Source organism: Tachypleus tridentatus, chromosome 8 (genome assembly GCF_004210375.1).
Source record: "Tachypleus tridentatus isolate NWPU-2018 chromosome 8, ASM421037v1, whole genome shotgun sequence".
In the NCBI taxonomy this organism is placed as follows: Eukaryota; Metazoa; Arthropoda; class Merostomata; order Xiphosura; family Limulidae; genus Tachypleus; species Tachypleus tridentatus.
This window is the reverse complement of record NC_134832.1, coordinates 79,851,132-79,921,216: the sequence shown is the minus strand read 5'-3', so window position 1 is coordinate 79,921,216 and position 70,085 is coordinate 79,851,132. Positions and strand designations below refer to the sequence as shown.

Below are 70,085 nucleotides of genomic sequence, written 5' to 3'. Positions count from 1 at the left end.
AGGCAAACACGGTTTAGATGACGAAACATTATCTGACATGATTCATTGAACGTTTCAAAATGTACTAATTTCATCATCAGTGAAAACTAAAAACAGAGTGCATAGACGTATTGTAAGTACAAGTAAGATAAAGTTCTAATGATATTAGAGAAAAACGAAGTACATAAAACATTCAGAGGTAATGAGCTGTGTACAAAGGTAACACGCATTTTCCAGTTTTTTTGAAAACAAGTTTTTGGATGTCAGAAACAATATATATCTCTATCCAGATGTATTTGGTACATTTTGTTTCCAAAATTTTTATGTAGGAGTTATGCACGTAATGAGTGAAATCTTTGAAAACTAGATGTGTAAAAAACAAACAAAAACCCTGTAAACTTGTAAGCTAAATCTGCAGGTGTTAACGATCTCAGCCATGTCATCAAAGTATACGTTTGCTTTGAAATGGCGTTATTGTCATTACAATAAAATATACAAGTCGATTTTATAAAATTTAGTTTGATTAATTAATTTTTTGTATTACAAAGGCTTGTGAAACTACGATTTGAATACAGAATTTAAGTTTATAAGTAAACCGTAAAAAGTTGGGCTGGAAAGCACGTTTTACAGACAAATTAAGTATCAATCGTTTTTTGTGTGACAGATTTGGTTTGTTTGAAATTAAGCACAAAGACATACAATGAGCTATCTGTGCACTGTCCATCATGAGTATCGAAATCCAGTTTCTAGCGGTGTGAGTCCGCAGACATACCATTGTGCCACTAGAGGGGCTGTGTAATAAGAACCATAATTTCATTACAACAACTATCTGTATCAATAGGATTATATGTTCAAGTAACTGTGACATAATAAATTAATTTATGAGTAATTTTCTATCTATCAGGTAGCTTATGTTCGTCATCTTATGCATATGCCAACATTAATAATAATGCCCCCTCCCATCTTGTACTGAAACTGGTCAGCTTTTAGTTATATTTGATATGTTGGTATATCATGTACTTTTCTACCATTTTTACTGATGTAGAAATTTTTGAAAGGGCGAGCATGTTTGGTGCGACGGAGATTTAAACCCGCGACCCTCAGATTACGAGTCGAAAGCCTTAACAGACCTGGCCATGCCGGTCCAACAAAACGAAACTGAGGAATTTTACGAGCCTTAAACTCTGTTTTCAAGAGAGTTCCATTTGGCTTTCATCGTGACAGATATACAGCAATTCGACTTCGAGAGAAGAAAAACAAAAAATCTAATCACTATCTAATAGAGGTGATGTCCACTTGTCTATGTAGGTTCACACACACACATTGTTTTTTATGTATCTGTAATAAGAATTATTTTCACTTTTTTGAAATGTGCGTAGTCTAATAATTTCTCACGAAATAGTCGAGTTTTCAGATTCTTATAAATCAGTAAAATTTTCGATATTGCTGTTATGAACAGATTTATCCTTGTGTGAAAATAAATTTATCTGGAAATAACACACAACAAAGCCAAGTATATTAAGAAACTGCATTTGATGTTTTTAATGATAACTATGTCTTTAAAATTTTACTTGTCTTATACTTAGCAATGAGGAGGGATTTTTTCATTTGAACTTTGGTTTTTTTACCTATTTTAGTATTGTACATAATTGACAAATAAAGTTTTCAATTAATGAGATCCACAAATACATTATTTAGTAAAATATTGGCACTTAAAAATTGCAGCAGCAAAGCACTTCTCACAAACATTTACGAAGTTCCTAAATATTTAACATCTATTGGTAGGCGTTGACCTACAGTAGTGAAATTAGTAAAAAAAGTTACTTTGTTCCTTATATAGAAAAGTCACATTGGGCCATCTACTGTATCCACTGCAGGAAATCTAACCCTGAATGTTACATTGTAAGTTCGTAAATTTAGTGCTGAACTACCATTAGAACTGTGAGTTTGTTTTCAATTTCGCGCAAAGCTACGCGAGGGCTATCTACGATAACCGTCTCTAATTTAGCAGTTTAAAACCGGAGGGAAGGCAGCTAGTTATCATCCACCGCCAATTTTTGAGCTACTTTTTAACCAACGAAAACTTTGATTGACTGCCTCATTATAAAGCCCCCACGACCTAAAGGGTGTGTAAGTTGGAAACATGTTAAATAAGGAATAAATTTCTCTCTCTTTTTTTCTTATATCTGGCCCGGCACGGCCAGGTGGTTAAACACTCGACTCGTAATCCCCATCAACCAAACATGCTCGCTCTTTCAGCTATTGGGGCATTATAAGTGAAGGTCAATCCCACTATTTGTTAGTAAAAGAGTAGCACAAGAGATGGTGGTGGGTGGTGATGACTAGCTGATTTTCCTCTAGTCTTACACTACTAAATTAGGGACAACTAGAGCAGATAGCCCTCATGCAGCGTTGCACGAAATTCAAACCAAACCTCTCTTTTATCTAATGGCCTATTGACTTAACCCTGCTTTTTAATGAAACCTGCACGAGCAAATTGTTATTTTTGCACAATTTTAAAATTATAATTACTTTCTAATAAAAATGTTTTATCTTTCACTTTCACATTTATTTTCAGCTCAGTGCTATTTAAACACTGTATTGTTTATAATTTTATATTCCTCAGTAACTGTTAATTTACTAAAAATACTAACTGCTACATATATTAAAACGTTCAATATTAAATTTTAGTCTCCCGCTGTTTACGGATTTATAACTCTAAAATCAGGGGTTCGATTCCCATTAGTGGATTCAGCAGATAGCCCAACGTGGCTTTACTATAAGAAAAACACATACACATTTTTTTTAACAGACGTTTTAATTAAGATTATCAATACTGATTTAGAACTAGGCCTTTCTTTGCTGAGTCCACCGAGTGGAATCGAACTCCTGATTTTAGCGTTGTAAATCCGTAGACTTATCACTGTACCAGCAGGAGACTATTCTCTGTCATTAATCACTAGCGTAACCACAGGAAATAAAATTGGGGAAACTGCAGCGCCCTACCTGAAATTTGCTTAGATATCGTTATAAAAAAATAAATCAGTATTTATTTTTTATTCATTTTTCCCGGAAAACAAAATGTAAAATTCATGTCAAAATTTATTATGTTAATAGAAAGTTCTCTCACGTACATAAGTCGATACAAATATTACGTTTATAGAAATTGCTAGATAGGTGTTGTTAGATCGCTGGTACTTTAGATATTTATAATCTAGTTCATTTACTTTTGGTGCAATCATAGAAGAGGTTGCGTCACAGCTGCATGGCTTAACACACTGTATAGTCGTGAAAGAGACTTCAACTGAAAAGTTTCTATCATCTTGAGTTTCTTTCTTTCCCATTTTTATTGGTGGAATGACTATGAAAGACGCTTGTGTGTTTTGTATACAATCGCTTAACACACTCAGTTTCATTCAGATTTTTTTAATCAAGAGGTGTACTCAGAGACATAGTGCTGTCTTGTGCATTCGCCAACTTGGTAATTTTGGATTTGAATAAACATTTCTTTGTGGTTTGTTTTATACTGTTTGATCTTTCTCTTCAGTTTAATTTCACATAGTATGCTAGGTTAATCTTCCAGTTTTCTGTGGTTATAATTTGTGTATGGTAAATTAGTGCATCTGAGAATTTGAAATGTTTGGAGCTTTTGTGTATTTTGTCTTGGCTTTAAATATCTAAAAGTGTATGCGCTGTTTCAGGGAAAAGTTATATTAATGTAAGATTGTTTTATAAGTGTCACATGGAGCAGATACTTTTGAATTATCGTGAATCAATTTGTAAATTATCAGTTCTGGAGAGAATGTGTATTGTGAGGACCGTTTTGGCACCTTAAATTACTTTGTTTTTCATTATTAAAAGCCAAGGTTTGTTAGTGAACTCATCTTTTTTTTTTTTGTCGTTACAGTTTTATTCTTCTGTTTATACAATCTTCAATATCCAATCTAACAGTATAACTGATTTGGTAAGAATGTTTTATTTACCGTTTTCGCCTTGAGAAAAGTACAACTTTTACTAATCTTCTTAAATCAAAACAAATTTTAATCCGCTAGTCCTGTTACGCGTGACGACCGGTTTATACTTATTCTATATCTTTATCTATTAATTGTTTATTTTGTCTTTACACCGAGTATTGCCCTTCTCCATTCGATGAATGATAAATAATTTTTTTTTTCCTTTTCACACTAAGTCAGTACTTCTCACTCAACGTTATTTTGCTCAAGACAATCTTACATATAGTACATAATTTCCTCAGCGTCCCACAGCTTAGTTAACAGTAACGTAGTCAAAAAGGGGGGACACAGACGTGAAAATGTTTTGCTAAAATTTCGAGGCAACTCGGTTGAGGAACACCGGAGTAGGTCCTCAAGCTTCTTTCATAGCTGCGATCAAGTGATTGTGCGTTTCTTTTACTACGAGTTTTGGAACGATACATGTATGTTTATGGAAAAGTATCAGTAAAAATTATCGATAAATATAAAATCTATGTAGAGTTGGCTACTGAACTTGAAAAAGAAAAAAATATGAAACAATACAGAGATGGAAATGAACATATCACTCGATCCAGTTAATGATTACATTGTAAACTAAACCGTCTCGACTTCATATGGAGAATAAAACCCCTTCAATACTGGGTTTCCTACTTTTCTTTAGCTAACTTTAGAATACTACTTTCACGACTATTTTATAATAGAGTAATATTTTATGGTTGGAAATCGTAGTTTATTTGTTTGCCAATAAGGAAATCATTAACGCAAATCAACTAGGCTATCTGCAGCAAACAACTGGTAGAAATGCTAGAAGTGAAATACAATAAAGTATTAAAAAGGCAAAAGCTAGCCAGTGCCCAAAAATCAGGTAAAAATAAATATAACAAGAAAGGGTAATGGCCCATAAAAAGCTAAAAACAAGATCAATCTGGAGGGTGTCACTATCGCTAATGACACTACCCAATTGAGAAAAACATGTCGAAAATGGTGCAGCCAAATCAACTATCAACTGGCGCAGAGCCATTCTTTGATCACAGGACTATGGTCCATATATGGGGCATGCACAACTGTGACAATGCCAGAGCAGATAGATTTTGCTGCTATCAGTAAGCTCGTTTCCTGGAATATTGTCATGGACATATATTACGAAAATTTTGATAGAAATGGATTAGAAAAAAATTAAGCCATTTGTTTTTGAATGTTTAAAAGAACATGGGGATAACTTACCTTAAACGATTCTATGGTCACTAGAGAGCTTAGAGAGTTAGTGTAAATAGTAGAGGAAGCTCACTGATTAGCTTCTAGGTAATTTAAGGCAAGTAAAATGAGATATAGCTCTGAAATGGACCCAGAAACGGCAGAGCAACAACCAAGCTACAACAAATCATAACAGAGCCCATACAGTTATCTGACTTAGAATAATCTGTGAAAACGGGAATAGAAGAGTAGCTCGAAATATGTTCGGCAAAGAGAAGATATTTCCATTTTCTTCAGATGATTCAAAGAAATGTCACAGGTGGGGTGGTAACAAGTCAGGCAGGAGTGGGATGATCATCAGATTCAGTAACATTATATAACAATAGACGCAAGTTAGCAGTTGTCCCAGGATAAAAAGGCAAAATTTGGGAATGGCTGACCATCAATCCTGAAAAAGCAAAGCCCACTGAGGAAGGAAGACGTAATTCCAGTTTGAATGGCTTGTTAAGGATTGAAGTTTCGTTGTATAATGAAAAGAAAGTGAAGAGGAGGTTCGTGGGACTCAGTTTGCAGACTCTGGACTGGTAAAGTGCAGAAAGCCCCAGATTTTCAAGGCAGAGTCCCTGTTTGAACCATAAGACCATAGACTCAGTGTTCATGGTCGATCATATGAGGACATGATAGATCTCAAGCATGGAACATCTATCCACTCCACAAGAAGTGGAAGAGAGAATACAGAAGACATTCAGTTCCCTTGTACACTTGACACAAAGTTGCTTAATGTGAGGTATGAAAGTAAGCTTATGGTTAAAGATAAGTCCCAGGAACTTTGTCTCAGCCACCATGGGAAGTACATCCCTACCAAAATGGAGTTTTGGGTCAGGATGCAAACTCTGTTGATGGCAAATATGGATACAAATGTATAGAAAAAGAGAAGATGAAACCATTTGCTCTGGTTCACCCCAACAATCGAGTGACAGCAGTCTAAAACTGTTACTCAATAAACCTTGAAAAATCAGAACAGGTAGAACACACACTGACTGGAAAGCTCTAGTCAAGTAAACATTTCAAGTAGAAATGGGTAAATAGCTACTCAACCCATCTGAATGGAGGTCATGCAAAATGCCAAACCTGTGCATAGGGTCATAAGTTTCTTCAAGATCAATGAAGATAAAAACAAGATGCTTTCCCTTGAGGAACACTTCTCTGATCTAGGCTTTAACATGAATAAGATGATTCACATTGGAGCATTGTCTACAAAAAGGATACTGAGTGCACAAAGTGTAATTGTTTGATTCAAAGTACCAAACAAGATGAGCATTAACCATCCTGTCAAAAACCTTAGAGCAACAGCTACTCAAAGCAATTGGGTGATAATTAGAAATAAACTGTGGATTTTTCCAAGGCTTTGAAAAATGGAGAGCAATAGCCTTGCACCATGCAACAGGAAAAACATTCTCCTACCAAACCTGGATTAAAACAACCAGAAGAACAAGAATGGCAGAACAGATATGACACAGCATCCCATAATGAACATTCTCAAGCTTGACTGATGTAGTGCCAGAATGACGCAGGGCAAGTTTAATTTCCACCAGTGTATATAGAATATTATAATTGTATAGACATGTTTCAAAGGAAATAGACAAAAAATGGAAATCCAGAAAGAGCTTTTTGAGACTAACAGCAACATGTACATCAGGAACTTTCTGACCATTAGAAAGGAAAGGTTAAAAGCAGATGGGAAGCATATTTGTCACTGACCTTCCAAATCCTGTCCCAGGAGACTTTTGAAGTAGTAGTACAAGAAATACCACTAATAAACTTAATCCAACATTCTTTTTCACTATAATGTTGGACCAGCAGGGCAGAGCCACAAGATTGCTGGAAAGCAATATGGGTGGAAAGAGTGAAATACCTGCAAAAGATATCCCAGTTCAGATTCTAATACTTCCATGCCCATTGGTGGGCAGGAATCCATCATGGATAATGTGGAAATGTGTCAAGGTTTGGGTGATGGAAATAACAATTTCTTAAATAATACAATCAGTTGCTGCCTCCATGCAGTAATTAACAAATTAAAAACTAACAAGCTCAATATCTGAGAAATTAGTGAAAAAGAGCCAGTCAGCTTGCTTCAACTTCCACCATGACACACATGTTGGGTGGCAGCAATTGTGATCAATCTTCCTAAATACAATGAGAAAATGATCATTGCCCTGTGGGTCATGGTTAACCCTCAAACAAAAATGAGAAAAAGTGAAAGTAAACAAATAGATCAATAGCAGTAAAAGACTGACCAGGTGAATGAAAATAGGTAAATTAACCAGTACTGAATAGAAAATGTTGTGATTTGAGGACACGTTTCACAGAACAATCCCTCCCATCAATATCAGCATCATCCCAAAGGTGACTTCATACATTAAAATCTCCCAAGATGAAGAAGGGAGAAGTAGCTGGTCTATTGATTGTAAGTCTCTATTGGTGAAAGGTGAAGAGATCATACAGTGATGATATGAACCACAGAGATACTGATGGGTACAGCTTTCAAGGGTGTATTCAGTGGCACAGACATGATGGGAATATACAGGTCAATCCATTAACTTGTTCATCACACAACCTACCATTCCTGTAGAGAGAAAACTGCAGGTCATAGCAATGTTTCTTGTATGAAGAGAAATATAGGATGGTAGGAATCAATCAATGCCTTAATGTTATCTAAACTAGAACGAAAATCTCGACAGTTTCACTGTCAAAGTGACCATTTTATTTTGGAGGACTCTTTTGTTTGCAGTCATGATGTTTTTCTTTAGAAATTTCCATGGATCCATGCTGAGCTGATCTCTGTGACAAGATTTTAGAGATTGGGTGCATGATCAAATAATGGTTCTGCACCTCAGAGCCAAGGAAAGGGACCCAAGGAGTCACAGAATGTGAAAGCAGGGACAGAAACAGGAGTAGACACAGATTTGTCAACTCTTGCATCCACAAAAGGCAAAATACTCTTGACATGAAGAGAAAAAGGCTCTGCTAGTGGCACAGATAGATCTGTCTGCACTTTTACTGAAGCAATGGAAGACAGCAGCTGCTGCAAATGTCTGAGATGACCCAGGGGACATCAACTTCTGGACCTCAAGATAATAGATATTATTCACAATACATAAATGTTGTAGGTTGTTACATACATACATATATCATTACCCATTGTTATATACTACGTTACCTTATAGAAATCTCTAGCATCACAAATGACTTCAGTAACCTTCTTGGGTTAGTGTCTAAAGCAATGTCAAGGCAGCAAGGGTTATTATCATCTAAAAGTCATCTAACTTATTTCTTTCACAGCATCATAAAATAAATAATCAGTGGCAGAATTTCACCTAAAATTCTTGTCAGTCAGGTTTAATACTCCTGCTGTTACTATTACATGTCAGTTACACTTAGAGGAAACAACTCTTTCACTGCATGGAGAATCAGCATACATTCTTAGCACACAAAGAAGAACATAAAGATAACCAGGTGGAATGTTCTGTAGAATTCTCAATACTCTGCTAAACCAGGTGAGTAATTTCTTTAAAACATTTACATTAGAAAATTAATTTGCTAGTTTGGAAAGCAATGCCCTTTCACCTACTGATTGTTGTAGCTTATGAAATATACCAAGCAGCTGTTATTTGATGTTTAGCAGAGATCCGGTTTGGTGAAATTATACTTAATAGCTGAAAATGCAAAGATTACTAAGCTATTTTAGTCTTACTTAACTTACAATCAATAAACCATTCTAACTTTATTATAATCAAGTAGAAATTAGACAGTGTAGTGCGTACATCGAATTGTGAATATCACTTAGTTAGGAAAGCAAGGTTTCTACTTCCATTCAGTTAGTGATTCTACAATCAGTACCTGTTCTTGCTTATGATAATCAGCTAGTCCAGCAAAAGTGACAAGGAAGTCAGTGCAAATGTAATGACCAACTCTCAGAGCAGTCTCTTCCCCTCTAACTTCAGCATTGCCTCATCATAGCCAGCTAAATCAGTAACTTCAGTTCTTTCCTCTTTATCTAGTGAGTTGGTATGACTTGCAACATTATCCTCATCTTCTTGGTCTTTATCTCATACTTCTATTCAAACCAGTGCACATGATGTTCATCTGTGATCTATGGATGCAGCTTATCAACATGTTCTAGGCACATTCATGCACCTCACATCTAGTGTAATTTATACATCAATAGACCAATCTGTAAAAGTCCAAGCTATGGATCTGTCCAGCTGTATTACAGATGCTAACACATACCACAGACAGATTAAATCTTTACATTTGTACATCTGTTCCATTAACATCTTGCTGTAGCTTTTTTTTTTTACATTTTAGTGGCTTTTCCTAGTTATTGACAAGTGATATGGTGCACATTAATTAAATTACTACAAATCTCAATTATTCCCAATGTACCATTAGACATTGTGAGATATCTACTCTACAGGGAGGACCATACATTATGTAAAGAGTGAGCAGGATTTCCCAGCTGAACTCGATGTTCAGCAAACAGGCTGTAGACCTATTTTCAGTCACTTTGTACACAATCACAGCATATGTCAAGTGTTCATACCAGTCAGTTTGGTTGGAATTAATAAACAAAACAAGCATAAACTTGGTAGTATGCATTAATCATTTTTCTAAACCAACATTTTAAATAATTTGTTATGGGAGCAAACCTTTTAACTGTCTAGGGGCATGAGCCAATCCTTGTTAACAAAAGGGTGGTTCTCAGTGTTGATGGGATGTGCATCTGGGATGAGAAAACTTTGTAATATAATATAATATTTTCTCCTTGCTTGCCAGGTTGACAGACAGAGCTTACTAAAATTTATATATTTTTGTGAGAGTACAGATTTGCAACTTACTGAAATTCTTTATTTCCTACATGTGTCTACCATTTACATTGCATTATTATACTTTGTGTTTATTTTAACTTTGATTCTTAGTGTTATAGAGAAACAGGTACCCTGGTAAGAGAATAAATTAATCTCTCTCTTTCTCTATTTGGTATACAAGCACTTGTTAAAGTGTCAAACTAAACATGGTTTTTGTCCATAATAAAGAGCGTAAGAATTTACAAACTTATCTAGTCATTTTCTTTCAAAACAAAACCTATTTTTATACATACAAATATCAATGTTAGGCCTAACTTAATTATTAGCCCTGTTCCAGGCTGTTGTAATATTAATTTTGTTGATAAAATGTTAAAAGGTTATTGCTTTTAATATATTATACAACATTCTACATGTTCACAAGCACCGTGGTGAGTTTTGTGTTAAAGGGCTTAGTATTTTCTATCATATATCTTTGTTAAAACAGATTTTGCAATATGTCCTTGTAGCTGTGTGAAAAGCTTTTCCTTTTCTATGATAAAGATTAATTATATTAAGTGCAATTATATATTATGATTTTTATTTATAAAGAGTTGAAATGTATTGTAGTTTCTTCATTAAAGAGTTGTTTCATTCAGGTCAGATGAGAGTTGAATGTTTATTGGCTTTTAAAATTAAAATTCTTAGTTTGAGGGTAAAACTGAAGTAGAGGAAAGAGGAAGTTAATGTATAAAACACAGTATGCATTTCCACCTTTAATATACCAGTATTATGAGTTTATCATTTATTTAGTATATGCAGAATTTACATAATACATGGTCAATCTAGTCATTGAGTTAATGTTGTTTAAGCTATCTGTTCCTTGCTATTCCCTTGGAGTCATACTTAATCTACCCAGGGGAAAGGGGCATTACACACTGTGCAAGAAAGTCAACAGCTGCTGGTGTTTTTTAATGGTAGATCAGGAGGTATCTTGAGGTTACAGCTGTCCATCCATCATACTAAACAAGAATGACCAGTCACATGGGTAGTGCTACTCTGGAAAAATTGACATTACTTGCAAAGTGAACAACTCCATGTCAACAAGTCAAGTACACACATAATGTCATGTTTGTAGATAACTAAATATTGTTTCCTTGTACCTTACATTGTGTCCAGTTTTTTATTCTATTCTTATAAATGTGATTAGTCAAAAATTCAATATTACTTCATAAATAATATCTTGTAAAATATCCACTTATTAAGCAGACCTATGCAACTGCTCAAAGGTTAACTCATTTTAACCTGAATATAACACATTTGTAATAAGTAAGCAATATATTTGGTTAAAGCTACAATGGTGCTTTGTCTAAATAAAATAAACAAAATAAGAAGAATTATTGTGTTAGTTATATAACCAATGTCCAATAAGTAGCACATTCTTACTTATAAGTTGTGTATATGTCTCACCTAGATATGCCAGTAAAAGTAGATGTTGTGTTGTGTGTGAATTTAGTTGGTATGTATCTGAAGTTGAAAAAAAAACTTGAGTTATAGCAAAGCTACTAAGGCTGTCTAAGGTATTATGACATGACAGCAAATCTTATTCATTGGTAAGGAGTAGCTCACAAGTTGGTAACAGGTGATGCTGACCAGTTGTCTTTACTCTGGTAACCAGTTCAAAATTATGGACAGTGACAGATAATCTTGGTAGTTTTGACAGAGCTCAAAAACAAAGAAACAAATACAACATCCTCATGGCTGAAATGGTTGGTTGCAATGGGAATCAAATCTGTAATTCTTGAATCACAAGGTAACCACTTAGCTATTGTGGCTCAAAACTGAACAAACTTGAATTAATCTAAGAAATAATAATGAGAAATAATACTGGTAATATTACATTTACTTATACAGTAGGAACAATTGAAAACATATTAAGAAGGATTAATTAATATTATAATTTTTATGAAATGAATTAATTCAATAAAAATTTTGATTAATCATTAATATTTACATGACACTAATTGAAGTAATTAATACAAGTAATTAATTATATTGGTTAATAGTTATTTTTCACAGCCCTACTTAGTAAACAAGATAATTAAATTATAACACAATGTTAAGAATATCTTGCAGCAAATTTATACTTTTTAGAAGTATTTGTTATCAAAGTAATATATAAATATACAAACTAGTATTATTGCATAAATTTGTACAGGTAGTTATTTTTTCTAATAGCGTCGGGCTATCGTTTGCACCCACTGAGGGGAATCAAACCCCTGATTTTTGCACTGTAAATCAGTAGACTTGCCACTGTCACACCAGGGGACAACTTGTATAGTAAGTCTTAGTAGACTTATTTAAGTCTGTTCATGAGAATGAAACCTGCAGATTATTCTGTATGCACAATATAATCTTGCTCATGAATTTGTTAGATGTCTATACATTAGAATGAAAAACATCATTGGAATGTTGGAATTTCTAAAAAGAAATCATGATTAATGATACATATCATACATTACAAAACTGGCTAAATGCATTTTGAAAAACTAGCAGTTAAATGATCTTATGCTAAAATTTATCTTTTTCATATGCAGATCAGTATCTTCTTTACATAAACACATACATAAGAGAGAGAGATATGAATATGTAAAATACATCATAAATCATACTTTGGTAATCTTTACAACACATTATCGTAGTCCTGTCTCAACTACCATGCTTTCTACTATCAGCTGACTGCTGTCCTCGATGTATGGTTGATAGGTCCAAGATGACACAAAGAACATTAAAGTGTCTCGCTCATGCAAATGTGCTACCTCTTCTACAACACACTTCTTGACTTTCAGTTCTTTCTGGTACTGACAAAATAAATCTCGAGCACTTTGATCTGTTGATTAGAGAAATCTGCTAACTTGTTTCTAATTAAATAATGTTTCACAATATTGATGTTAAAAGAACAACAAAAAAACATAATTACCTGTGTTTTAATAATTTTAAGAATAATGAAACAAATTATTTCTTACCACAAAACTAACAGATGCTACCTAGGTCTGATTATTGGCACTGTATATTTGTTCAACATAAATTACCATCATAAAACATAAATCTTACATCTAGTTATATGTAAGAGCTTGTTTTAGTAAAACAAAATGACAAATAATAAATTCATATATTTAAAAAAAAACATGGAAATGTAAATTTGATAACTATTGGTTTTACAATGTATCCATAAAACTGTCCCCATTCAACGTGTGTTACAAGCAAATAACATACTGCTGTAGAGACATTTTGGTGACAAAGAAGGTTAAATTAAAAGACTGCCAAATGTTTGACATCATCTATAAATAAGTGTGCGATTATGCATGCAGATTTAATTAAAAAGGAAGTATCCAAATTATTATCAACTTGTTTGACATGCATTTAATTCTACATAAGTATAATAAACTGATGAAATAATACATTGAATTTTGTCACCTGTGTTCTTCTATCACACTTTTTTTTTTACAATTGGTATTTATAAAAGCAATAAAATAAAAACTATTACTTTTGGCAGCTTGCTGTTAATTTTTTTTTTAATTAGCTGAAGTAAAAGCTTTAACTCCCTAATGACACCAAGAAAGGCAAGGATCAAATGCTTTTAAACAGTAAAAGTATTATATGATTATACTGTGTTTTTACATATGAGCTTGCATTATTCTAGTTTAAAAACTTGCACTGTATTTTTCCCATTTGTTTTCACATAACAATGAATTAACAAATTAAACAGAGTTGATTGTGACATGTAACATACGTTTTGATTTGTGATGTAATTGTTAACTTTAGCCATACATTATTCAGAATTGCCAAAACAAATCTAAAGCTAAGCAGAAAAATATGAATGATCAGTGGTTGTATTTCTGTCACAAGCAGTGCTGAAATCCACAGAATAAATCTTACACATTGTATGCTTTCCATTTATTGTGGATGAGCAAGTCAATCAGCAATATACTGCAGATTTGAATGTTTGTAACACTTGTGTTTGACAACAATATCAGACTGGAACACTATCTGTGATCATTTTTTATAAGCTGGTGTTCTTACATGGAACTCTTCCCGAAACAAAAATAAAAAGGCAATACATTTTAAGCAGAAAAGTAGAGTTGTTAAATGTACTAACCTAAGTCAGTTATACAAAAAACACAAAAAGCCAACTGGAATTAAAAGAAAAAAATGATAAATTTATCAACAATAATCCCAAATTAAAGTCTTATTTACAAAAATAAAACTACACCAAAATGACATTAGTAACATGAAATTTTACTACCATAACTTTGCAAGTATTAGTAAAATTAGTAAAAATACTATTTCAACATGCTTATGAGAAATCTAGTGTATACAAAGATTTACACAAAGCATATGATGAAATAAGAAGAAAACTGTGTGAATATACTAGTTATGGAAGGGTGAAATTCATGACTATTTCAGTCATTACAAGAATATTGTGAAAATGTAAGTAACAAATAGGACATGAACTTCTATCATTGGAAAAGGATTATAGGAGATAAGAGCATTCACAGGAGCAAGGGAATGTTTTTTAGAAGAAAGTTTATTTAAATAATGTATTTAAAAAAAAGGATATTAGAAAATAATACTACTAGAAAATACTAGAAACTAGAAAATATAAGTTATGAAATCAGGTTTACATAAACAAGTCATAATCAGCCAGAACATTGCTTTCAAACTTCAAGGCAAATAGCATGCCCTCTGCAATAGGTTACCCCCCAGTTGGAATAAATTCTGTGGATATTCAGGATGGAAGAGCTACTAAACTGATACCAAGTATGGAAGAGTCCTTGCATAAAGATATTTTAACTTATTTTATCATATATTGTATGTGGTAGGTAATATTTTACACACAGTGAAGATATAAACCTATTTCCATTCAATGATGCATCTTTACAATATTCTTTTGCATAATGTAGTTTATTTATAATAAATGGATACAAGTCAAATAATATATTATCAAATGATACTTACAAAAATGTTGCACATTCCATGTTAAAAAAAGTGGAGTATCTGTTACTTCTGTGTTTTTATTTACTTCTTCAGAAATATTTTTATGTGTACTCTTCTGGATTTCTGTTAACCTGCACAAATTTTCCAACTGGTGAGTAATCTTTCCTAGTTTGGAGACAACTTCCTCCTAAAATAAATAAAACAAATTAAATAAGTATGTAATGAATTGCAAATCAAAACAAAATATCACTATATTTGATTTTACAGCTCTTACCATTTGTTGATGTGTTTCAAGTAAAAGGTCACAAAGGTCTTCAAGTCCAACAGGAAAATCTCCAGCTCCTTCAGAATTGGTTAGATATGTATCATAGGTATCTATATACTTTTCACCTCCACTGGATACAAAAGAGAAAGAAAGAAAAAACATGCTAAACAAAATACACTATATACACAATTTGTGAATATACCTTTGCATAGATGAATCATTGGAACATATTGTTTGTCATATAGGAAGTTTAAGTTTGAAACTCATTAATATTTCATTAAAGTTATGCTCATTTCATAAAGTTTAGTGCAACTATTTCTTGTCAGGTAACAACATTGACAGAGTGACTATTTTAGTATTACATTTTCTATCTTTAATATGTGGAAATTCATTTCTCCAATGTGTTAATTTAAATTTTATCTCTCCAACAAGTGTGATTTTGAGTTTTAAAACTTAACTTGAACAAAGTACTATACCTCCCTTTGTTCTTGTTAACAAAGAACAAATCCTTTATACAACTAAGATGAAATACTGTTTCAAGCTAAAAAGAAAAATGTAAAGCCCTTCATGTTTATAGCTTTTAAATGTTATAGTGTGTTATAAACAAATGCCACTGTCTGTTACCACAACAAAATATCCTCCTCTCAACAGGATCCTGAAACTGACTTGCTCAAACATATTTAAATCTCACATCAGGTACAAGGTTGAGTACAGTATACAAAAACAATTTTTAATAAAAAAATTAGGAAGTCATGTAACAAACACAGATGATATAGTTGTGGTGAAATAGAATGTTCCATAACTATATTTTGACATTGTTTGTTGAAATGTAGATAATGAGATGTCATAAAAAAACTGATGGCTTCTGTGAAAGGCATGTAACAGCCTTTCTAAACCCAAACTGTTTATACACTCATATTACAAAGATTTGAGGAAAGGGTTGGTTGGTTGATATAGTGTTTTATGGCACAAAGCAGTAGGCTATCTGCACCAAACGTCTGGTAAAAACGAAAAATAAGTTAAATGTCATAAAATACATAAAAGGAAACAAAGGTAAAACAAAACAGCATTGAAAAACAAAAGAAGCATAAAAACAATGTTAACACCTAGTCTACAACGTTAAGAGAGAAAGCAGAGTAAGAGAAGTTGTAAAGGACTCTCTCTACCATAATGATAATGATCACAACCAACCAGGAAGACTAACAGGTAAGTATAAGAACCACCGTCAGTCACCTAAAGTTGGCCTTTCCAGTCCAGGTTCTGGGTTATGTGTCATTATGGCCAGTATCAAAAAGTAATAAAAGTGTTAAAAGACATGTAGCAAAATTGTAATAACAACTTGCCAGGATGACTAACAGTTAGTTCAAAAGAATAGTTCAAACAGCAGCATTAGTCACTGAAGTTGGCCTTTCCAGTCCTGGTGTCGAGTTATTTAATGATATGGCCATTGTTCAATTTCAAATCGAACTAGAGAGATTGAGACTGTTAAAAGGGAACCATAATTAAAAGGTGTAATGAATAAATATCAAACACTTAAATGACATTAAAAAGGTTAATGGCCTTTCAAAAACTAAAAACTTTATCAAGGTGGATAGTGTCACCGTCACCAATAACACTGTCTAATGTTACGGACAAACCTTGGGACAGAACATGTTTAAAATAGCGCTGTCGTTGAGAGTCGTAATGATGGCAAGAGAGTAAAATGTGGCTTACAGTGATTTGAGTGTTACACAAACTACACACGGGTGTATCAGTTCCAGATTAAAAAAAACGATTAGTTAAAAAACTGACCAATGTGTAGTCTAGTCAGAACAACTTCCTCCTTCCAAACCTTATGGAAGCTAGACGGCCAAAGTCCTATATATGGTTTTATTTGGAAAAGCTAGTTGTCGTGTTGCTCACTCCAAGTTGACTGCCAACTGGCATGGAGCCGAGCCTTGAATACAGGACCATAGTCCATGTATGGAATAGGCACAGTGGTGATAGTGCCAGAGTAGATAGATTTAGCTGCCGTGTCTGCAAGCTCGTTCCCATGAATACCAACATGGCCTGGTATCCAGAAAAACTGGATAAAAGTAGATGTTAATGAGAAATAGGCCAGTTGGTTTTGAATATCGGCGAAAACAGGGTGTGAGCCAATGTGAAATGATTCCAGGACCAGTAGAGAACTAAGCGAGTCAGTATAAATAGTGCAGTTGGACTACTGCTTAGCTTCAATATGATTCAGGGCAAGAGATATGACATACAATTCAGCAGTGAACACAGAAGCTATAAAGGGGATTCTGCGTGCAACCACCAAACTGCAACAAATGATGGCAGAGCCTACAGAGTTATCTGATTTGGAACCATCTGTATAAATTGGAATGGAAAGATATTCAGTACATAAAAGATGGTACTCCAATTGGGAGTATCTGCTTTTCTCAGATGACTTAAAGAATGGTCACATTTGGGAACTGTAATAAGCCATGGTGGGATAGGCTGACCAGTGGATTCTGCAATATTATCCAAGGACAGACCCAATTCATCCAATTGCACCTGGATGCGAAAGCCTAAAGGAGCAATGGCAAATCATCTGTTCTGAAAATACATGGCCCACTGAGGAAGGAAAGCACATCCCCAGGTGGGATGCTTTGCTAAGGAACAATGTTTCAAAGAATATAGTAAAAACAGTTGCAAACAGCGAAGGTGCAGAAAAGGTTCATGAGATTCTATGTGTAAGCTTTGAACTGGGGAGGTTCGGAAAGCCCCAGTGCAGAGTCAAAATCATTGATGATGAATGGGGTCCAGCATCTTTAAGGTCAATGGTCAAGCAGAGCCATAGACCATTGATCCAGTCGAGTTTCGATCGAATAATAGCACAATGTATCTTTAACATAGAACATAGATCCACTCCCCAACTGGTGGTAGAGAGGACACAGAGGATGTTCAGTGTGCATTTGACCTGTAGCTGATTTACGTGTGGTATAAAGGTCAGCTTACGGTCAAAGATAAGCCCCAAGAGCTTGGTTTCAGGGACCATTGGCAGCAAAACTTTACCAATATGGAGTTCAGAATCAGGGTGAATACCCTGTTGGCAGCAAAAGTGCATGCAAACGGTTTTAGAGAGAGAGAAATTAAAGGCATTCACAGTGTTCCACTTCAGTATACGACTGAGGGCAGTTTGTAGTTGCCTCTCAATACATCTCATGTTCAATGACTGACACAAGATGCGAAAGTCGTCGACATAGAGCCCGTATGCAACAGTGAGAGGGAGTTGTTCAGTGATGGCATTAATCTTTATACTGAAAAGTGTGACACTCAAAACACAGCCCTAGGGACTCCAAGTTCCTGTAGAAAAGAACGGGAAAGTGTCAAACCCACACGAACTTGGAATCACCTGTCCATTAAAATTTTTTTAATAAACATGGGTAAATGGCTATGTAACCCATATATATGGAGGTCTCACAAAATGCCATATCTCCATGTTGTCATAAGCCTTCTCAATGTCAAAAAATATTGATACAAGATGTTGTCGTTTGAGAAAGGCTTCTCTGATTGATGTTTCAAGTTGAATTAGGTGGTCCGTGGTGGAGTGCTGTCATCTGATCCCACACTGAGTGGGTGAGAGGAGGTTATTTGATTCGAGGAACCAAACAAATTGAGCATTAACCATCCTCTCTAAGGTCTTACAGAGATAGCTCGTCAAAGCAACAGGACAGTAGTTTGAAGAAATCTTTCCCAGGCTTAGAGAAAGGTAGGATAATAGCCTGGTGCCAGGCATTAGGAAAAACATTCTCCTGCCAGATCCGGTTAAAAACAATTACAAGAATATCAAGAGAAGCAGGAGAGAGATAGTGCAGCATGTCATATTGTATATCATCAGGTCCAACCAATGTACTGCCAGACCAATGAAGGGCCATTTTCAGTTCCACCAGTGTAAACAGACAATTATAGTCAAAGAGACAATCAGTTCGAAAGGAAAGAGGTGACCGCTCTGCCTGAGTCTTGATGGCCAAGAAGATGGAGGAACAAGAAGAAGTGCTAGATACTCAGCAAAAGCTTTCACCTAGAGTATCGGCGATGCTCCGGACATCAGCTACCTCTTGGCCAGCAGAGAGTATGATCGAGAGGGTTCAGAATTGCAGTGCCAACTGACCTTTCAAACCCTGTCTCATATGACCTTGGAACTGGTGGTAGAATATATGCTAGTTGTGAATTTAATCCAAGATTCCTTCTGGCTTTAACATCTTATCCACCTGGCATGTGCAAGGGCCTGTTGGAAAGCAATGCGATTAGAAAGTGTGGGATATCTACAGAAAGTATCCCAGGCAGGATTCCACCACAGATGAGGATATCGTGGAAAATGTGTCAAGGTTTTAGGAATACACTGAGAAGCTGCTTGTATAATACAGTCAGTTGCCGCTGCCACACAGTCGTCTATTGATGGCTGACTGACTGGCAGGATCAAGTTCTGCGAGAGCAGTTAAAGAGGACCAGTCTGCCTGATCCAGCTTCCATCGGGGCCCACGGGTAGTGTGGCATTAGCCATGGCCAGTTTCTCTCAAAAGTATAGGAAAATGATCACTGCCAAGTGGATTATTGTCAACCCTCTATGAAAAATGGGAGAATAATGAAGGGGAACAAACCAAGATCAATAGAGGTAAAGGACTGATTAGGTGCATGAAAATAAGTGGAAGAACCAGTATTGAAAAGAGAAAGATTGTGATCAAAGAGCATATGCTCTACAGAGGGACCCCTCCTATCAATAACAGCACTTCCCCAGAGGAGATGATGTCCATTAAAGTCCCCTAGGATTAGAAAGGGAGATGGCAACTGTTCAAAGAAAGCACCAAGGTCTTGATCATATGTCTCTCCAGGGGACAGGTAGAGAGAACAAACAGTGATGGTATGACCCACGGAAACAGAAATGGCTATGGCCTCCAAGGGTGTGTTGAGTGACAAAAACAGGGTATATCCCCAATTGCCTCTGAATGCAAGAGGAGTTCACTGTGTTGGGAAGTGGATGTTTCAACCAATATGTCTCCAGATCAAAGCTTCTTTACTGACTCTGGAGAGCCAGCAAGACACTCTGGTCCCTTCTGAATAAAAAAGGGGGACATTTGCCCTAAAGGTTTTTCTGAAAGAGAATGTAATATAAGAAAATGAGGTATGTGTGTTACAAATGTTGAAGATTGCTGCTCAGTCTTCAAGACGTGGTCGTTTACCTATTGACTGTTTTTTCACTATTTTATTTAAATTTTTTGTAGGAAGATCCATAGGAAAAAAGGAACATTTCGGTACCCACTGACCCCACCCACCATGGAGCCCTACGAGGGGACGCACTACAATGTCATGCTAGGACCTTACAGCAATGCCAGGGTTTCGCGAGCACTATACCCAAACACCAGCATCAGACACAATGTCCACAACACCCGTTGAGAACTTCCAACACTGATACTTGGTTGACTCTAACCCAAGTGGACCAGCCAATTGACTCAAGGGGGCTACCCAAAGGCTGCCTGTCTACAGGAATTCAAGACCAAAGTGGTGTGTTAGGGTTGGACCTCTTAACCACCAGGATCCTCTCCTCCCTTTCATGGGTCATCACACACGGCAAACACATGGGTGGATGTTTAGATCACAAAGGAGGTAAACTAAATGAACGGAACCTTCCCTGGGAGGTCCCCTCAATACTTACAGGAATCCACACCGAGGAGCTCAACTGTTGAAATATGTATCCTATTCCTGAAGCAAAGTGTTCATGAAGAGATGGAAGTCTGGACAAGGTGGCAGTAAAGAAGCCCATATCTCAGTAGTGTCTTGACATAACCTCTTGAAATTGATGAATGATCCCAACTATGAAAACTGAGAAACCTGTGCATTAATATTTATTAACCCTTATGCTCTTGTTCCAAAGGTATAAGTGGCTCTAGTGATGCCCATATTCCTAGAAGAGAAAGAACTATCTGTGCAGAGGTAGAAGAGATGAGTAAGAGTCAGATTTCTTATTCCATAATGTTGAGCTGGATGTAAGTCAGCTAAGCCTAATTGAGAGAGCAGATGAAAAAATACCCTGATGATGACATATTGAACTGGAGCAAGAGTAGATGTGTCAGCCCTGAGAATGAGTCTGTGTTGGTTGTTTCTAAAAGTAAAATCGGGATATGATATTCTGACAATTGATGAAATGTTGCCAACAGTAACCAGTTGTCTATGGAATTGTATAACACAGTGTTATGAAATGGAGGTGATGAGAAAATTTTGTATGATACAGCAGAACCTATGTGAAGCTGATGCAAGTCTAAAGATAAAAACATGGAACTGCAGAATCTAACCTTTGTGCACAAAAAACACTAATAGTGGCGGAATGCCACCACTTTAGTAATGTGCAGATAGGAGCTGACTACAGCAAACCCAGTAAAAAATGTCAACTCAAATTGAGGAATGAGTAACTTATGAAAAGTGAAGAATCCAAACACTTATATAGATGAGAAAGTTCAATGATTGGGCACCAATCTCCTACCTTCTAAAACCCAACAACTGACAATAATAAAACCTTGGAAGAACTGGTATAATTCTCTCACTCACCCCAGACAAATGAAACTCTGATAGCCCTAGAACTAAGTTCCAAATCCTGAGGACCTACAGGAAGTAGAAACACTACAGTTTGGGTGGATAACAGTGAGGACGTGAAACAAATGACTAATCCTGACTCAAGGGCTTGTAGTGGTCCTGAATCTGTGGTTAAAGTGACCACACATCCAGAAATTCTCAGTGTCCAGCTCACACAGACCCTGAAGACATGCAACCACTGGGAGTAATATAACATAATAGCTGAACCCTTGGATATAGGCAGAATCTATTCTGAGTTCTAGTGTACTGTGGCTGATGTTGAGGGTTGGGATCCATGAAAAGAGTGGAATTATAACCCCCTGTAGGAGCTGATGAAAACTGAAATGCTAACAATAATTCCAGCTCTTCAATGATGTTGGGGATCCTGAGAGTATTCCAAGAGGGAAACAAAATGTTGGATTTTAGAGTTTTAAGTCCATATTCTTAGCCTTTCCCATCAGGGGACATTGATCTATTCAGGTCACCTATACACTTTACCTTTGAATTCTGAAATATGAGGAGTGGATGGATTACTTGCCAGCCTGAAAATGTTTCTAACTGGTGGTGATAGGATAAATCACAAAATTCTAACATAAACTACAATTTGTGGGATGGAGAAAAAACTAAAAATTTGCTCCTAGACCTTTCAGCCATCAAATAAGGTAAAACCTCAAAAAGAACCAGGGAAAAACCCAAAACATCACACTCTCAATGAACTAACCAAAGAAAACAATTCAAAAGCAACTTATCACAAGGAACATCCTTTTTTGCTTTATATGTTAAAGACTTTGTTGATTACTACTGACTTACATTTGGTGAAGTAAGTGTGTTTTGTTAGAGAAAAGCAATGTTGGGGCATCTATTGTGTTGTCCACTATCAGGAACCAAACCCTGGATTTTAAGCATTGCAAATCCATAAACTCACCACTGTACCACAGTGTACAACAGAATAAGAAAAAAGGCACAAGAAAAAGCAAATCTGAATTCTTTCTGGAATGTTGCAGATCTTCCTCAGTTTAAGCCCCATGAACCCCCAGAGGAACATCAGAGAGCCAAACACATCTCCATTTCACTATGAATAAGATCATTTACAATCTCAACCAGAAGTTGAAGAAAAGTGCCTGGCTTCATTTGGGTTATTAGGTTGACTATGTCAGTGTGTGTATTCTGAACCAATTTTATCATCCCATAAGTGGACATAGTTTTCAAATCGCAGCTTTTTTTTTTGGTTAATGTAAATGAATCACAGCCTTTTTGTTTCAGTTTTTGCATACATTGTGATTATAGTTATGGGGGTGCAAGAGGGCCATAATACCTCATAAGTGTAGTGGATGTTGGTATGATTTAAAAAAAAAATATTCATCAAATGCCACACTTTGTGGTGTAAGCAGTCACGTCCCTCATCTTTCCAGATCCCAGACACTTGTGATTATATCACTCACCCTCTCTTTGTGTTGTCAAATTGTTTAATTGTTCAGGATATTCTTTTGCTGTCTATCTCTACTTTTTTCCCCACACATTTCTCAGTTGTTACTAATTATTCCATACTCTTTCACATCATGACCAAAGAATGCTGTTTGTCTTTTCCATACTTTTGTTATTTTTGATTTTGCTTGTTGTGCGAGATAACATAGCCTAGAACTAAGTGCATAAAATTTATCATGAAAGTGAAAATATCAATCCAATTTTATCTTCAAATCATTTTTGAATTAAGGTATTTTCTGTTATACCTCCAATGTTTTAGAAGAAAAAACAGCAACAAATCTCTTTAATCAACAAAAACTCTAAATTCAGAAATCAACAAACATTTTTTTTCCAGTTTTGTTGTTTACACATTTCATTTTATATTTTCAATACACAGACTAAAAACAATATCATAAAAGCCATTGTTGGAATACACTGTTACCAAAAGGCACTGGATTTTCTATGTATTGAAAGTTGTTAATATAACTGGTATACTACAGGTTACACTATTGGATAGTGGTACTTGCCTCATTATTTTTGATGGACAATATTTCTATAATAAAAAAAAATTATCCGTTTACCTGCATTTCTGTTTGTAATTTAAGGAACCACTTCTTTTCTATGTTTTTTTTTTTTTTTTTTGTTAGCCTGCCGAATTAAAGATATGAGCATGCATGCACAGACATGGATAGGATAGGTGCATACCCTCAGCTTCCATTTAGTATGGTATAAAATTTCAAGTTGCTAGATTCTTTCCTTTTAAAACTATGGCAGTCAAACACACACACACACACACATTTTTTTATTATTATAGATTCACTTCCAATAACAAAATATAATTAAAATTCAATAACCTCTTTCTTCTTTTGTGGGAATATTAACATTCCAAAAGCAGTTGATTATTAAAAATTATTATTTATCTAGTTTTTATCCCAAGTGTTTTCCATGTGTCATTTATATAAAATTAAATATTTTACTTCTAAATAATTCAAAACTGCATTCTTAGTGAATTACTGCTGTTCATACATAAAACATAATTAAGGTTTACTTAATGTGTGTATAGTAACTTTTTTATACTCTACAAAGCTGCCATGTCACTTTTTAAAAAATAAAACAGACATAATATATCACAGTGCATTTCCTGTAAAATTAAGGTGAAATGGACAGCAACTGCCTAGTTAAGTGTTGACACCTTGATATAAGGTGTTGAAACAATCATTTAAACAAGTAGCAAAGATGGAAAAAGAATGACATTTCGAAAGACTTCTATCTTCTGCCTTTAAATCACAAAAAATGTGTATTCTTACTTTGATCTGGTATACCTCATACACACAATCTTCAAATGACTAGAGTATTATCTGATTTTTATTTCAATACATTCAAAATTCCAGCTTGACAGATAAATGATATTACAGATTTTGAAAATTCTTTAAAAAATCAATTTAAATTATGCAAACAAATAGTCAATTTTATTTTTTTTTTTTTATTTAATAATATTCAAATTTTGAGCTTCTCATATTAGCATTTTTACCTTAAAATTTATATAATTATCCAGACACACACACACTGCTCATGAAATCTCTCAAGATTTAATGTAATTTTAATTTTTTAAGCTACTGTCAACTCTTAAAAACTATGAAATAGAAAAACTGAGAGTAAAATACACTTCCTTAACCCATAGAACTTGCATTGAAAGAAATAAAACAATAAAGCTTTAATATGATACTTACATAAACTGTATTTTTGAGTTAGCAATCTTTTTTAGAATTTCTATTCCTGTACAATTTAAACAATTCCATTTCTGAATGAGATTGTATATATCAGCACAGCTATCCTTCACTTTTCTTGGAGTTCCAGTAAGATTTGCAATACAAGATGGAGATCTTCCAACTGTATAAATGTAATTCTATCAGTATTTAATACTGAACCACCCTAAATAAAGAATGTACTGTGGTCCTATACACACACGTTTAAATTGAGCTTGGATTACAATGTCCAAATCTAGTTAATTGTTTTTAATATGTGTATGTTCATTAGTAAGATTATTTTTTTTAATAGTACATCATGCAATTTTATGGTATAATGTGGTCTATACATTATAACACACATCAAAGATCCAGTAACAGTACATACAGATTTACTTTCTGTTAATTTCAGTCTTTGCTGATGTTTATAACTCATGTTTATTTGGTCTGATATGATGATTGTTCAAACACAATTCACCTTAAACTATCATGCATATTTATGAATATTTACTGTGCAACAAAGAATAAAATAATGTTTTGCACCTATTAAATAAAAATATATTTTCTTACAGTTTCCTTACCTTGAACAACAGAAAAATCTAAACAGTTGTTACTACAGCTCAAGGTGTTTTTCTTGTAGGTTTTTTTTGACATTTTTCTTATTATTTTGTTTCAGGAAAATGCAGCATATTCACCTGAGAATGTTAAAGACATAAACAATCGAAAAAGTACATTACAAGAATGACACTGAGTTGTTGGAAAGGGTTTGGAGGAGGACGAATAGGATGATAACAAAGATTAAAAGATTGTCATAAAAGTATGTTAAAATCTGATACTGTTTACTCTTGAAAACAGAAGAATAAAAGGGGATCTGACTGAGGTTTTTAGACTGTTAAGTAAATTAACTATGTTAATGCATTTTCTTTTCTTATACTTAATGAAAAGTATGTTCAGATTACAGACATAAATATAAACTTTGGCGGAGTAAATCATCTCGAATCAAGACATTTTTCTAACAGTAACAGGGTGGTTGGCCTTTAGGATGGGATGTCTTCGGCTTCAAATGTGATAGAAACATAAATTTAAGAAGGATTAATGGAAGGTTGGATAAGTAGTTGAATGATTTTCTAAATCTTAACTTTCACTTCTTAAGACTATAACTTACAAATTACAGTTAGTGAGTTGCACAAGATAACTATAGTATTATGATTAATAGTACGTGCTGTATTTTTGATGTCGTAGATAAACCATTACCCATACGAATGTTATCTTAGTATTTACCTGTTGACTTCAGTAGGTTATGTTCTAGTATAAAAATTACAGAAATGCTTTAAACGTATTTGGCCATCTATATATAAAAACAAAATATAAAAATAAGCTATATTAACACAAGATATAAATTCGAAAACTATTGACTCATTTCACCTCATCTACGACAGTGCAATTTACATGCTTGCTATTATGCTTTGTCTCTGCTGACATCTGTTGAGCGACAATATTGTTATTATTTATTATATATTTAAAAAATCATAAAGCATTTTGAATCTGTTGGTTTTTAAGCAAAAAGTTACACATTAATCTGTTAATACTATATTAACAAGGGGATTGAACCTAAAATCTAAAAATTAGAAGTTTTTAAGCTTTCCACTGTGTCACTGAAGGTATCTCCGAAAAGTAAACCAAGACCTTTCAAAGCAAAATCAAATTGTAAAATGTTTCAAGCTACGTGTTTTCATGTTACCATTACTAATCGCAATTATGAAACTATTTTAATTCAATTCAGGTATTTTTTCTCATTCTTCATTTCTGTACGACCAAATGTGTTATGATATATAAAAAATTACTCGAAAACTTTTGAACTGTTATACATCACTTTAAAAACAGTTTAAAAGTTTTTAACGAATATTTCTGCTAAGTTGACAGCATTGTGGAGTAATTTTACTTCATTTCAGTTTTTTTTCTCATCCATTTTTCTGTACCACCAATTGTGGGATTATCTATAAAAAGTACTCGGAAAGGTTATAAATTTTATACATCACTTTACAAAACGGTTTAAAGTTTTTTTAAAAATATTTTTGCTAAGTTGGCTGCATTGATTTTGAGGCTGTTAAAAAGAAATTATGAAGTTTAAATAACGATAAGGTCCCTGAACTAGATAATATTTCCCAAAGGGTTTTAAAGGAGGTTAAGGATTGGATATGTCAGCCATTGCTACTATTTTTTGTTCGTTCTTAAATAGTGGAGTAGGTACTAAAGTATTGGAAGTTAGCTAATGCCACTCACCTTCTACAGAGATGATAAAAATTGTTCCAATAATTATCGGCCTATCAGTCTTACATCTGTTGTGCGAAATATTTTTGGAAAGTATAATAAAAGATGCTTTGCAGAGCCATTAATTTTTTACAATATTATTTGATAGTCAACATGGTTTTATTAAAGGAAAATTTTACTTTACAAATATTTTGACATTCATTGAAAAGATAACTGCTTATATAGATGAAAGTAAGGATGTAGATTTAGTGTATCTAGATTTTCAGAAAGCATTTGTCAAGGTGCATCACAAAATCTTTAAAAAAGTTATCTCATTAGGTGTGGATGATTAGTTAGCAAATTGGATAAATTGGCTGGATGAAGGGAAGCAGAAGGTTGTTACAAATGTACTTCAGTCGAAGTGGATTGATAATACAAGTGAGTATCTCAGAACTCAGTCTCAGGACCTTCGCTCTTTCCTGATTTACATCAATGACGTAGATGGGGGAATGGCCAATAAATTACATACATTTGCAGTGAGTGTGTGTGTGTGTTTTCTTATAGCACACCTGCATTGTGCTATTTGCTGAGTTCACCTATGGGAATCGAACCCCTGATTTTAGCGTTGTAAATCCATAGACTTACCGCTGTACCAGCGAGGGACAATTGACAGGTAAATATAGCAAAGTCTCTCAGTTTTAAACTTTGCTTGAGCAACGCAATAGAAGCAAATGTATATAGTATAATTACATGTGTATTTATGTGTTTCTTAAAGCAAAGTTACATGGGACTATTTGCTGTGTCCACCAATGGGAATCGAACCCCCTAGTTAAAGCGAAAATTCGTAGATGGGAGTTGCTATCTGTGAAGAGGATGGTACTCATGGGCGTCCGCAAGAGTGGGCATTTCTCCCCTTACATTTTAAAAAAAACAAAATTGCACGTATTATAATGCAAACTTGGCATCGTTGTTGAATTACATATTTTTACTAATTTTAATTAAAATTTTAAATTTGTGTTTGTGTTTATGCACGCGTAACACATATTATTTTAATACATTAACTTACACTGTTAAAGCTGAGACTTTACATACATTTTTCCCCCTTCCGAAAATATTTTTGTGGGAGCCATGATGCTGCTGATTTACAAATAGAATTAGATCATTTAGCGTATTAAACAAATGGGTTTTACATATAACGAATGCAAGATAATGTATGTGGGTTATCATAATTTGAGTTATAAGTATAATCTGGATGGGGAAAAAGGGTTCTTGGTGTTCCGTCGATTAGACTCTTAAGCCATCCACGCAGTGTGCTGTTGCTAGTGGTAGGGCATGTAGGATTTTGGGTTGTATCTACAGAAATATTGAATAAAAATCTAAAGAGATTACAATTTCATTGTATAGGTCATTGGGTAAGTCGGATCTGGAATATTTATCAATAAGATTGATAGAAACAATTTTCTTTCTTAACACAAATATATTATAATATACAAACAACAATACAATTAATAAAAAGGATTATTATATGTAGTTATTGCAAATCATGATTTATATCCAAAAGTTTTACGAACTTACAAATAATACTGATTCTTCTATTTGGTCTGTAACTGAATATTTTATCGACGGTTTACGTTGATATTATTAAACTTCGCTTAATGACTATCTTCAAGCCGTTTACAAGCTGATTTTTCTTTGACGATGCTATCTATTGTCCTCGTAGGAATACTAGCGTCCGAAGCTAATTCAGTGAAGTTAAACGGTTTGTAATATTTAAAATCTATAAACGTTCCTGGTCAAACATCTGTAGTTTACCGATTAATAAGCGTTTATCACAATTATAACTTCCGTGATTTATAGGATGCTATCTTTAGCGAACCAACACTATATAAGCCTGTCTCTCAACGTTGAGTTGATTACCTTTTATAAGATGTAAGGCGAGGTTATCGAAAGTTCAGTTGGCAACAACGTAAAATACATATTGTTGATTCTTACATTCGAGAATCTACAAATTTAGAAAACAGGCTGAACTTTTGCAATAACATTTAACAATATAAGTTATATGGACTTCTAAATATATATTAAACAGAAACAAACATAGATATTAAAATAAATATATAACAGTAAATTTGTTATTTTTCAGTATTCCACCTTTTACTCTTGAAATGATTTCAAGTTTGATTTAGTCTTACTCCCCATGGTACATTCCTATCGCAGTTTCTTGGTTTCTCAATCGGCTAATGCTTAATTGGTCAGCTGAATTTTGGGACTTGATTTAGAAAGATTTATGGTTGGAGTAGTTCAGGAAAATCCCTTGATGGAACAACAGTAGTATTAACAGGTGTATACCAGATAAGTTCTCCTACTCCATATTTTGTAGTAGATGGTGTTTTTGGTTGGAACTCTTGAAGTGATGCAGAAGGAGGTATGGTTGGCGTTTATATTTCAACCTCATTGATATATTTTTTGACATCATCTTTGACGTCACTAATTTTGTCATTGCTACATTTTTGCCCATCCTCATAGTTTCATCAATATTGTCTCCAGTCGTGTTTTTTTTATTTCTTCCTTGAAAGTCCTTTTCTATCTTTTACTTTTTTTAATCATGTCATATTCTTTTAATTTTCATCACTCTCCACCGCCAAATCTTGAACTACTCTTTTACCAACGAATAGTGGAATTAACTGAAACATTATAACGCCCCCATGGCTAAAAGGACAAGCATGTTTGGTGTAACAGGGATTCAAACCAGTGACCTTCAGAGTGCGAGTCGAGTGCCTTAAACACCTGGCCATGCTGGGCCCGTTGTATCTTTATCGTTGTAATTATTTTAATTAGTGCAGAAATTAGCGCGGTAATAAGGTAAAAATGTTTTAATTTAAATTATTTTCTTGAATTTACTTTGTTAGACTTATAACACTGAATCATTATTTTACAGCCTCAGTGCTGCTGCAATATGTCTTTTTCATCAAGTGCTAACGAAGAAAAGGTCTAAATAGTACTTGACCCATCCAGGTCGGCACAACACGACCGAGTCCCAACCACAACAAATATAATGTTACGTGATAGTTAACGTTCATGTTACGTATGAACATTTCCTCGGTGGTTCAGAAGATAAATTTGGGGCTTGATATCCGCTGTTAGAAGAGCACAGACAACTAATTGTGCAGTTTTGTGCTTAAACAAAAAGAAAATTCATTAAGTGGAAACAGAAGAAAAGCTGTTTAATTGAAGTAATTCGTGAGTACAAACTTTAATTAGGGAGTTTAAATTGCGCTTAGAAAAATGCCATTTTTTTCCATGTTTACATTTCTAGCACTGGTTCAATGTTTATTTTTAATACAAAATTAAACAGGTTATTGAATATTGCGCGGATCCGGCATGACCACGTGGTTAAGGCACTCGACTCATAATCCGAGGGTGGCGGGTTCGAATCCCCGTCCCACCAAACATGCTTGCCCCTTCAGCTGTAGGAGTGTTACAATGTGACGGTCAATCCCACTATTCGTTGGTAAAAGAGTAGCTCAAGAGTTGGCGGTGGATGGTGATGACTAGTTATACATTCCTAAATTAGGGATGGCTAGCGCAGATAGCCCTCGAATTGCTTTGCGCGAAATTGAAAAAAAAAAAAAAAATCAAAATATTGTGCGATTTCTATTTTTAAGGTTTGGTTTGAATTTTGCGCAAAGAAACACCAGGGCTATCTACGCTGGCCATCCCTAATTTAGTAGTGTAAGACTAGAAGAAAGCAGCTAGTCATCACCACCCACCGCCAACCCTTGGCTTACTATTTTACCAACGAATAGGGGGATTGACTGCACTTTATAATGCCCCCCGAATGAAAGGGCGAGCATGTTTTGCGTGACGGGGATTCGAACCCGAAACCCTCGAATTACGAGTCGAATTCTATTTTTAAGGTAACATGGTGTAGCGATTAACGTGTGACGAGAAATTCGTTATTCGCCTCCTTTTTGCTCTGCACTCTGGACTACGGTTGTGCCAGAAGAATGACGGCCAAATCTCACAACTATATTAATATCTTGTGTTGTGCTATATATGATTTATATGAACAAAAGAATGATATATCTGAACCTACATATACACCTTTTTTATACAAAAATTATATGTGTGTGTAATTTTAATTGAAATGTGTTAAATAATTTTTGGTATTATCTATTGAGTAATAATTAAATACACAACCCTGATCTTAAAAAAAAATTCTGTAGATGGTAACAACTAATATAAGATTAAGTTTTTATTAGCATGACCTCTTAAGTAATGAGGAAAAATATGAGAAAACTTATAAGTATTTATTATTTGTTTATTGCAAATGAAACCGACATATACTCATTACAGAAATCTAAACCCAAGTTTTAGCATTAAGTTTAAAGTGAAAACAAACAAACATTTTTGTCAGAGCTTAAATCTGATCATAATTTATGTACATACTGCAGATGTTTACCAGATCATTGTACTAACTTGAATAAATGTGAGTATTCGTAACAATTTTTTAAAAAATGTTTGTTCTACAGCCTTAAAGATCGCGAAATGAACTAGTAGTTTTGAAAGAAACTATTTGGTTGCGATAATCTTATTTTTGATTTACGTTCTTTTCACTGTTATGTTTATCAACATCAAAATTTAACAAGGTGGATAAAGCTACGTCCTCTAGTGGCTCTGTAGTAAATCTAAGGATTTATAGCTCTAAAAATCGGATTTCAATACCCGCAATAGGAAGAACATTGCGTATTTTTGTATTTAACAACAACAAATCAAACTATGTCTTGTGCCTGTTTATTAAACGAGAAATCAGCTATCGGAGTTTTAAATTTCATTTAACGACTTAGCTGTTTGTATTTGTTAATAAAAATTTATTTAAGTTGTCTGACAAATACAACGAGTCCATTTAAATGATCAATAGAATCGTTAATTTCACGGTTGCACACATGTAAAAAAAATAACAGTAAAATAATTTCAAGTAATACATAACTTTGTCAAAAATACATTTTACCAAAAAGGCACATATTTTTCTTTGGGTTCAAGGAGAGATAATTGTATTTCTTTGCTGTTTCATAGTATCTAGCTACTGTAACATTACACCCCCAAAATTAAAATAAATTCAAAATTTGTCCATTTCCAACTTAAATTACAAGACAAAATGCTGAAACACGTCAAAGTTGGATAACATTATCTTTTGATACAATCGAACTTTGAAACACATCTTAATTACATTAACGATAATACACGTTAATATCGTAGCAGATTACAAATGCTATAGAGATCGAGTAAACATAGCAACAAGTAAACGCAGTGATAAACTTCTTATTACGATCAGAGGTTATCACACAACCACGAAGATGTTTCTGGAAAACTAACCATGGATAATTTTCCTACGATAGAAAGCCAAAATTGAAAATATAATTTGTAGCACTCAGATTTTAAGCAGTTTTATAATTAAAGATATGTATTCCCGGTATTATTTGACACAATCTTGTTTATACGATAAAAGTAGCTACCTATTCTAGATGGACTTTTCAAGTTCCTCGAAAGTGCTTTCTTTCAAGAGTAAATAAAACCAAAATTAAAAGTAAGAAATATTTTTATTTCTTGCTTTTGAAATTCATATGTCATACGTGTTAAACCTACAGAGTGGATAATTCTTCTGGTAATTCTTGACATGTCCATGTTTCACTGACTCCATACTACTACGTTAATCACGACCGGTAGGTTAAGGCGTTAGACTCGTAATCTGATAGTCGCGGGTTCGAATCCCTGCCACACCAAACATGCTTTCTCTTTCAGCTGTGGTGTTATAAAATGGGTCAATCCCACTATTCGTTGCTAAAAGAGTAGCAACAAGAGTTGGCGGTGGGTGGTGACGAGTAGCTGCCTTCCCTCTACTCTTACACTGCTAAATTCGGGACGGCCAACGCGTGAAATTACAAAAAAAACAAACAAAAATACAACGTTAATTTTCTGTCATGCACCCTAATACACCGAAAGGATAAACAAATGTATTATTTATCCCGAGGGCCATACAAAATATTTTTTTCAATTACAAGACGGTTCCAAAAGCAAGTTAAATGTGCAAGTTGTATTTTTATTAAAATTAGATGCTAGTTAACTGTATCACTTCGTGTAACATAACATATCGTGTCACAAGTTTTATCGAGCAAATTCTGCTTCAAATATCATACTTGATGCAGCAGTAACATTCACGTTTGATAATTTAAATACAAGATTATAGTCCTTAGCTCCTTCTTTAATTCTAAGAAGGTGGATATATAAATGCTCATTCCCAAATACATTAAGTTTCTATCCAGACAACTAGTATCTCTGATAAATTGTACATATGACCAACCGTCTAAATCAAGTTCTTAATATTACCGACAAGTAACTTATCATCGCTAGTCAGGGCAAGTATTACTTCTTACAAATGGTAGTGTTTATTAGCAAGTATAAAGGTCATGGAATTTCTAAAGACCAGAATTATATACTTGGCCACAAAAAAAACAACATTGCAACTCATTTTTTAATTTACCAATATTTTTCATTATGAATTCAAAATATATTATTCCTTTTTCTAATTTTTATTTTTGTCTAACATACGAGGTCTGTTCAAAAAATACGCGGACTGTTTGAATTGCGCGGCTCCAGGGGAAGCCGCTTGGTGTCGCTAGGTTTGCACAGACCAGCTGATTACGACGCCTTTCTCGATTGCAGATATCTTCATTTGTGTATTAGCTACGCGGTTTTAAAAGAAGTGCGATTTTTTCGTTTGGCGGATTTCAGAATGAATGACCTGAAGGAGCAACGACTTGCTGTGAAATTTTGTGTTAAACTTGGAAAACCTGCGACTGAAAGTTTTGGTATGGTTAACACGGCTTACTGTGATGTTGCTATAAAGCGTACGGCATGTTTCAAGTGGCATGAACGTTTCAAGGATGGTCGACAGTCCATTGAAGATGATAAGCGTCCTTCCACGTCAACTGACGACCCACACGTCGACAAAATCAACACCCTGGTGCGGGCAAATCGACGTCTGACTGTCAGGGGAGCTTGCTGAAGAGTGTAGGATATCAGTTGAATCTTGTTACGAGATTTTGACCGAAAAATTGAAGATGCACCGCGTTGCTGCGAAATTTGTGCCTCAGAACTCGTGAGTTATTGGCCAAACACTCGATCACTGTTCTTTCCCACCCCCCCTACTCACCTGACCTTACTCCTTGCGATTGTTTCTTGTTTCCCAAACTCAAAAGACCCTTGAAAGGAAGAAGATTTGAGACGATTCCCCGAGATTAAGGCAAATGCGATGAAGGAGCTGGAGGACATTACAAAAGAAGCGTACCAGGACTGTTTCAACAAGTGGAAACACCGTTGGGATAAGTGTGTGCGTTGGGGAGGAGAGTACTTTGAAGGGGTCCCAGACCTGTAACTTCTAAATAAAGTACATTTTGTTTTATGACGTCAGTCCGCGTATTTTTTGAACAGCCCTCGTAAAACAAACCAATATTGGGTAACAGATCGTTTGTGGTGTTCTAATATACGTTATATTGCATTTATAGTTCAAGTTCAGACATGTAAATAATACGCAATGGAGTAATGAATCATACAATGCAGTTTCCACTGCACAAGTCTCTCATATCTACAGAACACCACTCCTTCCCTGTGGTTTTCCGTATTTCATTAAACGTACGAAGACAAATTTTACAGCGCTCGTTTCGATAGTCTAATAGCACAGATATCTATAAATTACTGTTTTGTTGACTCTACCAACATGTTCATGTATGCAATAGCATGAAGCACTATTTCAATCTTTTGCTACTTGAAGTATCACTGAAAATCTTATCTTTATGAACCTATACCCTGTTTACCTCGTTTTCACTCGTGGATTACTCTTGATTATGTTGTTTACTGTTGTCTAGCGCATGTGAACTTTTCCTACTGACCTTTGTGTTCGTGGACTCTCATCACAGCACTTTACTTACTCTGATTGGGGTGCGGCTCGTTTACAGGTCGAGTCGGTCAAGCTGATCCTCATTCCTTTGTTCTCCAAAGCTGTTTTGCACAAAGGAAATCCCAACATAACACATCGAAATGGACCAGGTACATAATTTTGCGCTCTAAGAGTTTGTTACATACCACTTCAAAAACCGATCAATTTTCGAAAGCATCGCATTACCAGCGTAAAACTAAATATAGTCAAAATATAATTCTGGTACACGGCGTTCCACAGCAACTTTATGACGACTGAGGTCGTTTCGTTTTAAGGTAATGCACTCAACACTAATTCATTAATCAAATCCAAGACTTCTGTCTTGCTACCAAACACACTGCCTGGAAGCTTGTTGTATGTTGAGACACCGATATTCAGTAAAATCATTCAGAAGTTGTTCTAATCATGGCAAAGCGCATGACAACACGTGAATTCATCAGTATAATAATGTACAACTTAGCAGCAATTTATAATTCTAATCAAAGAATAAGAAATAATGTTTTAAAATAAACTGATATTTGAGATCACTTTTTCGATAAAATTAGGGTAAGAAATGCCCAATAGTTTTACGTACAAGATTGGCACATAACGATTGTATTTAAAATACTAAAACCTCGAGACTAGATGTACATTTACGTTTAAGTTACTGCTTTCGGGTAAATGTCATTCCAATAAATGCAAGTTTATGTAATTTTGGAGCAAACACGACCTACGATCCTTAATTAGTAGAAGGGGAAGAAACTTTGGTAAACAAGAAATTTGTTACTCTTTCAAGTTGTGCTGCTCTTAAATGGAGTCAAATTTACGAACACGCTCAATACCAGAAATAAACTCGTGGATGTGCACCACTTGTCTTTAGAAACAAAATTCTGTTATTTAATTCCAATGAAATTATGTTCATTTCTTAACACACTAAAAAAATTTCTAGTTTTTCAATACTGTCAGAAAAACGTAAAATCGACAATACTACACAGATCGTAGAAATCGCGAGTTTGCATCTGTAAACCTGATATACAATGAAACTTATTTTGAATACAACTTATAATAATACAAATTACCACTTACCTAAATAAATACCCTTAAAACAAAATTATACTATGAATATCTATATACTTTTGATAGTTGTGTAAATTTTATACACTTATCAATGTGTCGTTCACTAAAACCGGTTTCCTGTTTGATGCTTGAATAAACCACTATACTCTTCAATTTCACTCCATCAGCGGTACTTGAAAAAAAACATTTACCGGATTGCGATATTCGCATTTGGTTCAGTTCAACTCTTTTATGAAAGTTGCTTGAAAACTGAAATATACTAATAGTTCAACTAATTAAGTTTCGTATGTTTATTACGTGTTTACAGATGTATATAAAACAGTGGTTAGGGCCTTGAATGAATCGACAGTAATACAGTGCGTGTGTGTACATATATATACACATGAATGTGATTTACGTACATGCTAGCTGGGTACTTCTAGCTAGCCGTCACGTAGCTAAATAATTACGATAGTACATATTCCGATCACGTGATTCTGCTAGTATCATACTGTACTTAAGTTTCTTTAATCCAATACTCGATTTGTACATTTCAATTATAAGGTGCAGGGCACTAAACATACAAGAAAAGTTTAAGAATCAAACTGAACAAATAACGTGACAAAGCCTAAGGCAAAACAACACTTCCTTATTTATCACACACATCTTTAATAACTACTATTTTTGCCAAAAAAAAAGAAAAGAAAAAAGCTGATTTCCATACCTGTCTTTCGCTAATTATCCCCATTTTGGTATTTCTGATACGTTACCTGTTTTATATTAGTTTTCTTCCTACCCAAGCAAAACAGTTTGAATTCAGTTTAATTATAATAATAAATTCTGCATAAGCTGTAGTGTTGTAACAATTTTATATTGCTGGATACAGCAGTACTTTAAAATAACTATTGAACCTGGCTTACCGTTTAGTTTTTATTTTACCCTATTTCAAGTTTGTATTAAACATTTACTATTTGAACTTTCTTACAAAGTTCTGCTAACTTTCATTTATCATATCTATTAACGTTGCTTCGTATTTACAAAAATCTTGAAAAAAACAAACCCATAAGAAATATCTCAGTGGCCAATAAAGAATTAACACAAACCTTTACAAGAGTAAACAACTATATTCACACATACAGCACAGTTGGAATGGTACATGTACAATGTCACCTCTTTAGCTCTACCTAAGTTACTTTTCAACATTGGTAAGTTTTTCCTACCAAATCAAATCATACATATTTATCATATAAACAAAAGTGATTACAGGCACCAAGGAGTTTTATCCATTGTTATCACACATGGTATCAAAAATCAAATGTATAGAATAATCATTACTACAAATTCAATATATAACTTGGATATTTGACAAATTAAAAATGTTAACTTTACATGCTTCAAGAAAGGATATAGCTAATAAAACCTCCATATTTGTTTTAATGATTGAGCCACACAATATACCGATTGCAATGTCATAATAGAACAGATACCTAGCCATAAGTTAGTGTAATATAGCACTATTTAGGAAATCAAAACACGCATGTTTTGTTTGAAGTACAATTAAAAGGCTGTATATTATAAACCTTTAATCAGCTGGTTACAAACTCTTGATAAATACAAACTCACTTGTTCACAAAGCCAAAAATATACAACTCAGTTCAGTTTTAGGCAACAGACGGTAGTTGATTTTACAAACTTGATAAAATCAGATATTGCAATCTTCTTGCAAATTTGGTTTTCTGGAATCTGAAGCAACTATGCTAAAACTTATCAGTAGGAACAGGATGGAAGTTTGGTAAAATGTCACCTTAATGTGTGTGTATATATATTTTTACTATATAGATTTAGATTCATGGTCATTTAGAATCTAATGAAAGAAATGTTAATATGGATAATTGAAAGCACAGAACAAGTAGTAAATGATAATTCTCAGAGAAGTGGTTTTCTTTTTAATGTGTTATTTTGGAAGAGACAACTTTCAAGTTACTTTCAGTTTGATGTTTGCAAGACCAGTTACATGGACAAACTAATAAATTGCCCAGGTTCCCAGATGTTTACTAATTATATTTAATATGTAAACTAGGGATGGAAAAAATATATTTTTAGATAAAGGAAAAAAAAGGTGATATTCATTTTTGGTTTTAACAGCAGCCAGAGCCTTGTGGCTTCACAGGGGTACTGGGGTTAATCTTATCTCCAGGTCGTATTGCTTCTCCACCAGAAGTGGGTGGTCCCATCCGGTTTTTGATTTCTGCTGCCATTGTCATGAAAGCCTGCTCCACATTTGTGGCATTCTTTGCACTGGTTTCCAGAAAAGGGATGCCTAGCTGATCTGCAAACTCCTGAGTAAAAAAATAATGGGATATGTTGTAAACATATGTTAAAACAAGCAAACAAAAGCAGGCAACAAGTGAAGCACACTATTGAAAAAGATTCTATACTGGCTTTGGACCAATACCTATAAATAAGTACTTTCTCTGCATAATTTCATTTATCATAATAGTATTGACAAGCTTAAAAATGTGCGTTAGTTTAAACAATGTAATACATCTTTAATAAAAACTCATCTTATCATATAAAAATTATATGATATCATATAAAATATTATATCAAAAATATAAAACTGACCTTTAGTCCTTACAACGTGATCTGTCTTGGCTGTGTTTAAGTGAACAAACATTTTGTAAAATACAGTCACATTTCAGTTATAAGTATTTAACTTATTACTATTTACAAACAAGATTTTAAATTCATGTTTCTTCAAACATAGAACACTAAAAGAACTAAGGGAAACAAACATTTCCCATATTTACGACCTTAGTACTCAGTTGCTGCATATCAAAGGATACTAAGCCTTTTGAAATTTTGCACATGGAAGGCAAGAAATAAAATATTTATTTCAGGTTTTATAAAGACATTTAAATAATCAAAAAATAAGTTACTATATCAATACCATAGAAATTATTTATAATTTATCAAATTTAGTAAGAGCTGCAAGTGGTTCAAAAAGAAGAGAAAAAAAATCCAACAGGCTAAAAACTACTTACAAGCATGAAGGTTTGTCTTGAAATAAATGATGCTGTTGTGTTTGAAAGTGATTGAGAAGAACATTTGTGGGACACTGAGCATTTGATTGGTTATTCAGAAGTCATATACAGAATTAGGTGTATTTAAGGGGCCATTTTCAAAAATCAAAGGAGGTAACGGAGGGGACACCGATTCACCACATCAGTGATAACGTGTAGAAAAAACAATTTTTATTTTATATTCTACTTTAATATGTAATTATAATTCTTAATTCATACAAAACTATAAAACTTTGAAATTTGAGAGCACAAACATTAATCTAAACTGGTGCTGTTTTTAACATACCATGTGACAAAAATGTTGAGGTGCAGTTTTTAAATATTAACTTTTAAATTAAAAAATTAAATATTAAGCAATATGAAAATTGGAATTATAATTATTATAATAATTTCTTATTTTTAATACATTTTGGAAAGCCAATCAACAAACACAACATGGACTTTAACTTGAGACACTTAGAAATAGGGTTAACATTATTTTACGAACCTTTGCTGTAGTGTAATCTACAACTTTTTTTGTTGTGAGATCACATTTATTCCCCACCAGAAGCTTGTTTACATTTTCACAAGCATACCGATCAATCTCTTGAAGCCACTGTTTTACATTATTAAAAGATTCCTAAAAGAAAGGGGTAACGACTTGTTGGTTAATCACATATAATTGGTAAAACAGATGTTTCCATATAACAAACAATGTATACAAAACTTATTTGAAATATGTACCTGTAACACAGTAGTTCAGTTTCTAGAAAAATAATTGCACTGCTTATAATTTTCCACTGGGATAAACAAACCCATAATTTATTACATGAAGAACCACCATACAAATGTTAGTTAGTATTCAGAAGTCCACAAGAATATCAACCATAAAATATTTCTAGTTATTCATGAACTAGAATCAAATATTGCCAGAGAAAATTAATTTGTTTTCATTTAAATAAAAAGACATTTATGTTTTAAACTTATAGGAAATATCTCTTGCTTTATTCTTGTGTTTATTTGAAATATGCTAAAAACACAGTTTATCTTCTAAGTAAATTTACTATGACCTGTGTATCTTTAGTTAAATGCCCATTTAAAGGCCATTCCAATTAACTATTTGAATATTCAAAATTCACAGAATGCAAGATAAAGAACAGCAGCCTACTTGATCTGTGACATCATATACAACAATAATTCCATGAGCTCCTCTGTAATAACTGGATGTGATAGTTCTGAATCTCTCCTGTCCTGCTGTGTCCCACTGAAACAAACAGTATCACTGTAGAACTGAAGTTAAACACACTAATTTATCAGGTATATAAAGCACTTAGCTTACACCTTCTAGATATATTATCTAAATTTAGTAACAGTCTAAACCACAAATCTGCAAAACTACCTTCTATAACTTTGTTTTTACAGTAAATGTTGTTTACAGTTTCAATTATTTTTACATTGAAATAAAGGTTAATAAAATATGAAAAGCAATTATAGTTCTCTATTTCATTAAATATAATGTAATAAACTAAACAGTTATTCCAAAATACTTACAATTTGGAGTTTGATTGTTTTTCCATCTAATTCTATTGTTCTTATTTTCTGTTGTAATAAAGAAAAAATTTCATTGAAACTTTAGTATGTAATGCTAAAGACTGTATGCAACTTTCAAAAAAATTTTTTTAAGTATGCTACATGGTAATAAGTTACAAAATTATGTTACCACAATTTTTGGAATATATAGTTTTTTTCACAAAACACTCATCTAAAAGTTAGTGTGCATGTAATATATAGTAAGAAATCTAAACGTTTTTTTACAGCCAGTCCAGACCATCTTTTCTGATTACGTTGAGAGAGATAAGGTACACTTATAAGAAATGCTATATTTTGATGGTAGGTCTTACTAAATTCTCTCCATTACTAAAGCATAAATACAAATTGTCTCCAATTTTCATTCATTTACAGAACCTTTAAACATGGTTTTTGAGATAAAATATCGAAAAAGCAAAATCTTGTAACTTTTAAGATTTATTTACATGTACACTTAGAAATGTTGAGAAATACAAAAGTAACTATTCCTAAATTTATGTCTGATATTCCAAATTATAAACTGATTTCAGTGAAACCTTCAAATTCTCCAACAGTTTGATAATACTGATTTGCCAGCATCAACTGCAAAGATAACAAGCACTGTGGCAAACATGCAGACAAAGATCATACAGACACTAATGTTCTTGTCAAAAAGGTTACTTTGACTACAGTATTATTCATAGAGATAAGAGAAATGCGACTGTATTACATAAGTTATGTTTGGAAAATTATGACAGTTAAGAACTAGTTATATAAAGAATAAAGTTGTTAAAAACAGAAGCATAAAAAATTGCCGTATTCATGATGGTACTAACCCTTTCACTATGAATTCAATATATGTGAATTTGTCTACATATTTGCACAAGTTTTGGTACAGCATGTTTATCTTCACAAAATTTTGTAGACTTATAGTAAAGATGAAATGTTTTGTACACACAAATTTTATAACAAAATATTTTTACTAAAGATTTGTTTGTGAAAAGTCTCCTCTTCCATTACTAATCTGAATGCAAAGTGATTTCATGTTATGATTAAAAAACTATGCTTCATCCTAAAAATCTCAAATATTATTTGCATAATCTATAAAACCTCCTAAATACATTTCAGATGTTTGTTTTCAGTAAGACTATGTTTTATGTTATTTTCTACACTCTATGTGAGGCCTGTCACTTAAATAACCTTATAACCATTATAAAAAGTTAAGAAATAAATATAAATTATGCTTTTTTTGCACTAGAATGACTACATACTATAACACAAAAATACAAATATTTAGTCTGAGTAGCTTGTCTCATAACTATTACACACACACATTTATTATTTTTATTATATTGACCTTCCAATCATGCCTAGCTAACACTACATAGCTTGCATTGATGCAGTGCACATGCATCCATGTTATCTGAACAGTAATAAAACACTGACCTTTAGTCTTCCCTGTCTTTGCTGTATTTTAGTGGACTAGTATTTTGTAATATAATCACATTTCAATTGTTATACATTATATATGTATATAGACCATTGCTATTTAGAAATAAATTATAAACCTAATTTTTCTTAAAATATGGAACACTAAATCTACGTAAAAAAAAACAATTATCTCACTATGACCTTGGAGCTTGGTTGCCACTGGATATATGTTGCTAAGCCTTTTAAAATTATGCATGTGGAGGATTTCAAATAATTTTTTTCAGGTTTTATATATACAGTTGAATAACCAAAATATCAAATAACTGCACTGATACCACAGAATTCCACTATAATCTCTTAAGCTTAGAAACTAAGGTGTGTTTATATCTAAAACAATATGAAACTCTGATCAGACTAAAAACACAACCTAACTTCATGAAATCTTGGTTCGAAAGAATGTGGTAGCCTTTTCAGATTAAAATGGCTGAGAGAGCCACAAAGGGGACATTCTAACCTGTCAAGTGGTTATTGACATGTCGTACATTGTAGTAAGGGTATGTAAGAGACTTTCAAAAAATGGAGAGAACTGAATGGGGCCACTGTTTGACCATAATCTTAGCAAAATAGAATGATACGAGTTTATTATTTTATGTTGTAGCTTGTCAATATTAATAATTTGAGTTTCTAATCTGTATGAAACTATAGATTTAGGATTTTGACATTACAAACATCTAATTTTAACCAGTGCTGCATTCAACATACCATGTAACTAAAATCTGCATTTAGGAAAAAATTAACTCATAACATGAAAAACTGAATTATAATCTACAATTTGATTCCAAACTTATTGACATAAATTCATAAAATAGTAGTTCAATAAAATTTTGAATGCAAGTCAACAAACATCATGACGTGGCCTTTGATCCGTGACCCATTGTGAAATAGTTAATTTGATGTACTAAGTTTTTAAAATTAAAACTGGTATATTTTTAAAAATTTATATTTGCACTGTCCAAACCAATGACAGTTGGGGCTTTTTTACTAAGATTAAATAATGCCAAATGGTCATCTGAAGAGTGACTACAAGTCTTACAAACTGTATGTAGCAAAATATATACAAATTTTCATACAATTATAACCACCCTGCAAAACAATTGCTACTTAATGTAAATGTGTAGTGTGTTCTCTTACTTCAACAATTAACTGATTTACTCATTTTTTAGGCATGCCAACATACAACTTGCATTACATCTGAGGTGAAATATTTATCTTTTTAAACACTTTCTAATAGTTTCTTTTTGTGCTATAGAGTCTGTAGTATCAAATGAATATTTGTGAACATTGATTTCAGTTAGTCAAATCACATGATTGGTCATGCACTCGGAGATGCCATCAACATTATTTAATAAGACATGCCCTGCAATAACTAGAATACTGAAAATCCCAACTATCCATTAATTGTCTTGAGCAGTGCATTAAAAATGGAAAAAAAGAAGAGACTATTGTGAAATTGAAAAAGACCACAGTCAGCTATTATTTTGCAAAGTTTTGTATGTTTTTCACAGTTAGAGAGTTTAGACGAGAGAGCTAAGCCTGTAAATCTGAATTATGACAACAGTGAGGTTTTAAAATCACTTAAATTCTCAAAACCTAAAAATCAAAATTATTGGTTATTCTTCTACCTGTACATTTATTCTTCTGCCTTTTTTAACATGTAAAAAAGAAATCTGTAAACTCATACCATTTATAACTGCTTAGACTTGTAAATTTAACATTTTTCTTTGAAAAGTTCAGGTCATGATTTCCAGATTAAAACTGTTTATTAAAAATTTTTCATTACTATGACATGCATTTTTTCAACAATGTATGAAACATAGAAAATGTACATATTAAAACTTGAATAATTCAGTATGTGTAATGTTTACTTAACTACAGTATAAAATATTACTTACAAAGTCTACCCCAATAGTGCTGATGTAACTTTCTGTATATGTGTCATCCTGAAAAAAAAAAATTACAAAATTACAAATCTATACAGAAAAATGTTTTGCCTATACTTAAAAAGGCAGACACTGTAAAATGAAAGACAGTACACTTAATGTTTTTAGATTAACACATTCATTATATTTCACAATAAGGCTAAAATTGCAAGTTTTTAATTCAATACTTGGTAGACAGTAACAGTTGCCAGTTTATTTTATATTTAATTTTGATAAGCCACTTTCACCCAATCAGAATAATCTTGCAACTGATAAACTAAACTATTTACCAGGAATGTGACAAAATTACAAATATTTATGTTACTCATTTTCAAAAACAATACATTCAGAAACTATGTTTTCCATATGATTTAACAATAAAATGCCTATGAAATAAATGAAAATTAAAACCAATAAACATTGAGCTTGCTTAGTTCATGGGAAAACTGAATGAAACATATGTGGAGTAAGCAGTAAGAATTTCTTCTTGTATAAATGGTACATTTATGTTGGTCAGAAATACTTTTCAATGTAAACTGTACATTACAAAGAAAAAACAAAATTGAGTTTCATTCGAGAAGGTTGGGTTTTGTAAATTATAACATCAAGTAAGGTTTCTGTTTTAGAAACCCACATATTTTAAATGAGGAATAAAAAATTGTACTAGTTAAGGAAAAATGATTTTATTTAAAAAAATATTTCACCTTTATTAGGCAACTCCTACAACCCTAATACAGTCTTTCTCAATTTCCATTCTATAATCTTGTATTCTTAAATATCTTCATGAGAATAAGTAGGCAAGTGAGGATTTATAATCATAAAAGTGATTTATGTACAGTGGTACAATGACCTGTCTTCTTAAAGTATATCTTCAAACAAATTATTTAATAATAAAAGTCAAAAATACTCACTGCAAATCTCAACAATAAACATGACTTTCCTACACCAGAATCACCAATCAGCAACAGTTTGAATAGATAATCACTACAATGGCAAAAGAATTGCATGTTTAGGAGTACAAAAAAAAAACTAGAAAAATTCGTACATTTTATGACCATATATTAAAAATGGAAAAATCTACACTGAAGCTGTCAGCTGGGCTGGAAAACAAAATGCCTAACAGGTAGATTATGAAATATAGCTAGGAGTAACATCATAGTCAATTCTGGAGGTTTTCAAATAAGGGAAGATCAAACTAGTACTCAAGAAACTGTCTTATAAAGTTACATTAAAAACACACTTGTACTTTTTCATTTTAAAACAAATAACATATGTTTGAAGATTTGTGTATACTAAGTTAATGTTTTCTAAAGTGGAATAACTTAAGCTATACCAAGGAATTAATATTAACTTCTTTTCAAAAATCTACCTATTTAGACCAAAATTAAACAACCCATTAAGGGATACAGTGAAATATATTCCTTTTATCAAAAAACACTTGTTTATATCAGATATACAGTGCATAATATGTATGGCTATAACATTTATGATGCAACAACTGCAGGTGGACTCAAAATTTGTGCAACATGATAAAGAAGCAGAAGGACACATTGACATTGGTTGAGTTTAACTGAACAATAAGATCATAAAAATATTAAAATGGTCAAAATTATTTTTTTATCTATATGAATAATATTAACCACAAAATAGACAGGAATCAGCCACATTATACACAAAACAAGTCATTATGTCAGACAAAAAGACTGAAAGGTTACTAAACTTCAACACCATTAAAAATCAGTTTGGGCTGAACCCCTTTCTAAGATCACAATTCATTAAAGAATTTGGAACTTTCATTATAAAGCAGTGTGCATGTTTATTTCAACAAACAGGTAGTTTGGTTATATTCTCCTTACAACAGCTGTGCCAAATCATTTCTTAAAAACTGATAAGCTAAAACATTAACCCAGTCACTGTTCTCATTGTTAGTTTCTAGTGTGAAAAACTAGCTTCTTCACCAAAATACTCATTTCTTGAAGCAGTGAATTCTATCTTTGACTTTAACACTCCTACAAAAATTGGGGCCTAATAGGACCCAGAGCAACTTGAAAGGTTATTAATATTAGGCTAATAATTTTGTATTTAAATGAAATTGCCATTAACTGACCCTATCCCTTTATATTTTAAGGAGCAATAATATTTTGACTTTTCAGACATTTGTGAAATAATATTTAAAAATTTTTTTTAAAACATCCACTAAGGGTATTTTGGGGCCTATTAGGCCCCAGATCAAAAACATAAACATGACTATTTCCTGAATAATTCTAGAACAGGCCTGGGCAACCGAAAAAAGCAAATTATAGTAAAAATATATTAATTTTACAACTTCTTTTCAAAAGATGGATATTTAGGATAATAACTCTACTCCAACAATAATTTCAGACAGTCCTGATTATTGCCTAGTTTGCCCACGCCTGTTCTAGAACATTCTAGAAACTTTACAGAAGTATTTAGAATAATCTAGAATATTCTTGAAGCTTCTAGAATATTCTAGAAGAATCCACAAATCCTATATATATAGGAGCTGAAATCTTCAAACCGTGTCAAAAATGATCTCTTGATGAAGCTGTACATTTACTACAAAACCATCCGACGATGAAAGTGAACACGATAATGTCGAAGACTACTCTGAAAGTTGTGATGATGATCCTTCTGAAGCCAAAAAATGATGAACAAATCACTCCGTACCCTTCTAAAAGTGAAGAAAGTAATCAAGATCTTACTACGATGCCAGTGAACAAACTTTTGTCCAAAGATAAGAATTTTCGTTATTCAACAACACCTTCAAGGATCAACAGGAGAACTGCAGCTCTCAATATATTCAATGAGAACCCAGGCATTACAAGGCAAGCTGCTCCAAGATTCTCTACACCATTCGAAACATTCAAAATTTTCATTTCTGATAATATGATGGAACAGATCATTCACTCAACAAACATCGTCATGAAAGAACCAATTTTTGAAGAAGACCTCTGGAAATGGATCGCAGCTAATCTTTTCCTTGGAATAAGCAAATCCAAAAATGCATCGATAGACGAAATGTTTTCAACCGAATTCGATTTGTCATTTTTGCGAAAACTGATTACACAAGACAAATTAAAAAAAAATGTGCTCAAAAATCAGATTTGACATCCACTCTCAAAGAAATAGAGAAATCAAAGATGTTGCCACCTCTGGAGTCTGGAATTTTTTTCATTGAAAATTGCAAAAACAGTTACAACCCAAGGGAATACCTGACAGTGGATGAACAACTAGAGAGTTATCACCAAAGTTTTTCTACCATGACAACATCACTTTTCTCAGGCACTCAGACAAACCAGGAAAATATGTGCTACTACTGAGTTCTCAGCATTAGTCTGGTGAAGTAGAAGAGAATGGAAAGCCCGAAATCGTCAATCTTTACAATGCAACGAAGGCAGGTGTCGACACTCTCGATCAACTGGCGAGATATTATACAACAAAGAGGCGATCAAAGCGCTGGTCAGTCTGCATATTCTGTAACATTCTAGATCTTGCTGCGTACAATGCTTTCGTTCTATACTCGACAAAACATCCAGAATTTCTTCGTCAACATAAATCAAGAGCCAGAAGAGAATTTATATGGCAATTGGTGCTTGAAATCAAAGAAATTTACTGCAAAGATAATGACAAAACAACCTCATGTGAACCGCCTGCAAAGAGGACATAAAGAGGACGATGCCATTTGTGCGGCAGATCAAAAGATAGATAGTCGAAAATTGTTTGCTCAAATTGTAAAAAAAATGTTTGTCAGAGTCATTCTAAAGTTGTTTGTAATGAATGTTGCTAAATCACTGTGTTTCTATTGGAAAAATATATGGGGCCTGATAGGCCCCAAAATCACTTTAGTGGATGTAAATATTTTTTTCGTAGGAGTGTTAATAACTTTTCTCCTAGATCTCAATTTCTTTTATGTCCTCTAAACACTGTTAAAATTTTTTCAGCAACTATCACAGTCTATATATCCTAACACTCATTTCTGAATATGTACATATAATGTGACTTCTTTCCATCACTAGTATTGCACCACCTAGTTCCATCTGCTATTCCTGCTCAATCTTCACTTTTGAGTATTGGGAGGCTCTAAATACACAGTGGAGGAAGAAGACTGGGAAGTGGATACAAGAGAGATATGTACCTATTGGAAATACATTTTTCAGTGGAAGAAAATGTGCAATGGTGGAAGGGTCAGTGTAGGTGCACAACATTGAAACCAAGAAGAAAGTGACCATGAATGAAAGTGTTTGCTCAAAAATGAAAAAGCAAATTTGTGGATACTGCATTCCTTCTGAAACAGACATGCTCTTCACTTTTCAAGTAGGAAATGAACTCGATGTAAGCAGACAAAAAGATGTTCACAAGTGCAATGTGTACTAAGAGGTGCAATTCATATTAAAATATAAACTGAAGTATCAATGTACATATATAACCTCAACTAGACAAGCAAGGTTCCATGAATCATCCTCAACAATACAAGGTTGAGGATCAAAAATGATAAAAACAAATATATTCTAACACACAGTGGGCAGAACATGTGGACCATGTCACATACACTCAATCTCAACCATAAGTAAACAGTGAACAGTATCATGGGTCAAGTAACTAAAATTATAAATAGTTTGTTGGTTGATTTGGTGTTTTATTGCACAAAGCAGCTAGGCTTCTCTGCTCCAAACATCCAGTAAATAGTTAAGATTAAAGTAAATTTAGTAAAATTCATAAAAGCAAATTAAAGTAAAACAAAACAAACTTTAAAAAACACAAGTTGCATAAAACCAATGTTTACATCTAGTCTACAACATTAAGAGAAAACTAGAGTAATTGAAGTTGTAAAGGTCTTTCTGTAGCATAATTGTAATTTTCATAACTCACCAGGAAGACTAACAGGTAAGTACAAAATCCACCATTAGTCACCTAAAGTTGCCCTTTCCATTCCCAGTTCTAAGTGATTTGACATTATGGCCATTTTCAAAAAAGAAAGTAATAAAAGTTTTAAAAGACTTTCAGCAAAATTTTAATAATAACTTGCCAGGATGACTAATGGCTAGTTCAAACAACAGCATCAGTCACCTGAAGTTGGCCTTTCCAGTCCTGGTTTCGAGTACTTTGATGTTACAGCCATTTCCTAATTTCAAACTGAACTAGACGGACTGTGATTCTTAAAAGGGAATCACATCAAAAATGTCTAATGTATAAATTAAAAAAATTTAAATAGCATTAAAAAGATTACTGACCTTTAAAAAACTAAACATTTCCAAGGTGGACAGTGTCACCATAACCAATAACACTGTCTAATGCTATGGACAAACCTTGAGACAAAACATGTTTAAAATGGTGCTGTTGTTGAGTCATAATGATGGCAAGAAAGAAAAATGTGGCTTATTGTGACCTGAGTGTTACACTGTCTACACATTGGTGCATCAGTTTCAGATAAAAGAAAACGATGAGTTAAAAAACTGCGACCAATACATAGTTAGTTAGAACAACCTCCTCTTTGCAATCCTTATGGAAGCAAGAAGGCCAAAGTCCAATACAGGGTTTCTTTTGGAAAAGCTTGTTTTCAAGCTGCTCACTCTAAGTCAACTGCCAGTTGGCACAGACCCAGGCCTTGAATACAGGACCATAGTCCATGTATGGAACAGGTACAGCTGTGATAGTGTCAGAGCAGATAGAAGTAGATGTTAAAGAGAAATGGGCCAGTCGGTTTTTAATATCAGCAAGAACAGAATGTGAACTAACGTATAGCAATTCTAGGGCCAGTAGAGAACTAAGTGAGTTAGTATAAATAGTGCAGTTTGAGTACTGCTTAACTTCAATGAATCTAGGGCAAGAGAAATGGCATACAGTTCAGCAGTGAACACAAAAGCTGTAGAGGGAAATCTGCACGCAACCACCGAACCACAACAAACCATGGCAGAGCTCACACAGTCACCTGATTTCCAACCATCTATATAAATAGGAATGGAAGGATGGTTCCAAAGATATTCAGCAAATAACAGACAGAACTTCAGGAGTGTCTGCTTTTCTACAATGACTTAAAAACAGGTCACATTTAGGGGACTGTAATAAGCCATAGTGAAATGGGCTGACCAGTGGATACCCCAGTGTTATCTAAGGACAGACCCAATTCATCCAACTGCACCTGGATACAAAGGCCAAAAGGAGCAATGGTGGATCATCTGTTCTGATAGAGTATGGCCCACCAAGGAAGGAAACAACAACCACAGGTAAGGAACAAAGTTTCAAAGCATACAGTAAAGACAGTTTCAAACGGCATAGGTGCAAAGAAGGTTCATGAGACTGTGTATAAGCTCTGAACTGGGGAAGTGCAGAAAGCCCCAGTGCAGAGCCGAAGTCCTTGATGATGAATGAGTCCAGCATCTTTAAGGCCAAGGTCCTGGCAGAGCCATAGACCAGTGATCCAGAGTCAAATTTCGATTGAATAAGAGCACGATGCATCTTTAGTACAGAACACTGATCTGCTCCCAAAGTGGTGGAAGAAAAGACAGAGGATGTTCAGTGCTCTTGTACATTCACCCTATAGCTGCTTGATGTGTGGTATAAAGGTGAGCTTATGGTCAAAGATAAGCCCCAAGAACTTTGTCTCAGGGATCACAGGCAGCACAACTTCACTGATACAGAGTTCAGAATCAGGGTGAATACACTGTTGATGGGAAAAGTGCATGCAACTAGTTTTAGAGAGAGAAGTTAAAGCTGTTTGCTCTGGTCCACTTCAGTAAATAATTGAGGCCAGTCTGTAGCTGCTGCTCAATGTACATATTCGACAACTGACATGAGATGTGAAAGTCGTTGACATATAGCAGTGGTTCTTAACCTTGTTGGAGATACTGAACCCTGGAAGTTTCATACTTGCATTCACTGAACCCTTCGTAATTGGAAAAATAAAATGATTTTTTCAAATTCAAAACATAAGTAGATATTTTATTAGTGCACAGAATGAACCATGCATCAGTTGCACACAATATCAGTGTTCAAAGAACAAAACCAACAAAACATGAAATTCACACAAAAAACAAAACTCAATGAATATTTACTGAAAATCAATGTGACTTTTGCTGTTGCCCTTCAGAGACAAGTTTAGAAGTGCACAGCTTCACCTTGGCAAGTGGCACTCTCATATCATTTTCACAACAAAGTCTTTTCCTTTTCTTCATTTTTATGTCTACCACCCTAAAAAAAAAAAAATGCTTGCAAAGATACATTGTAACAAATGGTATGAGTATTTCAAGGGCTTTCTTAGCAATAAGAGGGTACATCACGATTTGGTGACACCAAAATGTTGAGAGCGTTGTTGTTCTGAAAAGTTGCTGTTGAACCTGGTTCTGCTGAAGTTCAATGATTTCGTCGAGGTATTCATTATTGACATCTGCTGTCGCAACACTAAATGTGAACAACTGTCTAACCCATGCTGGATATGAATGACTCTCTGGTGAGGAAGTATCCATCGAGAGGCTTTGCGAGCTCATCTAAGTGCATGGCAATTGCTTGCTTCAGTTCCCCAGGTACAGAAATGTCTTCGATTTCAGACACATCTTCGATCTTACTTACACAGTCGTCCAGCAGGGGAAGTTTGTGAAGTTATCATTCTCTGTTCATCGTTTCCATAATGGTAGCTTTTTTTGAAAAGCTTTCAGGTTTTTGCCTGCTTCGATGATGTTGACTCAACTGCCCTGCATCCCAAAATGAGAATGAACTCGGATTTTTTGAAGCAATCTGCATGACAATGTTGATACTCTCGCAAAAACAGGGCTAATTCCACACGCATGGCAAAAACACGATTCAGCATCTTTCCCCGGGATAATCACCGAACATTAGAATGGTACAGAAGTGCTTCGAAGTCAGAGCCCATTTCATTACACAGCTCTTTGAAAATGTGGTGCTTCAGGGCACTATTTTGCACAAAGTTCACACATTTCAACACAATTTTTAATACTTCTTCCAGTTTTGGAAGCAAGGTTTTTGTTGCCAACACATGCCTGTGCAGAACACAGTGCGTTACAATGATGTGTGGTGCACTGGCTTTCACCAGCGCACCAAAACCAGAGTTTTGTCCCAGCATGACTGGAACTCTGTCCAAACAAAGTGCAGAAACCATATCCTATGAAAGATCATTGTCTCTGAAGAAGTCATTCACAAGTTTCTTCATGTCAGCTGCCTTAGTTGTTGTAAGAGGCTTACAAAATACAAAATCTTTTATCTCGTCGTTCTTCACATAGCACATGAATACAAGCTGGCTTAGACTGGAAATGTCGGTGGTTACGTCGAGTTGAAGGCTGAATTTTGTTGGGCTTGACATCAGATCTGCAACTACTTGAGCCAAGATGTCATTGCTCATGTCATCTATTCTGCTGCTGATGGTGTCATTTGAAAGAGAAATTTGGGATAACTTATTTTCAGCAGCTTTCCCAGCATGATATTTGTCATTTTCAATGCAGCTGGTCCTATGAGTGCTTCACCAATGGTGTGTGGTTTGCCCTGCTTTGCAATCAAGTACGCAACTTTCTACAATGCTGTGAGGATCGGTTTGTCGATGGGTACAAAGCCGAGAACACGCAAAGTACCCTTTTCATCGAACTAGGCTCTCTTTACCTTGAATTCAGCAAGCATTGTGTTCTTGTATTTCCCACCTTCATGCAGCTTTAGGGAGCATTCTCTTAGTTTTGCCAGTGCTAGACTAGAATTGCTCAACTTGGCATTGCAAATCATGCATTGAGGACACTGACTCCCATCATGTTCCGTTATACACGTGAATCCATATCGTATGTATTCGTCCAACCACTTTCTCTTTTTGCTTGACATAGTTAGTATGAAGGAATTAAAGATTAGGAAAAAAATCACAAATGACGCACAATTACTACAGTCACAAGTTGACTGCTAAGTGCACAAAGTTCCCTGCAGCACAAATATTAAGGCTAAGTGATGTGACATGATCAGCCGCAGCCAAAGATGGCCAAGTGGAGCATGACGTCACGAATCATACTAGTGGGGTGAATGGAACGAACACACACACAGTGTGTGTCTTGACCTCTGCCAAACCCCTGGAGTTCGATTGAACCCAGATTAAGAACCACTGACATAGAGCCTGTTTGCAACAGTGAGAGGGAGTTGTTCAGTGATGGCATTAATTTTTATACTAAAAAGTGTGACACTCAAAACACGGCCCTAAGTGACTCCAAGTTCCTGTAGAAAAGAATGGGAAGATGTCGAACCCATAAGAAATTGGAATGTCCTGTCCATTAAAAAAAATTAATAAAAATGGGCAAATGGCCACGTAACCAATATATATGGAGGTCTAAAATGCCATACCTCCATGTTGTATCATAAGCATTCTCAATATCAAAGATTACTGATACAAGATGTTGTTGTTTGAGAAAGACTTCTCTGAATGAATTTTCAAGTCAAAGAAGGTGGTCCACAGTGGAGTGCTGCCGTCGGAACCCACACTGGGTGGACAAGAGGGGTTGTTTGATTCAAGGAACTAAACCATCCTCTCTCAGATCTTACAGTGACAGCTTGTCAAAGCAATTGGATGGTAGTCTGAAAAAATCTTGGGATCCTTTGCAGGCTTAGAGAAAAGTAGGACAATAGCCTGGCATCACACATCAGGAAAAGTATTCTTCTGCCAGATCCATTAAAAACAATCAGAAGAATAGCAAGAGAAGCAGGAGATAGATGGTGTAGCATTTCATAGTGTATATCATCAGGTCCAACAGATGTACTGCCAGACCAATGAATGGCCAGTTTCAATTCCACCATTGTAAAGGACAATTCCAGTCATAGAGACAATCAGCTCGAAAGGAAAGAGGTGATTGCTCTGCCTGAGTCTTCATGGCTAAGAAGGTGGAGGAAGAAGCAGAAGTGTTAGATACCCAGCAAAACCTTTCACCTAGAGTATCCCCAATGCTCCGGGTATCAGCTACTTCCTAGCCATCAGAGAGAAAGATCAAGAGGGGGACAATTATATTGCCCACTGACCATTCGATTCGTGTTCCATATGACTTTGGAACTGGTAGAAGAAAATATGCTGGTTGTGAACTTAATCCAAGATTCCTTCTGGCTTTGACGTCTTACCCACCGAGCATGTGCACGGCCCTGCTGGAAAGTGATGCGGTATGAGAGTGTGGGATATCTTCAGAAAGTATCCTAGGCCTGTTTTTGAGCATTCCGTGCCATGTGGCAGGCAGGAATCCACCACGGATGAAGATATTGTGGAAAACATGTCAAGGTTTTAGGAATACATTGATCAGCTGCTTGTATAATACAGTCAGTTACTGCTGCCACACAGTTACCTATTGATGGCTTACAGATGATGGCAGGATCAAGTTCTATGAGAGCAGTGAAAAAGGGCCACAGTTTGCGTGATCCAGCTTCCACCGGGACATGGGGGTCAGGTGAAATCAACCATGGCCAGTCTTTCTCAAAATTATAGGAAAATGATCACTGCCTCATGGATTATTGTGAACCCTCCATGAAAAATGGGAAAAGAGAGAATGGGAACAAATTGAGAGATCAATAGCAGTAAAGGACTGACTAATGATCATTTTGCATCTTGGGGTGGGAGAAGATGTATCTCAGGAAATGCCTGTACCTGGAATCAAAGGAAGTGTATCTTGGGATTTGTTGGAATGTATAAGGGACAGAGATGGGTGTTGAAGTTGATTCATCAATTTTTTAACCATGGAGGTAAAAAGACTTTTCATTTGTTTTGAGAACAATTCTTTAGTAGACACATAGAGATTTGTCTGCACTCCCACTGTAGTAGTGGAATGAAGTGGAGCAGCACATGTCCGAGCCTCTGGGTAAGCAATATTATGAATTGTTTTCAAATGTTGCACCTGTTTTTCTTCCAAACCGTTTAGGGCAAGAATGAAAGTAGGACAGGTGAGAGCCATTGCAATTGATGCAATGAGAGTATGTTTCATACTCATTGGCATCATGGTCCTTGCCACCACAATGAGCACATGTGAAGGAATCATGATGTCTGAGTTACTGAACCACTGACACTGGAAACATCAGAGAGGGTTTGGAATGTATGGCTGTACCCTGCAATTAAGATAACCTGCCTTGATAATGGCATGTAGATGTGGTGATATATATGTCAGAATGAGGATAATGGTTGGCATCGTAATCCCATCTTTGGGAGTGGAGATGCACCTCACTGTAGAAACCAGCAAGAATCTCCACGCGATTGGATATTTACATCCCAGAGGAGGTAAACTGAAAGAATAGAACCTTCCCTGGGAGGTCCCCTCACCATGCACAGGAATCCACACCAGGGGCTGAGCTCATTTGACAAAATTTCAAGGGAGTGATAAAAGACCTCAGATAATAACAGGGGGGAGGGACAAGCAATGTAAAAGAGAGGAGAGGGAAAGGCAAATCCTTAAGAATTGAGCCTTATTAAAATGAATTGAAGACCCTGGATTCTAACCCCAAATGGGGAGGAGAAAATTCAACGTCCAAGAATTAAAAAATGGATCCGAAGCACAATGGTATGGCAATGCCTACAAGTCTGACAAAAAGAGGTGGGACAGGGCATTCCAACATATCTTAACATAATCTCTATGTCAGGTAAAAGGAGAAAAATATAATAATCAGGAGTTGGAATGTCAACAAGTAAGGAGAAGGTACTACAGGTGGTATGTACACACGATCAAAAATAAGGTGAAACTGATGATGAATATAGACTGGTGCACTGATTACAAAACATTTTTAGTAATGCTTAAAGAACAGAAAGAAAAGTAGCTTTGTGTGAGGAGGTTAAAAATCAGAATTTAAAATCAAGCTATATCTATATTCCTTCATCCACTGAAGAGGTCTTTCCACACAAACATTTTTAAGTACATTCTTATAAAGATTAAAATATATTGATTAGTTGATTACCATTACTGTTAAGAATATTTTTGGCCAGAAAAAAAATTGTTAGTATGCAAAATAAAAAAAAATGAATAATATATATGTAATCTTTTCATAACATTATAAAAACTATACATGTTAAACATGAATGAAAATTTGAGCTGAGAATTTCATGGAATATGCTAATTGATTAATCACAGACTCATTAATAAAATACATTTAACAAACTGATTATACTCACAAGATTAATCTTCCCATTTTCAGTTTCTTTCTGGTTTTTGAAAGACATTTTCAAATCATCTTTCATTTAACTCTTTTGTCCCAAGTATCCATAACAGAAAATTTCAGTGTCTTTCGTTCAAAATTTTTTTTAAAACTACTTTTTCTTTACAATTTACCAATTAACATAAAAAAATATTAAGCGAATAACCATGCTAATATACAAGTTTTAGATTCCTACTTTTACAAGGAAATATTTTAAAATCCTGAATTTTCCCTAGTATGATACATTTCTCTACGCATCTTGTCTATTCCCCCCCCATCACCCTTTCTACAAGTAAGGAATTAAATGTAAATTACTGCTTGTATGGCTTAAGAAACTAATTGACCATTACACCTAGAACACTTTTTTTCATGACACTTTAAGGTTATTCCCTCCCAAATTATACTTATAATTCAAATTACAATAATCCACATGCATTAACTTGCATTTATTATTATTAAAACCCATCTGCCATTTATTTGCCCAACTCAATAAATTATCTAAATCCTTTTGTAAAGCAGCAGCATACTCTTCACAGCAATCACCATCAAATATAAATACTGCATTTTATGGAATAACATTTTTTCCTGAAAAAAATCCTTTATAAAAGTCTAATATGTGAAACAAAAGAAAATGCACCACTCAGTCTCAACCCTTTAAGCTAGATTATACCTGGTCTTTCCCCAAACTGTAGATTCAAATATAAAAATTAATCTATAAAAGCGTATATGATTAGAGTCATAATTAATGACAAAATATGATAAATATATATGTGGATTTATAACACATAATGATCCAAGACAATCAGTGTGAATATAGTTTAGCAGTTCACCTGGTTCTTTAGTGTTAACCAGCAAGTGTTTCTAAATTCTCATGAACATTACTGACTACTACAGTTCTTATTTGTAACATTAAATAGTTTTTAAACTGCTACAATAGGCCAGTAGAGTTTACTCACTGGGAACACTGATATCCACCACCACAAACACCAACAAATACAGGAAAAATTCACTATCCTTATGTCGTAGTGATAATGAGTTTGCTGGATATTTAAATAATGCTTCTCTTTTCTTAACAGAATAACAGTGTTTCTGCATTTACCTCCCTGTTTCACTGAATATGCTTTGATACTCTCAAATGTTTTCCTAAAATATGGGTTTATCTTATATGTTGCAAGTTATTTATCATTCCTTTATCTATGTTATTGATATAAATTAAAAAGAGTAAAGGTCATAGGACCAAGCCCTGAGGTACACCATTTGCGACATTAATTCAGTTTGACAACTCCATTTATAAGAATCCTCTGCTTTCTTCTATCTAGCCACTCTTCTATCCAATTGACTAACTTTTTCCTTTGATATCTATAGATATATACATTTTTGTTTCTACAAACCTTTAAGTTGCACCTTGTCAAATGCTTTCTGAAAATCTAGATACATTAACTATGCACTCTCTTACTCTCACCAGATAAGCAGTAACTTTTAAATAATGTTGAAAGACGTGTAAGGTAAGATTTTCATTTCATGGAACCATGTTACTATCCAATAAAGTTCTAAGCTCTGTTAAATGACTTTTTGTAAAGCATCTTTTAACAGACTTTCTAAAGATTTTCTCACAGCTGATGTCAGACTAATGGGTCCATAATTACTAAGAAATTTTTCTTCATCTCTCTTGAAAAGAGGAATGACATTAGCTTTTGTCCAATCCTCTGGCACCTGTCCACTATTTGTAGGAAGTGACTCGCATATTCAAGTCTTATCCTCTTTCAATACCCTTGGGGAAATATCTATCCAGGAACCTTATTGTTTTTTAAGCTTCCCAACTGTTTCTTAACAATATCAGAATTCAATTCTCTTGTTTAACATTGTTTCCATCTATCAACTGCTCAAAATGAAGAATGCTACTAAAATCTTCATTAATACAAGTTGAAGGAAAAGAATTTTATAATCAGCAGATACAAGCCTTCCTTTATCATCCCTCAAGTGCCCTACACCCATCTTAACCCTTAGTGCATTTGAAAAAATTCTTACCCTTAACTTTTACATTTTCAGCCAACATCTTTTCATACATTCTTTTTAGATGTCATAATTTCCTGTTTGATAATGTTTTTTGAACTATAATTTATTAAATCTTTTACGAAACCAGTCAATTTAAATTTTATAAGAGTCTGCAGTGCCTTTCATGCAATATATCTATTATACACTTTGTGAATCAACATGAATATTTACTTGTAGCCACCCTTTTCTTTCTATAAGGAATATTTTTATCTTGAATATTTAAAACTACTTTACAAGCTCTCCTCATTTGATCAGTGTCTAACTAATTCCCTTGTCCAATTCATAACATCCCTTCAAAATTTGCATTTTTGAAACTTGTAACCAATATATTATTTTTGATCTCCACATGAATCAAAACATCAAACCAAGTAGATTAATGACTTTTTTCCCGGATTCAAACTCTCTCAACCATTTCTATAGTAGAAGTTAACACAATCTAAAATAACATGGTTTCTAGCAGGTTCCTTGACCAATTCACATAGCAAATAATCTTTAAAAGGTCAGAGAGCTTTCTCCATCATGATTTGACCAGCATTTCCCAGTGTGTATGCCTGAAATTAAAATCACTCATGATTATGAACTCATTAGAGCCAACATCTTATTCTCACTAATTTGATCAGTATCATTTGGTGGTGTGTCAAAAGTTCTCACTAAAAACCTTTTATATATCTACAAACAGAAACCCAAATGGATTCAATCTTCTTCCTTCAAGAGGATGTAACTTTCATATGAAGTAACCCCCTCTATCTAATATTCTATCACTATTAAATATCCTGTAACTCTGTATTTAAAAGAAACTTGAGATTCAATATCTTCTATGTTTAACCATGTTCAAGTTATTCCCATTATATCAAAAACCTCCATTCTTACCAGTACCCTAAATTCATCTATTTTATATCTTGTACTTCTATCATTACAATAGCAATAATTAAGCCTATTTTTGGAACTAGTATGTTCATTTCCTGTGCTAAACTTTTCTTTGCATTTTAGTTTTCTACATTTAGTTAATCCTGACCCCCCATCAAAATAGCTGTAGTTTAAATCTTACCTTAATGCTAAGTTAATAGCTATGTCCAGTTCTTTCTTCTGGTTAATTTTTTTTTTATATTCAAGTATAAAAAATAACAAAATACCTATCAAAGAACCTCACTGTATCCCTGTATTATTACTCCTCTAAAACAAGCTAAGAATTGTACAAAGATACAGTATTTTTGCTTATCAAGAAATTGCTTAAACTTAATAACATCAACATTGCTACACCAAATGTTAAAAATAACTATATTTGTCCACAACCTCTTAAGAATTTTGAATACCTGAACAGCATCACTTCAAATTTTAAGTTGTTTGCTATGCAGTTAAACAACGAGGCCAAGAACCTTTACATGTAGGTAACATGTAGTTAGAGTTTCTAGGTCACATTATGAAGAGTGTGGTGTTTTCTTATAGCAAAACCATATTGTGCTATCTGCTTTGTCTAACAGAGGAAAATGAACCCCTGATTTTAGCATTGTAAATCTGAAGACTTACTGCTCTCCTTCTCGGGGACATCATGAAGAAAGAAGAAAACAAGTTTGATAATAGCTTGAAAGATGAAGGAAGGAGAGAGCATGGAAAACTTTGATTATTTCTAGAGTTTATCTAAGTGGATGGAGGTATCAACACTGGAAATTATTTGTGCTTCAAGAAGAAAAGATCTGTAGAAGACCATAGTCACCAATGTTCTCTTTGGACTTAGTACAGAGAATTTGTTTGTTTTGAATTTTGTGCAAAGCTACTCAAGGGCTCTCTGTGCTAGCTGTCCCAAATTTAGCAGTGTAAGATTAGAGGGAAGACAGCTATTCATCACCACCCACTGCCAACTCTTGGGGTACTCTTTTACCAATGAATAGTGGAATTGACCATCACATTATAATCCCCCCACAGCTGAAAGGGTGAGCATGTTTGGTGCGATGGGGATTCGAACCCGCAACCCTAAGATTACGAGTCGAATGCCTTAACCCATCTGACCAAGCCGGGCCAGGTACAGAGAGAGAGAGAGTTACAATGAATAATGTAATACGGAGTATATGTATGCACATAATTGTGAAGAACAAATAAAGTAATATTCATTTCTAATGCAAAAGATTCTAAAAATGGAAATACTTACAAACATGTGTGTTAGAAAAACAATTAAATTTTTCAAAAAATCCAAATCATTGGTAAAGAAACAAGTTATGTAGTTGTATGTACTAATGAAAAATAAATGTTACTTGAACTGAAAGAATTCATTATTAGTACTTGAAAACAAGAATGACCACTGATACTTGTATCTGCACAAGATCATGATTCTTTACATTTTAACTACATATATTTCAAATTTGGAGTTTAAATTTATCTGAAATATATAACTTTATAACCTTTGAGGAAGGGCACTAACCTCTTCTTAACTAGTATTGTTTTTTTTTCAAGATTTAAAATGCACCTTTTTTTCCAAGCAGAGATGGTCATATGTCACATTTACATCAGTACATATAGTTCTCCAATTTGGTGGAATAAGAAATGCTTACCCTTCACCTGTAAAACTATTTTTACTAATTTTAGGCCTATGTCTGTCTACTCCTTTCATAGGCTATAAATTGATTCATCCTCTTTCCACAATTTTAAGAAACAGATGAATTGCTACAAAAGATAATTTCTGTGATAGTAATTTTAAAAAAATCTGCCCTAAGCATAAAATATGTCACATTTACATTATACTGTATGTGGATTTCTGATTATGTTTGATAAAAAAGGCTTAACCTTCACCTACAAAACTTTTTTTTACAAATTTTAAACCTATGTTCATCTAATCCTTTCCTACAAGATAATCCATCCTTTTCCCAAAATGTCAGGAAAGAGACAAATTGCTACAAAGAAAATTGTGTAATGGTAATTTTGAAAAAACAGTCAGCCACAGGCATAAAATATGTAAAAACAGCTTATGCACCATGGTAGGTTTATTATTCTAATTGAGCAAAGATCAGTATTGTGGAATTATACATGTAGTTAATTGATTTACAATGAACTTTTGGTAGAAAAACAGGGGATGCATGTCTTTACTTTATAAATCAATAAAATTTGAGTTTCACCTAAAACAATGATGCCAAGTTATATTACGATCAAATATTAGTAAGGATTCAACAAACCTATTTTCCCCAAGATTTTAACACAGTGCAGAAATTTGGTATTTTCTGAGTTTGAAAGTGATTATCTTTTAGTATTCACAAAATATAAATTATTCTAACAGTGAAATATTACATTATTCAAGAAGTTTATCAATTGTTTCTGATATATTCCAGAATACATTTTAGGTTAAAGCATCAATAAAGAAAATTTAGTATAAAGATTCTCCTATAGAGTATTTTTCTGCCACTTATCACTGAAATAAATGCATATATAGTTTCAAGTTATCATAAAATGATTGCTTGGCCTTTCAATAAGGTATGTCTATATGTTCATAACATGCTGTCCTTGTGAATAATTTTTTTGCAAATCAGACATTACAGAAAATCTACTCAATCTTCTTACAGTGGCTACATGTAATTAAAAGCATACATTCAGACTGAAATGGAAGTTTTAAAACAGCATACAATTATACACATTTCAAGCTAAACTCTTTTTATGAATATGTGTTTATGTTTTAGCAAAAATACCAATGACTTTAAAAACATGAGAAACTGACTCAACATTTATATTGGATGGAGCCAGTATGGTGTTTTCACTACAAAAGTTCATATAACTAGTTTATTAACTTACATAAAATATCTAGAGTTGAAAAGTTATTTTTGTACTTGTTAGAAAATATACAACACAATTTTAAAATTTTGGATATTAATATCTCAATTCTGTAGAACAGCTTCAGTTTCCATATAACACGAATAATATCTTGTTCAAATGGGAGAATAGATCAATACTAGAATGATTCTCATTTTACCTTAAACATAAAATTATAGATGTAAATGTACAAGAAAACACAAGGTGACAGAAAAAAAATCAGCCCACCCTTTAACCTTGCAAATTCAAACTAACACATTCACATCATGAAAAAAATTTCCTTCATAAGTTCATTATGAGCCTTGGTGTTAAAATACAAAGGTCAGTTCTTTTTCCTTATCGTTTTTATAAATTATCTTAATAATTTCAATTGACATTTTTTTTATAAACTTCAACTTTCACAAATGTATGTTACGACTCTGATCACCACATATATTTTAACACATTAATCTCTATAAAACAAAAAATACTTGACATTTTACGTGCGAATTTTTCTCTAGGTTAAAGCTAGCATGAGAAGCATTTATTAAAGCGCCCCCTTACGACTTAACTAGTTATAGGCGTTAACTTTACAGTTACACTACACTAAGCCTTAATGATGACAAACTCAAAGGAACTGCATCAAATAAATTGTTCTTAGTTTTTACTACTTACTATTCGGGATTCATGGTGGACATATCTTATGAAGTTATATCAGGGGATGGTAAAGAAACAGAAAAGCTAAATACAATCAAATATTATAAGACAGCAATATAACAACTTCTATGTTCAAAATATGTCTGTGGTGAACTACTCCAAATGTGAGATTATGACTTGTCTCAAATTGACGTCATACGGTCAAATTCTTGTGGCGTGCTAAACTTGCAGCGCCACTAAAGAAATGTGACTTTTTATTCAATTTGTCAGTGATCTCAACAATGTACCAAAATCTAAAACTTTTTTTAGGTATCAAACTAGTGATGTTATAAAAATAAAATATAAAATATTTTGCTACATTGCAAAAGTAAAAGTTTGAAATTCTAGTTCATACACATGGTGCGAAAATATTTTGTATGACAGTCTGGAATTCGTTTCCTCTTTACAGTTTTAATTCTAAATAAAGTTGTTTTTCAGAGTCTTCTTGAAACACAACTATTCTAGCATTACAACATTCAAAATTTGTATTGAAGGAAATAAACACAATAAATGGTTTGCATAGAAGGAGTTAAACATAAACTTTTTGATAGTCCCCGTTACACAGCTTTCTCGCACAGGAGACAATTAGAGCCCACTAAATTGATGTTCGAAGAATTCTGGACTTCGAAGTATAACTATGTACCTCTCTCATCTCAAAATGACTTTGTTGAGTTGAAACACTCAAAGCCGAGAAGAGTTAACGAACATTATTATTTATCTACAGTAATAAACACAGTAACAACAAACATAATTTTTTTTTGTTACGGGTGTGGAACTGGGGAGAGACCTGTGATTAAAGTTTTTATAAATTATCTTACCATTTCAGTGTAAGCTAAACTAAAACAGAATTCAAAATTTAAAACACTCTCTAGTCATTGGCGTATTTAAGATTGTATGGGTCTAGGGACTAATTAGTTTTGTGGGCCCTATATCCCATGTAATTTTACAAAGAATAAAATTATCAATGGGCCCCCATTAAAACCATGGGCCCTGAGCCTGAGTCTCCTATAGGAGCTAAATAGCCACTGCTTTAGTGAACACTAACCAAATTTCAAACTTACATTTAACAGTTTACTGTTAAACCAAGCTAAATAAAAATCACGACTCAAGTGACAAAACTGAACTTTTACTAAAGTTAAAGTACCAACACTGAAAAAGTTAACGCTCACTTTAAACGTTATTCAAAAACACAAAGATAAATTAAGTTATCAACATTAACTCATGAGGATTGCGTTTAAAAGAAAAAGTAAAAAGTTTTGGTTTTCACCGAAAGCTCCTTGATGAGTTAATAATCCTTCAAAACCTTATCTTGCAAGGATTAGTGTGTTTATAAATAAAAGTATACAGCAGTAACAAAGCCAAGTTTACACATCAACATTCCTCGTACATATGATCCTTGTCATTTATGAAACAAATACAAGGGCGTGTCAGTCACTGATTCTTATTGGATTCTTAAAGAGTAAACAGCCACATACAAATTTTTACAATAGACAGATTTAAAGAGTATGTGGCTGATCCCATAGAAGCAGAATGAGGTAACAGTTGGTGTTAAGCCTAGGCAGCATAACTCTTGTTTCTGTCAAATTTCTCAAGAGTTTTAATGCTTAGATATTACAAAAAAGGGGTCAGGTGAATATTTGACATAGAGAATAACCCTCAATCCATAGGTCTGAATTCCAGGCTCGTAAATGAGAATAGTTTGAAAAATTCGAGTTATGAATATGGCATGCTTCATCTAAGTGTAAACGCTTTCCATAGAATAGCAGTAGTAGACCATAATGATATTACTGTGGACGAGGTTGAAGAAATTTCTTAAATAAGCATATAAGATACTGTATGGTTATGGTTGTGAAAGATCTACCTATGCCTGAAGTTTTATCTTTAGTGACTACGTTTAAGGTGGTAAATTCGAACTTGTTATAAGACTGGTAGTAATTAGCAATAGTTTTTTTTTCACTGGCTTTATTGACGCTAAGTCCGTATAACGTGACTCTCCCCGTTAGGGCTAAATAAACCCAATTCACCTCATTCAGTTGCGCAGAAAAAAGTACTTGTTCAGTCAAGCTGGGTAGGATCCAAAAGATAAAATATATGGAGCTTTTCTTACTAGTTAAACTAATTCTAGGCCCGGCATGGCCTAGCGCGTAAGGCGTGCGACTCGTAATCCGAGGGTCGCGGGTTCGCGCCCGCGTCGCGCCAAACATACTCGTCCTCCCAGCCGTGGGGGCGTTATAATGTTATGGTCAATCCCACTATTCGTTGGTAAAAGAGTAGCCCAAGAGTTGGCGGTGGGTGGTGATGACTAGCTGCCTTCCCTCTAGTCTTACACTGCTAAATTAGGGACGGCTCGGTGCAGTGGGCTAACAACCTACTCACTTAAATACTTGTTGAAGAATCCGCAAGCGATTGCGCCCCTATGTTCCTAGATGGAATATAATGGTGATAACTAACTAACTAAACTAATTCTACAGATAGAGGACCATTGTTGCAGATGTATATATATATATATATATATATAAACGACAGAAAAAACGCCTGTTTTAACTGTGGCCAGTTATGTATTAGAGGTGGAACTATTTGTCTTGTGTACTATCAAAATAATTACTTGCAGTCTCGTTTTCTGATTGCCCTAAACTTAGCAATAATAAATAATTTGACAATAGCAATAAAAGTTGCAGCACCTTCTTGCTTAAACTAAGTGCTTTAGGCTAATGACTTTTTATCTCAGAAGATACACATCTTTCCTCAAATTTGTGGAGTTTATTATAGCCAATGCAGCTCTGGGTCTGACGATTTCTGTGGCATTGTACGTGCATGAATGTGAACTAAAGATGTGATAAAACAAAGGAGTAGTAAGACAGTAAGAACTTTTTTTGACCTTGCCATATATTAAGCATTACCAACCAAGTTACTGCTCAATCATGTAACTGCAGTTTTCTTTTCTTTTTCCTAATAAATATTAGTTGGCGGGGAATGGCTTGGCTCTATTTTTCAATAAATGACATCTCAAAAAGTGAAAGTGGTTGTTCCAGACCAGGAATCAAACATCATTCTTTTAGAACTGATCTATTGCTGAAGTTATCTGCGAACATGGTCTATGGGACAGATAGGTTGTAACTCTATTAAAAACATTATTTAGTGCTGGCCAAATGATTTCTATGAGTCAGTGGATTGTCCAATTTCATTTAATCTAACTCAATAAACAGTAATTATACTATCTCATATAATTGTGATATTCCATAGAGCACTGCAAATGTAGTCATACATGAGACCACTATTCAATACAGTCATAGAGTCAACACATGAGGTGCACTACTTTTTGTGAAAACACAGTGACATACTGACTTGTGTTTGATTTATTTTGCATTAAGAGTTGTATTTACGTTTGCATGCAATTATGAAGTGATAAATTTGAGAATATCAGCTGAATTTACTATCATTTTAGTGCAGGAATGAGAAGTGACTGTGGTAAGCAGAACTACTTTTCCACCTTGGACATATTGTATTCAACAACAAACATGTGATTATCAGCTTCTCTGATAGTGCTGATTTGAAATCACGATAGCCAGTATATCAGACTTAAAACTCTGTTAATATTTGCTGATGTTGTAAATAAATGCCCTGACAGAGGAAACATGATTTATTACCACAAAGACAGTGGAGACATGCAGCCCATTAAGCAAATAATGCTCCAACTTCTTTGGTCTATTAGGGATACGGTCAGTACTTTAAGGGATGGGGTCCTATAACTGACTGATATTTAGTCTTCACCAGGTTTAATAATGAAACAAAAAGGAATTTCACCGATAATTGTTATCATCTTCAGGCAAGTGAACATGGTATTGAATGGCAATACATTTACTCGCATAGATGAAATTTGGATATGTTATAGACGTCAAGTGGCTCAGTACATTAAATCTTGCATCTAATTACTAGAAAGAAGCACTGGATAATAATAATCTTTCAGCATTCGCGAAGAATGATATGAATTTTACATAATGCAATTTATCCTGGAAATAATATTTATGTTGTGGCCTGTAATGAAAATGATTTTTAGTGTAAGTGTATGACATTTTGGTCAGTGAGTGACTGAGGGTCTTAATCTGGTATCCCTGCATACAAGTGAAGCCAAGAAATTTGTACTTGTGAATACGAATGTTAAAAAAACAACAACAAAAACTTAGGACATATAGAAGATATGATTAGTGTCTACAAACTGGTTAACTGTTAAAAGAGAAGTTCACAACTTTCATGTGTTTTTTTTCATCATATTATAGATAATTTGCCAGCTTATCAATAATGACAACATTACTCACTGATTTGACTAAAGTTGGTTCGAAATTTAGCATGACCATCATTTGAGATTATAATGATTCGTTAAAGGTTCGGTGGATATCAATAACTGTTTATTCATAATGGGAAGGAATATTAAATACAGTTCGGAACAGAAAACTATTTGTTTTTTAAAACGGTGATTGAAAATTAATGAGTTAAGCCTAAATTATAACTAATGTTTATGTGTACAGTGTTGTGCAAAAGTGTTAAGACAAAGTCAAAAATTGGATTATATACTCATTTCAAAGAACAGTGGAAGGTCAATTACAGGTGAAACACCAACTTCATGACTCTCTTTTCCCCTCTGTACCATCTTGCAAAAGAGCAAAATAAAATTGTTATTATGAAGAATAAATTTATTTCACCCACAACTAATGTGTAAGAGGTTCATGCAAAATATTTAATATGTGATATTTTTTCTACACAATTGGAAATTTAAAAAAATATATGTTATTGGATGATCTTGGAATTTTTAAAGGTTGAAATGTTAAAAAAATCTATTTTAGGAGAGTTAGCTCTGATTGTTTACAACATTGGTTAATAAGCGCTTAAATAGTGAAAACTACATATTCTTTATATATATAAACAATGATTTCAAAATAAACAAGTGATATTTAGCACAAGATGGCAACTTTCCTTTCCCCAATGAAGTCCACATTTTTGAATGGACTAAGGAATGCAAGTAACCTTTCCACTCTTGGAATGTGCTGCAGCTCAAGAACTGATGTTAGCTCACTTATGGTAAGACTATTTATTTATCCTAGGTAAAAATGAAAGACAGTGTCGTTGGAGCAATGGTCAGTAATAATTAGAGTTATTATGTTTAATGATTTTTGTTATTTTGTATAAACTGTCATTTTGGTTGAAAGGGTTATACTGGATGATTAACGCTCCGTTTTATATTCTTATATTAATTGTGTCACAGTATTTATGCATATTTTGTGTTGTTTTTCAGTTTGTGCTTGTATTTCTTTCAGGAACTAGAATTATCCGCCAATCAGCGATTTCTCACTTTTATAGACACGCTACTGGCCATTAATAGGATTAATGCAAATCTGATGAGAAAAACTTATATTATCGAGCGTGGATGAGTTGAAAGTTTAAACGTAGTTATGTCGCATAAGTTGCGGAAAACCTATCTTATAAATTTTGAAACTAAACACTAGAGTCTGAAAGCCTACTGACAAATGGCAAATAGTCTTTATAAATCAGGCTCGGCTGTTCTCGATCGATCAATACAATGTTAGAATCAATAGATGTCTGTTGTGTTTGTTTCGAGACTACAAAACTGTTGAAAGTCGATGATGAAAGCACATCCAAGTTATGCCACTCTTATTGGGTTGTATCAAATGAATAGTCTTAAACTGCATATCGTCAAACAAAAATAATTATGTCCTTGAAATTAGTAACTGTTCTATTGTGTGGAGTCATGATTTTGTCCATTGTTATAAGCGTACAAATACAGGATATGCATGCATAAAATTATGAAACCAGCAATGTTAAAATTAATTTTGCATGAATATCTGAATATCATTCATCTCTTAGAAGAGCGGTGAATTTAAGGACTTACAATGCTAAAATCTGGGGTTCGATTCTCTACAGTAGACAGCAAATAGTACTATGTAGCATTGCTCTAAAAAAACAAAGTCTTAATACGAAGTTAAAAATTACTAGATTTCTTTCAATTATAAACTCATTCTTCCATCTCCGTCTAGGCTATGGCGCCGATCGTGTACTCGACTGTGTCTGCTGTTAACTTTCACATTTTTTTCAGCCTGAGCCAGTTGCGTAGTGTGGGGATTAATTCCTAGGCACCACATTAACAATCTGCTTTTCAGAATTTAGCTTTTCCTGTAAGACTAAGACTCAATACAATGTTTTTGTTATGTTTGACATCAAATATTAGTATATCATCAGAAATATCATGCTTAGGGAAATCCCTAGGCTTCAGGTTTTAGATTAATTAAAATACACTGACGTCTTATAGTTGATATAATCTTTAACAATTTTGAGAACACTTGACAATTTGAGGACGTATTTTTCAAGCTGTTGACAGATTTTTGTTGGCACAGATAATTCTTTTTCATTTATTTATTCGTCCTATAATAATACCCATCAGGAGAGCTATGGTACATTTTATATTAATGTAGAGTATAATATGCAGTATATTTTTATACAAACCAGAGATCTTAATTAGCTAACTAGTTTAACTTTCATATGACTGACAGCCATGCAAGGGGCAACTGAATCATTGACGTGACACTTCCACATGCTCAAGTTAGAACGATGTTTGTTAGTGATATTCATGGAGTTTAATGTTTTACCAGCAAGTTCATTAATTTATTTCATTAACTCATCCCATGATTCCTCATAGTTCTGTTCGTTCATAAAGACATTTTAATATTATATACGGAAGGTTTTATCAGAGAACTGTGCTCATGGGGGTATGGCTAGCAGACACTCAGAACTTACTGTGAATCGCCTAATATATTTGTTTGTTAATTCTCAGTTTTAGATATTGGTGGGGCTAGTTATCACGGTAAGCTTCCACTGTTAAAGTTAAAGCTTAACCTGCACTCTGTGCCGCTATTACTTACTCAAACAGAATTGTTCTTTTAAAGATCAGATTTCTCTGATTTCTATAATAATATGGTGAAATACAGTAGATAGGGTTGCCACGT

General features: G+C 33.9%; 2 protein-coding genes across 4 annotated transcripts; both read right to left on the bottom strand.

Moving 5' to 3' along the window:
* Window positions 1-10,776: 10,776 nt before the first annotated feature.
* LOC143222766 (cyclin-dependent kinase 2-interacting protein) lies at window positions 10,777-26,550 on the bottom strand. Of its 2 annotated transcripts, none has more exons than XM_076449721.1 (7): window positions 26,354-26,550; window positions 25,654-25,767; window positions 25,058-25,217; window positions 15,282-15,402; window positions 15,029-15,194; window positions 12,682-12,899; window positions 10,777-11,068 (listed from the first exon to the last, which is right to left on the bottom strand). In XM_076449721.1, exons 2-6 carry the CDS (start codon window positions 25,724-25,726, stop codon window positions 12,703-12,705), a joined length of 717 nt encoding a protein of 238 aa, XP_076305836.1. In that variant the 5' UTR covers window positions 25,727-25,767; window positions 26,354-26,550; the 3' UTR covers window positions 10,777-11,068; window positions 12,682-12,702. The 2 variants fall into 2 exon arrangements, with proteins under 2 accessions (XP_076305836.1, XP_076305837.1); XM_076449722.1 differs by having other exon boundaries at window positions 10,777-11,063; window positions 26,354-26,549.
* Window positions 26,551-36,859: 10,309 nt separating this feature from the next.
* On the bottom strand, window positions 36,860-63,236 carry LOC143222765 (ras-related protein Rab-1A-like). 2 transcript variants are annotated; one of them, XM_076449719.1, is made up of 7 exons: window positions 63,049-63,236; window positions 45,300-45,372; window positions 44,362-44,409; window positions 40,964-41,011; window positions 40,581-40,676; window positions 39,921-40,052; window positions 36,860-38,689 (listed from the first exon to the last, which is right to left on the bottom strand). In XM_076449719.1, exons 1-7 carry the CDS (start codon window positions 63,069-63,071, stop codon window positions 38,489-38,491), a joined length of 621 nt encoding a protein of 206 aa, XP_076305834.1. In that variant the 5' UTR covers window positions 63,072-63,236; the 3' UTR covers window positions 36,860-38,488. The 2 variants fall into 2 exon arrangements, with proteins under 2 accessions (XP_076305834.1, XP_076305835.1); XM_076449720.1 differs by lacking the exon at window positions 63,049-63,236 and adding an exon at window positions 56,525-59,153.
* Between the last annotated feature and the right edge of the window lie 6,849 nt (window positions 63,237-70,085).

Coding starts and splice junctions, on each gene's coding strand:
- LOC143222765 (XM_076449719.1), bottom strand. CDS start 63,071: ATGTCCACCATGAATCCCGAATA. Junction 45,373..63,048: donor TCCACCATGAATCCCGAATA/GTAAGTAGTAAA, acceptor TTGCCATTGTAG/TGATTATCTATTCAAACTGT. Junction 38,690..39,920: donor TAGATTACACTACAGCAAAG/GTTCGTAAAATA, acceptor TTTTTTACTCAG/GAGTTTGCAGATCAGCTAGG.
- LOC143222766 (XM_076449721.1), bottom strand. CDS start 25,726: ATGTCAAAAAAAACCTACAAGAAAAACACCTTGAGCTGTAGTAACAAC. Junction 25,218..25,653: donor AGATTTTTCTGTTGTTCAAG/GTAAGGAAACTG, acceptor ACATTTATACAG/TTGGAAGATCTCCATCTTGT. Junction 12,900..15,028: donor ATGGAATGTGCAACATTTTT/GTAAGTATCATT, acceptor TCTAATCAACAG/ATCAAAGTGCTCGAGATTTA.